The following is a 64,382-nucleotide window of genomic DNA, read 5'->3' as shown; positions in this document are numbered from 1 at the left end:
GAGAAGAAGATTTTTAAATTTACTCTATATTTTCCTATGTAAAACTTCGACCCCCCATTGTGCCCCACCCTACCCCCAGGGATCATGATTTTCACAACTTTGAATCTACACTACCTGAGGATGCTTCAACAACAGTTTCACCTTTCCTGGCTGTTTAGTTTCTGAGCAGATGATTTTTAAAGATTTACTCTATATATTCCTATGTAAAACTTCGACCCTCCCATTGTGGCCCCACCCTACCCTGGGGGTCATGAATTTCACAACTTTGAATCTACACTACCTGAGGATGCTTCCACACAAGTTTCAGCTTTCCTGGCTGTTTAGTTTCTGAGAAGAAGATTTTTAAAGATTTACTCTATATATTCCTATGTAAAACTTTGACCCCCCATTGTGGCCCCACCCTACCCCGGGGGTCATGAATTTCACAACTTTGAATCTACACTACCTGAGGATGCTTCCACACAAGTTTCAGCTTTCCTGGCTGTTTAGTTTCTGAGAAGAAGATTTTTAAAGATTTACTCTATATATACCTATGTAAAACTTCGACCCCCCATTGTGGCCCCACCCTACCCCGGGGGTCATGAATTTCACAACTTTGAATCTACACTACCTGAGGATGCTTCCACACAAGTTTGAGCTTTCCTGGCTGTTTAGTTTCTGAGAAGAAGATTTTTAAAGATTTACTCTATATATTCCTATGTAAAACTTTGACCCCCCATTGTGGCCCCATCCTACCCCTGGGGGTCATGAATTTCACAACTTTGAATCTACACTACCTGAGGATGCTTCCACACAAGTTTCAGCTCTCCTGGCTGTTTAGTTTCTGAGAAGAAGATTTTTAAAGATTTACTCTATATATACCTATGTAAAACTTTGACCCCCCATTGTGGCCCCACCCTACCCCCGGGGGTCATGAATTTCACAACTTTGAATCTACACTACCTGAGGATGCTTCCACACAAGTTTCAGCTTTCCTGGCTTTCTGGTTCTTGAGAAGAAGATTTTTGAAAATTTCTCGAAATTTTTCATTAATTTCTAATTATCTCCCCTTGAAAACGGGTATGGCCCTTAATTTTCACAACTTTGAATCCCCTTTGCCTAAGGATGATTTGTGCCAAGTTTGGTTGAAATTGGCCTAGTAGTTCTTGAGAAGATGTTGAAAATGTGAAAAGTTTACGGACGGACGGACGGACAGACGGACAGACGGACAGACGGACAGACAGACGACAGACAAAAAGTGATCAGAATAGCTCACTTGAGCTTTCAGCTCAGGTGAGCTAAAAATCAAACATTGATCCAAGAGCTCCTCTTATGATTTAATGGATAGACAATCATATCTTGGGATATGATAGGGACTGTTCTATAGATGAGCAGTAAGGTTTTCAAAATTTAAATTTCATCCAGGGAGTCAAAATGTAGCAGAAAATTGACGTTTATCACTTAAAAAAAAACATAGATCCTAGAACTCCTTTTATGATTTAATGGATAGACACATCATATCTTGGGATATGAAAGGAACTGTTCCATAGATGTGCATTACGGTTTTGAAAAATTAAATTTAACCCTGAGGCCCATTACCTACCGGAACATACCTTTTGATGCCCTTTAAGGATCAAGAATATATATGGTTAAGGGGTGGGGATCTCAACCGTTTTTGAGATATTCGTGCACTTCCTGTTCAAGGGGGGTCATGACAACCCCCGGGGCCCATGACCTACATACCGTTTGATGCCCCTTGACACAAGGTACAAGAATATATATGGTTTAAGGGTGAGGATCTCAACTGTTTTGAAGATATTAAGGGACTTGCTGTTTGAGGGCGTCAGGACCACCCACAAGGCCCATGACCTACATAACATTTGATGCCCCTTGACATCAGAAACATGAATATATATGGTTTAGGGGTCATGATTATAACAGTTTCTGAGATATATGGTAATTTCAAATTCCTGGGGGGTGGGGATGACCCCAGGGGTCAGATCTAATAAACCCTATATATTGCCAGTAACAGCCAATATATGATTATGAAAACCCTATATTATTATCTTTGTCCGTTTTCAAGTTACCATTTACAATAGAGTCTATGATTCTTTCTACAAGGTTCAATGTTAGACCCCACACCCTTTTGACACCCCCCTCCCCCCCCCCCCCTCCCCCGAAAAGTGGTTGTCTAACCCAAAATGAGAAAAATCAAACCAGGGTGCACAACTAGATTTGCAGGCCTATCATATCCTAGAGTTTTGTACAATTATGTTCAGCCATCTCTGAGAAACAAGTTCAGAGCGGGAAAGAAGAAAAAGAAGATGAAGAATATATACATGTATTAAGAACCGTACAAAAACAATAAGTCTCCAAACTTCATTCAGGAGACTTAATAATTAATAAAGATTAAATAGAGATAGGATCATCAAACATCAATAATTTAAAGATAATTGACAATTTCTGATTCTAAGGGGGTCAGGATGACCCCTTAGGGTCATGACTTACATGCCATAATGATCTGATGCGCCTGCATGACCTAAGGAGGAATAATATCTTTGGATTAAGGTGGGGATCTCAATGGTTTTTATGATATTTGATAATTTCAGGAAGAGCACTTGGGATCATGACCTACATACCATCTTAAATGCCTTGAACAAAGAAACAATAATATAATATGTACATGATATATGATTCAATTTAAGAACCCAGATATAGATCAATCATCTGTTTTGTAATACTTCCTATGTATATATACATGTACATGTATTAATTTGTGTTTTGTTCTATACTATTCATGTTCATGACTGTAGTATGGCTTAGTCTTATTTTAAATTACATTAAAAAATTGTCAAATATATGACTTGGAACCCCCACTCCCAAACAAACTCAAATATAAACTGTTCTCTCTCCCCCCCCCCCCCCCCCCCCCCCTTCCTTGTCGAATAATCTATTAAAATCAAAATATAATTTGGGTGTCTAAAAACTTTTATAAACTGGTAAAAAATGTTATTCTTAAAAAAAATTACATTACACCTTGCATAATTGACAAATGATCTATTGAGATACGATCAGAGGTCATATTTCTACCTTGGGTCAATAAGTAGTATTCATTGACAAGTTAAAATTAATTAATAACAATAAATGATTCAAATTATAAATGTTTATACTCCACATTCATCCCCCCCCCCCAATCTAACCTGCTTATAAAGATTCAGTCTTCTTAATACATTCTTACATGTGTACAGTAGCAAATTTTAAATCATTTCTTGATTGCTTTTTCTCTCGTGATTCACATTAACATTTTGGAAATTGCTTAATTCAATTTTTAAGATTTATAAACAAAATGTTATATGCATCACTGCCATGTGTATTCACCTATTTGGGGCAATTGTAAAGTCTCCTAAACAAAGCAGTGACATCATTAGGCTAGGAATTACCCACATGGATCAAACACTACTGTATAACACATGAATAAGATAAAATACATTATTATTTCTAGTTCTAAAATGTCAGGGTGTCTCCAAGGGGGCATAATCTTACAATACAATTTTACGCGCAATGACACAAAGAGCAAAAATAAATTAAACGGTTTAGGGATGAGGATCTCAGATCTCAGAAGTTAACAAAATATACAGTGTATCATATCATTTCCTATTTCATAAAGGCGGGGGGGGGGGGGGGGGGGGGGGGTGTTAAAGACAACACCTGGGGGTCATTAATGTACTTTACACCAGTTGATGCATCATAATTGTAATGATTATATGTAAGAACAATAAGTTTGTGACTCGATTGAAACAGAAAGCGCAACATTGTAATTTTGACAATGCAGACGAACATATTAGGGATCAAGTCATCGAAAAATGCAAATCATCTCACTTACGTAGGAAATTACTGGAAAGAGGGGGTGATTTGACACTCGAGCAAACGTTAACTACAGCAAGGGCTTTTGAACAAAGTCAACAACAAGCTACCGGAATTGAAGGAGGAAGGAATTCAGAAGCTTTTGTGAATAAAGTAAGTGTACGAAAACACAAACCGAACTCAAGTATAACTTGTTATAGGTGTGGTCAAAGAGGACACATTAGGTCAGATCCAGCATGTCCAGCCATCGGTCAAAAATGTCTTAAATGCAACAAGCCCGATCACTTTGCTAAGTGCTGTAAATCGTTCACACCAAAGACTCACAATTATAGTCACAAATATTCCGGACGCAGCAAACCGAAGCCACGAGTTAGACTGGTGGACACAACAGATCAGGAGGATTCTGATGAAGCTTATGCATTTACATTGTCTATGGATAACCCACAAGAAACACTTGAAACACTTACAGTCAATGGACCGTATCACCCAACCGTTACCACAAATATTGGTGGAGTAGAAGATATTGTGATGATTGTCGACTCTGGTGCTAGTTGTAACGTACTGGATCACTCCTTATGGGAGGAGTTAAAGAAGAAAAGAGTAAGATGTACGTCACAGCGATCTAGTAAAAAACTTTATCCGTATGGAAGTTCAAAACCACTGGACACCCTAGGAAGCTTTATGGCAGACATTTCAGTGGGGAATTCTTCAGTGAAAGCAGAGTTCATTGTGATTCAAGGTAAAGGACAGGCCCTGTTAGGACATAAAACAGCAACAGAGCTCGGAATTCTGAAGGTGGCACATGCAAATTTCCTGTCAGAAGCCAGTATATTTACCAAATATGAAAAGTACTTTAATGGTGTGGGAAAGTTAAAGAACTTTAAGTTGATGTTACATATAGATGAGAATGTTACACCTGTAGCACAGCAAGTCAGGAGGATTCCATTCGCTATGAGGGAGAAGGTTGAGGCAAAACTCAAGGAGTTACAGGACATGGACATCATTGAGCCAGTTGAGGGACCATCATCTTGGGTCAGCCCTATTGTTGTCACACCGAAGCAGTCTGGAGATATTCGTCTGTGCGTGGACATGAGGCAAGCTAATGAGGCCATTATTAGAGAGAGACATCCAATACCTACCATTGATGAGATCCTGCATGAGCTAAATGGGAGTTGTATTTTCAGCAAGTTAGACCTTAAGTGGGGTTTTCATCAATTGGAGCTAGCTGATGAATCTCGTGACATTACCACTTTTGTTACTCATATTGGACTGTTTCGCTACAAGAGACTTAGTTTTGGTGTCACTTCTGCACCTGAGATTTATCAGCACACCATTCAGCAGGCACTTCATGGATGTGATGGAGTGAGAAATATGTCGGACGACATTATTGTACATGCCAAAACAATGGAAAAGCACGACCGCAGATTGCTAGCTGTGATTGAGAAATTAGGCAGCAAGGGATTGACATTTAATAAGGAAAAATGTCAACTTCGTCTCCGAAAACTAGAGTTCATGGGACACGTCTTATCAGACAAAGGAATCGACCCGACCCGAGAGAAGGTGAAAGCTATAGTAGAAGCTAGACCACCAACAAACACATCAGAAGTCAGAAGTTTCCTGGGATTGGTTACATATTGTGGAAAGTTCATTCCAAACCTAGCATCACTGTCAGAACCGTTAAGACTTTTGACGAGGAAAAACCAACCATTTACTTGGGGTCCTGAACAAGACAAAGCATTCCGAAAGCTGAAGACAAGTTTATCGAAAGCTGAGACTTTAGGATATTTTGATCCAAAAGCGAGAACTCAAGTGATAGCGGATGCCAGTCCTGTGGGGCTTGGTGCAGTGTTAGTACAGATACAACAGGGAGAGCCCCGTATTATTTGCTTTGCAAGCAAAAGTTTGACAGATGTTGAAAGAAGATACTCGCAGACCGAGAAAGAAGCCCTAGCACTGGTGTGGGCGTGTGAACGCTTTTACATGTATTTGTATGGCATCGAATTTGATTTGCTGACAGACCATAAGCCTTTACAGTTCATTTACAGCAAGAAATCAAACCCGTGTGCACGCATTCAGCGATGGGTATTGAGACTCCAACCCTTCCAGTTCACAGTAAAGTATATTCCCGGACACAAAAATGTTGCTGATGTACTTTCTCGACTGTGTATATATAAATCTGATGCACCCTCACCAAGTGAAATATCAGAGGATTTTGTGAGATTCGTGGCTCTGCAAGCCGTACCAAGAACCTTGACGATTCAGGAGGTGGAGAAAGAGTCCGCTGGAGATCTTGAGTTACACTGAGTGAAGGAAGCCTTACTAACTGGAAATTGGACAGATTGTGAGGAAAGCTACGTATCCGTTAAAACTGAACTGTGCAGCATAGGAAAGGTGATCCTCAGAGGTACACGTATTGTGATTCCAACCAGTTTGAGGGAGAGAGTTTTAAGCGCTGCTCATGAGGGACACCAAGGAATCACTAAAACCAAACAACGACTGAGAGAGAAAGTATGGTGGCCAAAGATTGACAGTGATGCTGAACGTGTTTGCAAGAAATGTTACGCATGTCAAGTAGTAGGAGGTCCATCGTCACCTGAGCCGTTACGCCGTAAAGTGCTTCCAGATTATCCATGGCAAGCAACAGCAATTGATCTAATGGGACCGTTTCCAACAGGAGAATCAGTATTGGTGTATGTGGACTATTACAGCCGTTTCTTTGAAACTTTTATTTTGAAGAACACAGGATCAACCAAGATCATTGAATGTTTGGAGGAGATTTTTGCTCGATATGGTATTCCTGACACCCTTAGGAGTGACAATGGAGCCCAATTTCGTTCAGCAGAATTTGAAAAGTTTTTAGAAGAATACAGCATCAACCATGAAACATCAACACCTTATTGGCCACAAGCTAATGGAGAAGTCGAGCGACAGAACAAACTATCAGGACAGCTCATGTTGAGGGAAAGGATTGGAGAAAGGAGTTACCAAAATTTCTATCAGCTTATAGAAACACACCATATACAGTAACTGGAGTTGCACCAAACAAACTCATTTTCCGATATCCAGTGAAGACCAAGATTCCCAGTTTTCCAGAGAGAGATGAGGGAGATATCCGAGTTAAAGACTGGATAAAAAAGAAGAAAGAGAAAGAATATGCAGACAAGAGTAGAAACGCAAAATACAGCCAAGTACAAGTTGGAGACCAAGTGTTGGTTCAGCAGCCAAAAGAAAACAAACTTTCACCTGCCTTTGAGACAAAACCATACGAGGTCGTTGGACGTACAGGAAATGAAGTTTTGCTGAAGGCACCACATGGAGGTACATATCGCAGGAACGTAAAGCAAGTGAAAAATCTGGAGATTGACGGTAGCGTTCCACTTGATGATGCAGACGATGTGACTGACCTAGATCTTCCACAAAGTAAATTACCAGATGATGGGGACGACCTGAAGATCACTGACATGGACGATGACCAGAAGATTGAGACAGACCGTGGAGACTCTGTGCGTACAAGACCAGTTCGGCAACACAAGTTACCGGATCGGTTCAAAGACTTTGTTTTGACATAAAGTGAAAATTTTATGGACTGTTTAAAAAAATTTTGGACGTAACTCATTTCAGTGAATTTTATCTTGATTTTGGACTTTAAAGTTAAAACTCATTTCAGTTTAAATTTCAAATAAATTTGAATTATGTTTAAATTCAAGAAAAGGAGGAATGTAATGATTATATGTAAGAACAATAACTCTGTATGTAATGTATCTTTGGATTATTGCCCTTGATTAAAAGAGTCTGAAATGCATAGTGTGTTCCATGTGATGGGTCATTGACAATCGATATTAATCTATAGTAATCCAGTGCTTAAGGATACTACAATAATGACTTTAGAAGATATTTTGCATTTTCCTGTTTCGTGGGGTCAGAACAGTCCCATAAGGTCATGACCTACATTGTATTTGATGCATTATAATACATTAAGAAAGAAATACTCCTTCCTTCCTATTATTACTCATATAAAAAATATAAGTGTCTACACTTACTTACATATGAAATACACAAATTTAATAAGAAATTGTTTATACAGGGTCAATATGGGGTCAACTCAACAGTGCATGCAGTCTGACAAATGAAAAAAATAACTTTTGCAACTAAAATGACAGAAACTTTACAAATGCGATAGGATAGGTAACGATGATAAGCTTATTTAAATATTAAAAGATGATGATACAGTATGCTGTCAAAGGGAGATTACATTTAGAAAGTGAAAGTAGAACTTATATACATGTGTATGTATGCTGGCAGGAATCCCATGCTGGCATCTTATTATATTGTGCTACTGCTACTACATGTATTATGCTTACCTAAATTGGTCAACATCATAATGATAATCCAATTAAAACACAATAATGAATTCCTTTAGCTGATCTTAACTACCGTAATCCTTTTCTGCATACGGAAAACACAGACATGTATGTATGGGTGTTGCTAAAACGCGGAACGGAAAACGGAACGGAATGGAAAATATCATCACGTTTATCCCTTAAAAAGGGTATAGACTGGCCAGAAACGATTTACTTTGTATCTTTTATTTATATCTAATGAATGATTATCAACATGTTGCTATCTTATTAATATTCATATGAATGTCTATCAATTATAGCATTGTATTTATTCGGCTTTAGTTGAGTACGAAACGGAAAAATCAAATGTATACGAATTGTGAAACATTAACATGATTAAACGAGCAAATTAGCTATAACTTTTTACTTATTTCTCTTATATGGTATTGCTGGCATATTAGCGTAACGTACGCAGTTAGTGAAAGCGTTTTATGCGTGTTTTGAGTATTTTTATATTATTTTCAAATATGATGTACATGTATATACTTACATCAAAATTGAATTTTCGGTGTTCTAGACGATCTTTTATCATACAGACGATACAGTATCATTGAGATGGAAGAAAAAAACTGTCGGACTGACGACATTAAAAAATTGAAATACAGTAAACATTAAAATACCCGGTAATTTGTGAAACTAGTAATTTGTGAAACTAGTATTTTTAGCTATGCAATTTTGTTTACGTTTGCATTACAAAGCATGCAGTTGTTTATTCCAGCAGCTATATACATATGATCCGAATAGAGAGCTCTAGACGTTGCCTGGTTTGATTTTCCGATTATATATTGGGACTATAGTCTGTCGATCCCAAAATATTCATGCAGCACATTTGGACGATTTATAATGGAAAATGTTGACATCTTTTCTACATTTGGAAGTCACTCAGAAGACCTTGCACAATTTTTCAACACCATCATCCGGGTCTGTTAAAATGCAAAACCCCGTAGACTTCTTTATTTTTAGCCGTGTATTTATACCAGCTGATAAGCTAGAGAGGACGTTTTAAAGAAAGAATAATGAGAATGTTTAATGCTTCTAAAAGAGAATCGCTTGAACCCTGAGGTATATATAAATATACAGCAAAAAGTGAATCGAGGATATTTTGGGATAGAATATAGTGGTCAATGCATGTACTGTTAATTTTGAGGAAATAAATATTCTTGAATAAATAATCTAATATTGCTAATCTTTCAAAAAAAATTAAAAAGGTACATAAAGTATATCGTTTTAGCATACTTAACAAATCTATGAGGTAAATAACATTAGATAAGATTTTCCGTTTTCCTTCCGTTCCGTTTTCCGTTCCGCGTTTTAGCAACACCCATGTATGTATACACGTGAACCCATCTAATCGAATAGCTGGGTAAAACTAGTACCCGCTAATGAGACATGCAAACCTGTGTTGTGTACGTAACTTCAGACAAAGATCAGTCATTTGTAACATGCATGTATTTTTATGACCTATTCTTCACATCCACTTGCACTATTTTATTAGGTAAATAACAGCTTTAAGGTGGTGCAGGACACCTGCATATTGTGATGTACATGTATACTTCCTATTGAGATAAACAATAAAGTATGTTGACTATTGATTAAATATTTACCCCCCAAATAATGTTACCTAACATTGAAGCGCAATGGGTTAGAGCGTTTACATGTCTGTAAGAGCATTGGGGTCCAAGGTGTATTTTTGGTAATTTACGAATTTTCATGGGGAGGGGGGGGGGGTCTGGACCCCTCACTCCCACCCCTTCTCTAAATCTGTGCACACGATGATGTTCATGTAGGCACACAGAAGCAAATCTAAAACCGGCAACCGCCACGGGGAGGGGCATAATTTAATTTTTAATTTTGTGTGTAATAATTATTATAATATAGACCATTATACTTCCTATGACATAAAATGTTAAGATTATTGATTAACTGAAAATTCACTGCAAACAGTTCTACCCCAAATTGCACATAAAGTGCTGCTCATGTCACGATGTGTATTATCATATGGGCAGGGACTCTCATCCTTCAGTTATGAAAATTATAATTTTTAAATGTATTACCGGAGTTTGCATGTAGCCTTCATTTTTAATTAAACTGGTATAAAACAGTGTTATTTAGGGGCAAACACATGGTGCGGGTATTAAGTACTGTCTAATGACAGCATCTAGTTCAATTTTGCTTTTGACTTGATACCTTTGTACATGTTTTTAAAGAATGTAAGGCATTTGCCAGTTATACCACTTTCATAAATAATAAACTATGAACCTTCACGCCACACAGTGTCAAATGCTTGCTTAAAATCAATAAAAGCACAAAACAGTTTCTTTTTATATTGCATTAAAGTATGTGACCAAAATGCAATAATATAATGTTATCAAGAGTAGAATATCATTTTCTAAATCCAGACTGACAACCACTAATTATGTTTAAATCATCAGAATACATTTCATGTCGCTTTTAAAAAGTTTTTCAAGACAGCTCAACAAAGTAATAGGTCGGTTATGTCTGGTTTTAGTCATGTCTGGTTGTGTTGGGTCACCTTTTTTATACACTGGTTTAACTATATTAATTAACCATTCATCAGGTGCTATTCCCGTATCGAAAATAATATTAAACAACATCAAACAGGTAAAAATATAACAATAACTGATACAATATGTTCAATCAATACTTGATCACAACCTGGAGATTTATTGTTTTTTAACTTTTTAACAGCGGAGATGATTTCTTCCTCGGTAATAGCACTATCAAGAAACTCACAACTACTATTGTTATACTTTCATGTTAAATACTGAAATCTGATTGGTTAAGACGCAGTTAATAATATTTACTATTACCCTCAGCGTTAGCAACGCACTTGGCAACGGGTAATATTAAAAAATGTTACATGCGCGAAAATTATGCGCGTACGGTTCGCTGTAGAATTCACGTTATTCCTATATAAAAGCAGTAAAATTTTCTTAAAAATTTTAAAAAAGACATTTAGTATAACAAAATAAATAGTGCCTGTTTGGGAGGATAACAGTTGAAATTGACACCCCTCGAAAACCATTGTCAACCTCCGCTTCGCGTCGGTTGACAATGGTTTTCTCGGGGTGTCAATTTCAACTGTTACCCTCCCAAACAGGCACTATTTATATAGTAGTTTCCTCATACTCAAAACTTGGTTGCTCCATATTAAAACTATCGGTGCGTTCAGTTTCATGCATACTCAGCAAGAAATCATACAATCATCAATATTGACCGAGCTTTTACTAACTTGATCCGATTGATTTAATTTTTTTTTTAAAGTCCCTTTTATATTTACTGCGAAGACTATTTTATTTCTAAATTGGCCTTGTAATCTTCAATACACTGTACATCGGCCTAGAGTTGTCTTGTATTCTTTGCTTTTAACCCTGATAGAAATTTTGTTTTCGTCGGGCTTATGTTTGTTGTGGATTTTGTTTGCCAAATGGATTTTCTTTGCCAAATGGAATTTTATTCGTGCCGTTTTGCAACTTTTATCAAACCATCAGGGGGCATGGCTTAGAGTTATTTTTATCTTATTCTCAACATGTTTGATCTGTTCATCACACCGGTATCTTTAATGTATTTGTGAAGCGGCTAATAATTGATCTCGTTTGATTTACTAAGGCAGACATGTACTTGTACTTGTGATCAATTTGAGTATGTTCTAATGAGTTATTTACTGGATTAGATATTTGCATAATCAAAAATTTAATCATTTTTAATAATCATCTCAAGGCGTTTGTTTTTAAAATCATTGAAATCTTTGATAATTGATTAGACCCGGACAATTATTTAATGAACATTGTATATGTTACATTGGATTTGCTTAAGATGATATGAAGCTCATTTATGTGTAAGCTTTAGAAGAAAAAACCCCAGAACATTTTGATAGAATACTTTTCAATTTATTTTAAATCAAGAACATAAACTGAATATTATCTTACGTTTTTCATTTTTGTATTTTAAGATATTAGGATGTATGTGGCAGTAGCATTATTTGATTTGAAAAGGACACACAGTATGAAATAAATCATCGAGTATTCGACTATCGCTCGACTAAACCCTCCGATAATCAACCAAGTTAACCGAGTAAAATTGACATTTCTAAAATTAATCTTTTCCAAAATGAACAATATTGCTAAAAATAGTATGTGTAAAGTTGTAAAGCAGACATGGTGCATAATTGTTGACCATCTAGCCTCATTTACATTCCATATAAATAAATCATGTATTTAAATCTTTGTACTTAAAAGTCACGTAACCGAAATTCTCAACGAACAAAACCTATAAAATAGTTCTTTACTCGGCACTAAATGGACTCAATCATGGAAAGACTAGCTTTAAACTATCAATTTGCAATCTAACAATACATGACCACTGGAAAAATTGTCTATAAAAATCTGTATGCTAGTTTTTTTTTATCACCTCTGAGCAATGTGCACCCCTTGCTAAAGTTATTGACAATGATGAAAGTTGCGTAACGTTTGTTTTTTCCGAAAAATAACTATCAATTTCTAAAAACGAATATCAATATTGGGTACAGGAGAACTTGAAGTATAGAATTTATTATAAGCATATGTTAAAACAAAATCACATACTAGTAATTCAATTTGGTAGATAATGTATCAGGGATCAGCGTGACGCCTGCAAATTTTTTTGAATTTTTTTTTGCATTTCCTGAAAAATCCAAATGTGGATATATATGAGAAGTAAGAAATTAAGACGTATGTTTTTTTTATTACAATACAGAAAAGACCAAAAGTAGTTTGTCATTTTCAGCTCTTAGTGCAACTCTATCTTTTATATATGCTTAAATACACCGAACTGGCTAAAATATATCAAAAATGCCATATATAAGATGTAAAACAGACAAAACGTAATCTTTGTTTGGAACCTATGAGTATGAGAGCAGAAAACATTGAGTTTTTTTAATGTTAAAGACACATTGCTTTTCTTCGCAAAGCATATATTCTTCATGAAATCCGGAACCATAACCAGCTCATACAACAAATCATATCTATTGTCTTCTGATTTTCATTTCTGTAGTTCTAAGCGAGTAATGAAAATCATGCCAATGATACCAGTTCACGCCATCAGCATATGAAGAGTGACTGCCTTTCAGGTAAAGCCCATTGAGATTTGAATGGTGACAGTGTTTATACCACCATCCACCTTTATATGCATTCGAACATCCATTTATGTCTCGATCTTTTGTGTGAAATGAACCCCCATTGTGGTATTTTAATGAATCGCCTAGAAATAAATACAAAAGATTTTATATATCAATAAATGTACAATATATCTTGACAAAATATTTTACTTATCTTCAAATTTATCAAAAAGGGAAGAAACACTTTTAAATTATTATCCGAAAAAAATTGTATTACCCACATATGAATGCACTTACTTTTGTCGGCATTCTACATATCTACATGCAACTTATTAACGTCGACATGCAACTCATTAAAGTTAACACCCAACATTTTTATCCGAAAACATATAACTGCATCATGATATTGTTTTGTATAATATTAAATCAAGTGCATAGCAAATTTATCACAAATGTCTTATGATGATAACGTTAATATTTTACAGTTTGATTGTCTTTCACATCTATATTTCAATGACGTCTTGTCTGTTAACAAGGAATGTCAACTTAAGTGTTCGCCTATAGTTTAAGCAACAATTTAACTCAATTTTTAAAATTCTTAGATATAAAACTGTAAAATCAAACTGGACACCATTTGACAAAATGTGATATTTTGTATTGTTCACAATTTACTTATTCTATTTTTGCTTAATGGTTATCTTTCCAAAAACTTATTTCTTCCTGAAAAACAATGAAGAAACCCCATACATTTCCCCGTTATACATGTACAATAACAAAAATGATTCGGTGAGAATTTTAAGATTAGCGGGTGTTTTCTCACATTTTTGAATGATGTTCAATGTATTGCAATGCCATTGTTTGCTTTGTTGTGGAATGAAAAGTGATAGCTGATAACGATATTCTCTTAGTTTTTACAAAAGCCCCTCAGACATAATGAGGTAAATCAAACTTTTTTGTAATACAAAAGTCAAATATATGTTTCTGTTCATTCCATTATTTACATATGTACATTCAGATGACATAAACACTTATATAAAAAGTATAAAACAAGAAAAAAATTACATTATATACTTGCATTGCCTAGGGTTATGAAATTCAATTATGGGGACAAAATTAATACTCTCGGTAGATGCTTCGCCGAGTCCTAGGCGGTGAATGTTGGCCCTGATATGAAATTCCCTATTCCATATAATTCCGTTATCTTCTTTTAGATTATGATTATTAAATTTCAACTTAAACATTAGGTTTTACGACCAAAAGTGTGACATAAATATTTTTCTTTGTTTTGTCAAAGAAAGATTTTGTGTAAATAGTAATTCCTATAAACAATCTCCCATTATGGACTACTGATACCTGATAATGTGAGCAATGACACAGTTTGAAGTTGTTCATCCAAAGCCGTAAAAGAAAAATAGAAATAATATTGAAATTAGTTTTTAAAAGTAGGTTTAAGTATCTAAAATTTCGACAATCATCTGATTATAATATTCTTTATCTTCAAATTAAGTGTCACCGATGTTTTGGTAATTTACGCATCTATTAGATAAGTTGTAGTTTTGAAATGATGACTCAATTTGAAACCTAACAACACACAAATGTTTTAAGTTTCTCTCTATCTATTCAAACATACCTGCGTTTCCTTCGTATTCTCCAACCGTTAATCGGTATCCTGAGGCTTTATTTCCAACAGAAAAAATTCGGTAGAATGCGTATCGTCTTTGCGGTTTGAAGTCTGACATGTCAACTCTCAGCTCATACCAACCTTGAGAGGTCAGCTGATGAATTCTCTGGTTTCCTATTGGAGATGCTAATATAGTAAGGGTTGTAATGATTATACCCTATCAAAATAAACGTTTTAATAATAAGATAGGGGTGGGAAATGATATGACCTGACGATATATGGAGTGGAGTACTCCAATTGTATATGTGGAATCTTGGAGAGTCGCCAGCAAACAGTAGAGAAGATGGGTTGAAGTAGAAAGAAAGACCAAGTACCTCTCTCTCTCTCTCTCTCTCTCTAGGAACCGAGTATAGAAACACAGTGCAGAAAGCCCACATCATACATTATCCCCATGAATTATTAAAAGTGATTTAAACGTTACAAAATTAGAGAAAAATTATTATAACAATAATTATTAACTCAGGTAGAGTTTGAGTAAAATTGATTTAATACATTATCCTTCAGAACCCAGGTCAAAACACGTTACAGGTTTATCAATGTTTTAAAGAATTAATGAGACATCTCATTCAGTACCACTAAATTGAGGTGTTGATATAAGTTTTGAAATTCACATTTACATTTCATTTGAATGGATTAGACTAAAATGCATATTTCTACCATTTCTACATGCGCCAAGCAAATTCAGTACGATGAAAGTGATTATTTAATTAAATGAATAGAGGTTGCATTTTATAATATAGTTTTAAATAAGAAAATATCAAATCAAGCTAAAATAACCAATCCAGTATTCTCCTCTGATAATTCCAAATCCATATTGATAGTCTTTCCAATATCTGTTAAAGTTGACGTTCCCATTTTTCCTTTTTTGAAGAACCTGGAACGTAAAAATGATGATACGAATAGATCTATGTTACAGATATTTGATCACCAGACGAATAATTATAAAAAAAAAACCCCACAAAACACAATATCTTTTGTATTTAATATGCGTAATAGGGGAAATAAGATATACTTTGACATTGAATATAGAACCTCTTCAGAAATAAGCCCTAAACAGAGGCAGCTGATGTAGCATCGGCATTTTTAATTATGATTATGAAAATTAATCTACTTAATGTTTTTCTCTCTCAGCAGAACTTCCAGTGACATTTTTCTACAGTATCGAGCCCGAAACATGATTCTATGTGACTTTTGACAATTCGAAATTTTTATTGACCTTTTTGAATTATAATTTTAAATTCAAAATTATATGTTTATTAATATTTTTTATTTTAATTTTGATAATTTTTTTGAGGTTTTTTGTGTAATACTGTAACATTTATAATCAGTAGCAGATAATTTAACAATATTTCAGGGCAATATACCCATGAGCGGTACGGTACTTTTGTCACCTCTATTCCAGGTCTTAATTTTTTATACATAAGTAACAACGATATGGCCGCACTTTTTTTTTCTAAAACATTATTTGCAAAGCAAATATATTCTTTACCGTCCATCCACCCCCAGCCGTGGTCATGTCACAGTACACCTTGAATCCCCCTGTTCCTTTGGGATAAATCATGTAGACATCGCTCGTATTATGGCCCGCCCAGAGAACATCTTGGCAATCAATAGGACGTTGCCAACGTTCTGTAAAGCTAATACTCTAATACAGTGCTCAAAAACCGTATATCCAGCATGTTTTTCGTGTCACAAAATTTGAAAAAATGTGGAAAATATGTCATAATTTCAAATTGCGTAATTAATTTTTCTGAGATTTAAAAAGATTTTATGGAAAACGATACAGGAAAAATTCTGTGTAATAAATAATTTGGAATGTAAGAATGATCGCGAAAAAACGAAAAATTAGATAATCGCAAAAATTATCGGTTATATGGTATTCTTCTAACACAAACTGAACAATTACTTACTAGAATTCTTTGCAGATAAACCAGTATCAAGACCTGCAAATAAAACTACAATTGCACTGACAGAAATCCAGACTGTGATCATTTTGGTCATCTAATATGTTTTGGTCGTTGTTTCTTATAGTAGACTGGTGTCGGAAACAGGTGTTCCAAGTACCTTTAACTACAGGTATTAGATTTATAGCTTTATCAAATACAAATATATTTCAAGAAGCAAAACGTTTTAAATGATGCTTACTAATAAATTACAGCGGTAAACAGGTGGTGACTATAACCCTTAATACAACTTCATACTATTTTCATTTTCACATAAGTAGAATTAAATGATAAAATCCCGATTTTTGGTTAAACCAATAATATCCATGTGCGATTTAGAATGAAGAAAATGATAAACTGAGCAAACACCGTATCACAAGTTTAAAATTTCAAAACATGATGAGGTATGATCCATAAAGAGAATCCTTAGAAATTTTTATGCATTTGGCATTCATGCATTCATAGAAACCATTTCAGAAATAACAATAAACCGTTATTGAAGTATCGACATATCTGATACCAGCTTATTTTCGAATCAACTATTACGCTGCAAATGTGCATTAAGAGAAAGTGTTACAATAAAGAAATCAAACTATAAAGGCGATTAAACAGAACATATGAACATAAAGTTGAGAGGAAAATCAATTAAATATTGCTTTCATCATAAGTCCGATGTCTTTTGAAAAAAAAAATGAAAAATTGAGTGGTTTTATGTCTTGAATGACGGGACAATGTATCGGTCAAATGTTGGATAAGGCCTAGTGGAGTTTATTTTTGCTTAACGGATGTGTTCTTTGTATTTCTTTTAAAATGTTTTATCCTAGCAGTTTGTACTAGCCATATGGAATAACCATTACATGTATGTCATGACCAAGAACGAAGACCAACTTGGAGTAAGTTGGCCAAATAAAAGGAGACAACCCCGGAGTTGATTTTAATCAACTTTCCTATGCAGTTACGCCGTTAAACCGGAAGTAAAAGAGTGTTGGGACCTAAGCACAAATCATCACCGCTTACAAAACGTAGTACTTCATATAATCGATAAATTCGATGTAATGTATTCAGAAACATCGTTTTCCAAGGAAAAGACTATATGCAGTATGATTCAATAACTGGTTAATCTTAACTTATTTTTAAATAGTGTCGTACAAAAATCAAATCTTCATAAATCATTGTAATGGGGATGCCTTTCACTTTAATCTTGATTTTAGTCATCATTGCTCATTCGCTGTTTATCCATGACGTCACCTAAATGACCCAATTCCTGCAAATTTGAAAACAAATAAAATATTGTCATTTTTCTTTATATTTTATATTTGGAAGTATAGAGCGCAGATCTGCTTAAGTACTATTTTAACATATGTTTTCCTTTATATAATACACATTATACTAAAAAAAATGGTACTTAAGCAAGCTAGCGCTCGATGTTTCCAAGACAAAAAACCATCGGAAAACACCCATAATTTGCTACAAAATATCAATTTATAAAAATAAGACAATCTTCATGACATCATTTCTACATTATGACGTCACTGTGGTAATAACCTTTTACACACTTGTTTTGATTATGATATTGAATTTGATTTAAAATATCTGCCACCGTATTATTTAAAGCACTAAAAAAACTTGTTATTTTGGGGGCAAAAAATGCATAATACCACTATATAGACCTTTATTCATTTATACTTTAGATAGACATGTAACTAGATTTTAAATGGTACAAACAATTTAGATATATTTGTAGTTGGATGTATTCCTACGCCAGAAGTCGATTACAGTAGTAGCGTTTGGAATAAAGGACAGGATATCCAATCTGAAGATAGAACCAGTACTGGCGTAGACTCAACTTTATTATCATTTGTTTGTTAAAATTTGCTTTTATATACTTTTCCACAAATATTTCGATTACTGATACATACATGTAATACATCGTAGAAATTGAAAGCGTTAATTCTATCTTTGAATATTACACAACGTGATTCATATGGTGATATCCGTCAATAACTCAGAATTTCATCAATAAAAACAACTCCCGTCAGTACTTCACAACTTTGAATGTAAAGTGACTTTAATCAGAAATAATATTGTAATTAAAAGTATTATTGTGCTTTACTGAACAGACACAAAGGCCGTGGATGTCATATAAACAAGGCTCGTGACCTTTTTTTGTTTATTTTACATTACAAAATCTTTTTAAAAATGATATGTCTATTTTCTTATTTATTTTAAGCATATATTTACAATTCCAAACATACGAGGGTTGTTCGGAAATTATTGAGACAACACGGATATTTCCATTTCTAAGTGACGAATTATGGTAAAAGTTGGCATGAGCATTGAAGAAACCTTAACAAATAATTAAAATAAGTAATATTTTAAAAAAGAGTAGTATTTTGTTTACAACGGTAGATTAACAAATCGGTGGTCGGGGTACCCGGCGCAAGCATAAACTCGGAGAATAAGAAAACTAAAACATCGTCTGTCTAAGTGTCCGCAAACTTACAGCTTATACTAAAAGAAATCAGATTATATATGTTTATTTTGCTATTTATTGTGACTAACTTTTGATCAAGTTTCACGAGTGTTTGAGTTGAAATACGGATATGGTACATATATATTTACCAAGCAATAGGAATTTGAAAACGACAGTATATAGAAATTTGACGTCAAAGCGGCGCAGCGAATATACATCATATTGATGGAAATTTCGGAAAAAGACCTTTTAATACCACCCAACTGCTTTAACAAAAACTATACAATGGCAAGGGATTAAGCACATCAGTTTATCGTCTTTTTTCACTGATTGTTTAGCTAGAATTCAGACAAAGTGACTAAATATCAAGTACTTTTTAAACACTAACTGATGTAAACAGTTCTAAAATATGTACACAGAGTCACTGTAGGAGACATTTCCCAGTACTTTGACTTTCCGTTAGAAATGACCCGAATTTTTTCCAAAAAATCAAGAATGGAGAGAATATGCGAATGTTGACATCTTGAAATGTAAACAAAAGATGGGAAATGAAGAATTAATTCTAATTTCCCTTCGTTTGTTAGGTTTTTAAAACATAGGATTAATAAGAAGCGTCAAAATGACGTTGCGGTAAGTTTGCGGTTGTGCCGGGTCACTGGGCGATGGCAATTTGGTCAGCTTACCAGGAATGATCCAATCATGCTATAGACAATATTTTTTTTTACGTTGATTAATCCTATCCTGGTGTACGTTTTGGTGAAATTTCAAGGATTTATCTTTTCCCCCAATGAAATAAGAGTAAATGTCTCAATAATTTCCGAACAACCCTCGTATTAGGGCTAAACTGGAATTTTCATTTCAAAATTCATTTGTAAACAAAAGCTTTGTTTACATAGCAAAGAATTGTAAACTATGCCAAACGCTCATAAACTAAGGAATGACTCAAATTTTTCAAAATGCCTTACAGAAGTATTGTTGACATTAAAATTGGGAAAATAATTTTTGACTAAAGTCGTGACCATGTCCCTTTAAAAGTGCCTGAAAAAATATAACAGTTGATAAAACAGTCTTGTCAGCAAGTACAATATTCTACTAGGTGGCATTTTGAATGACGTTTTCAATACTTATTGTAAGATCAAAATTAATCACCTAACTACCGACATATTTTCCCCGTTTTTCCAATTACGACAAAACGCACACGACATGGGTCACCGCTTATCAGAGGATGCTACTAATGGCACCTGATCTTTGCAAAAGAAAATGTGTGGGGGAGGGAAGGGCTAAGCCCCCTCCCGCCCCCCCTCCCCGGTTCCGACGCTTATGATTTCTGAAGAGAAAATATCAGCAGCTGATAGTTGATATATACATCAAAATAAATAAATAAATAAATAAATATATATATATATATATATATATATATATATATATATATATATATATATATATATATATATATATATATATATATATATATATACTCGACTTTAAAAGCTCTTAATTAATAATAATACCACAAAAATAGGGCTTCAATGTACAATAAGTCGGTTTTTTGTTCATATTAGTGATTTTGCCTCCTAAGTTAACTTAGTCCTTAAAGCGTTTGTTTAAATGGCTTTTAATACATATACATGTAATAATATCTACACATATGAATGGTGTATATGCTAAATGAAAAATACCCAAAAATGAATTTGGGTTGAAAAATTTGTAACAAAGCAGGCCAGAACATTAATTTCTAGTTTTGAGCTCAGAACAGACAAGTATGAAATTATTACAATAAGAAAGAAAAAATATGCCAATGAATAGTATTACAAATATGGTGAATGGCATTGTTCATTCCAACAATGTTTTACCATCTAAGTTAAATGGAATACAATGCATTAAAAGAATCCATCTGACCAAACTGTTCGCTAAATTTAACTATAAAGACAATAATTTAAAACCGGAAACAATCAAAGTTTTGAGCTAAAATATTTAGAATTTATCTTTTCTAAATGAACGATATTGCTAAAAAATAGTATGTGTAAAGTTGTAAAGCAGACATGGTGCATAATTGTTGACCATCTAGCCTCATTTACATTCCAAATAAATAAATCATGTATTTAAATCTTGTACTTAAAAGTCACGTAACCGAAATTCACAACGAACAAAACCTATAAAATAGTTCTTTATTCGGCACTAAATGGGCTCAATCATGACAAGACTAACTTAATATTTTAGATTTGCATTCTAACAATACATGAACACAAAAAAAAAATTGTCTATAAAAATGTGTTTGCTAGTTTTTTTTATCACCTCTGAGCAATGTGCACCCCTTGCTAAAGTTACTGACAAAGTTGCAAAACGTTTGTTTTCTTTCTGAAAGATAAAAATCAATTTCTAAAAATAAATATCAATTTTGGGTATAGGAGAACTTGAGGTATAGAATTAAGTATAAGCAAGAAAAAATGACAATAACAAACCTTCTACCATCTCAAAAATCCATAAAACAAAATACAAATTCAAAGCAGAGCAACACAGACCTCCAAAAAGATAGAGATAGAATCAAGTGCCTAAGAGGAGTGAGCATCCTCTGCTGACCGGTCACACCCGCCTTGTGCTCTTTGTCGTAATCGGGAAAAAACGGAGAAGTACATAGATAATTAGGTGATTAATTATGGTCTAACAATTAGTATGAAAAACGTCAGTCAATATGCGACCCAATGGAAGATTGTATTTGCTGACAAGGTCGTTGTATCGACCATAGAACTTACGAAAAGAAGACTTCATTTTAACTTTATGACTTCTGTTTAAACCAGATCAGATAATTCAGTTTGGTAGATTGGGTATCGGGGATCAGTGTGACGCTTGCAAATTATAGAAATCCAATCGCTTACACTTTACTTAAAGAATTTCCTGTATCGTATGTTAGTTAATTGATGATCATACATGTACGAAGAGGTAAGGGTCATTACGGTTTGAATATGACATTTAAATGACACAACAGATCAATATTCAAATTTGGGAAATAGTGAATTTGTCACATGCGTTCCCCCTTTTACGAGCTTTAGCTTGATAGCTAACAATTAAACATGTAGATCTAATATTGGTTGTGTAATGCAGCATACCTAAGATCCTCTTAAATGGTAAATTTTTATCCTAAATAATGTTGTTATTCAGTTTTCTTGTTACCTTTTGCAGTTTAACTTCAGTCTTTTTCTATTATTCATTCAATACCTACAACGCCTTTTTAATCACTTATCATGTACATTGTTTACCAGAGCGACGTAAAACAAAATCAATACTGGATATCTAAAACGGTTTGTTAAAACCAAACTTTTATTGTAAAATCCGGATTTTGCGTAGTGCGAAACTGGGACTACTACTTTAAGAATCGATCCATACAATCAAAATTCATGTTATTTAAAAGAAGAAGAAGAAAAAACCGGATGATACAACAAATGAGTATTTTTTTGTGTTTCAGATAGGAGAATTTGCCGAGTAATAAAATACTACATGAAGTCAACGACGGCAAAACTGAAAGTGACTGTTTAAAATTTGATTCTGAATTTTTATAATTAGCATACAGATTGGAAACAACTAGAAATAAAATTTGAAACGATATATGCCTGTTCTTTCGTTTTAAAATCACAAATGTGGAAAAAATTTTCAAAGGTAAAACAAACAAACCAACAAACAAACAATCAAACAAACAAAACAGATATATGTTCAAGGAAAGGACTTAACTAATCAAACACAACTCCCTTGACAAAATGAACATTGTTTAACTTATATAATTTTGTATCCAGCAATGATAAGACAAACTTCTCTTCTGATATGACTACGTTCCTCTCTGAAGAAATTGAAAATTGTGATAGATTGTGACAAGACGTCAATGGTGTCTGCACATTGTTGTCATCATTTTAAACACTTCTTTTTATTCAGAGATGCGGGGGAAAAGTTGTTTTTCAAAATTATCAATTTAAATTTGAGTTGTTTGCGCAAAAATATTTACAATGGCGTCAAAATAATTTAATTGATAATTTACATTTCATTTACATATAAAAAAAAGAAACGATTTAAGAAGTATTAGGTTTTTAAGTAATTGAATATTCATTAGTATGAATGTTGTGAAGAAATACATAACAAATAGTTTAAACGATGATTATCTTTAACATGTATGGCACGAAACTCCTGTCCTGTAAACAACTTGAAAAGATAAAAAATTACAGCTTTACGTTTAATAAATATTAATTTGATTATACTTTTAAGCTTTTCAATGACTCCATAAACAAATAACAAATATCGTTGTCAGCTTTTGTTCATTTATGCATAATTTTGACCCTTGCATAAAAGTGCCTCGAAACACCAATACATTTATTGTTGACCGATATCGACTTTTAATAATTTTATCTGATTTTTTTTTGAATATTTAACATAACCGAAGAACTCGTTATGGCTGCGAAAATGATACTTTTGAGTTAATAGTTTGGTCTTAATTGATGCAGCTTACAGTTATCGATAAATGCTACCGCCATACAAACTTAATGTATATATTTGTATAACAAATATTTTAGTAATAAAAATCACGAATTGTATATATTGTTAAATTAATGGATTAAATCTACTTATTGTCACTTGCTTTACGCAAATACCATATCATATTTTAGGGAGAAATTCAAACGACATTGTGAAATTTAAGAAAAAATTGAAAATTTGAAATTTTTCAGTTTTGATTCAAGTAAATCTGAACTCAATAATATAGATTGCAGCAAATCACAAGTTATAAAGTTCCAAACTGTTTAGCTGTAATATGTTTTGTACATTATTTGATCGTAAAATGCATATCAATTTTGCTTAGTAAAATGCAGTTTGCATATTAAACTTCAATTTTAGAATAATTTTGATTGGTTTTTTTTTCAATCGGAATCGGCTCCAATTTGGAAAATTACATTTTTGAATAGTCTTGGCATTGGACCAAAAACATACTGAATTATTGTCATTGACCGTTATAACCTAATGATTTTATTAACAACAGTTTTCAAAATTATTTGTAAAAGATATTATTTATTTATGTTGAAGTCGCCGAATGTTCCACAAGGAAAAACCTATTAAAAACTCTGGTATTTGGTGCATTCAGTTTTTCCATCAATGCTGGTATGTAATATTTTCTTACTTCTGACAGTACTCGCGAATTATGGATGGAGCCCAAAATAAAAATGTGGTAGCAGAAAAAAGATCCATTTTTAACCCATGCTTTTTCAGTTTTCAGGTTTGTTGGAAAAATCTGCGGTTGTAGTCCTCTTAAATCTGCCAGATCCTTTCTAAGATAATCCTCGTCTATTTTTACCGAAATCTGAAATAAAACTTCGTGATTATTTTTGCGAAGACAAAGGATGATATAAAATATGACTCCTTAAGAATTGCAAAAAAAAAATTAATTTAGAACTCTAACTTTACAATTTCATAACTTTTGAAATATGTATCATCAGATAATTCCATTCTAACCTAAGTTTCAACAACCAAATAAAATATGAATATAATATTTGATTATCTAGGTACACTGTTTATATTAAATCCCGCATTGACTTTAAGCACAAACTTTTTAAATACACGAATGAGAGAATGAACATTTTACATTCAGTTGTTAAATGTATGTATTTTGTCTCAATGTATAGATATATGGAAGAAGAAAAATGTCACTTACTGGGCCCTGTTTTTACCCTAAAAGAAATTTAAACTCAATTTTATTTTCCATATATATGAGGTTGTTTACATTTTGTGAAGTGAACTTTACCTATCATAACATTTCGTGTCTGTACCGGCGGTGTCACCTGACATACATTTTAAATGCGTTTGACGTGACTTAATATACTATTTACCTACAAGAATTCTAATGCAGAAATAGTCATTTTGGATTTTATGATAATGATAATTAAATTTTTTTTTTTCAAAAAAATCTGATATAAAAATATCATGTGCTATGTAAACGAGTCTTTTCCGTTTTTTCGACCTTCTTTACCTGCATATTGTCGTTTGTACAAATGTTCACCCATCTATTCAATGTGAAAGGGCTGAGCTGCTAACCATCACAATCAGGGGTCTCATGTAGTACACCAATCTGTAATATTAAAACATTAAGAAATTAACGTTGCTCCAATTTTATGAAGAAACTAAAACATTATCTTGATTATCACTTTGAAAGAGTTTAAAAAGTTACCGATGTTTTGAAGGTATGTAGACTTTCTGGATATTTTCAAGTTCATTTGAGGTTTGTAATGTACATGTTATTATGCTAACCTAAACTGAAAGTCTAGATATATCTTATTTAACCAAACTTGAACAGTCAAATTTCATTGACTAAATTTATATCTCAAATTTGATAAACACAGAATTTTAGCATGTTGCATAGTATAAAAACATTAAGGATTTGATACATCGTATATTGATCGTGTAGATTAGATGCAGCCGTCATCGGTCGCTGAAACATCTGTACATCCGTGTTAATTGTAGAGGTAGTTTAAACACGTGTTACATGTATTAGTAACTAAAAAGTCACTGTTTTGTCGTTTTATTAATACGTATATTGAAGTCGGAATATTCTATGTCATTCTTTTTTTCGTCCCGTAGACTACTTTTATAATGTTCGTAACAAAGGAAGCTAAAAAATAAAATACGACTGCCCGAATTCCCTCCCCTTGTTTGATCATGTATATCTTATTTTGATTATACGTTGTCAAAAATTAGTTTTGTTGCAGCTGACTGATAAAATTACATGCAGTTAATTGTTGCAATTGCAAAGATTTTCTTTGTATCCTTTTCTATTGTATTACAATTCAACCGTTAGTCGCATAAATACGCTAAAGGATTTTTATTTCACAACAGGTAGCGGTTAAGTGAATCGCATAACTTAAGAATGTCACTATAATTTTTAATACTTTACCAAATAAGTTTTCTTAATTTATATGTATAATGTATATATGAGGGGTGGGGATCGTCTATCACTGCATATTACTTTTATGATAGATGATTGATAACTTAATGACGACGGACCAAATTCCATTGCGCAGCTATATCGTGCATCTAAAAGGATTGATTGTTACGAACATTGAAATATCAATATTGCGTCACAATCACTAAAAGTCAATGAAAAATTGCTTATGGATACTATTACGCATTTTACAGTAAAGCAGCCCAGACAAATGGACCATAATGATGATAGTCATAAGCCAGATCTTATGACAATCTAAAGATAGATCTTATGATAGATCTTATGATAGTTTTACGAAACCCAGCCAAGTATTAAAAATGGGGGAAGGTGTTTATTATACGTGTAGGTTCCATATGTACAATGAAATTATCAACAAATTTTATTTATGGTTAACAAATTGAAGGTTTACTACTAATCTTTAAGTGGGATAAAAAAAAAAGCAATCTACAAGTGCATGCATTCAACCAAAGTTGTCCTAGGTATCTGCCAGGTACATACTGATCCCGCCTTACACTTTCTGCGATGAACTCAAGTTTTGGTTACCCCTCTTGAAAAGACCTTGAATTGCGCATTCAAAAAATGAAGTGCTCAAATTCTTGTTTTCAAACTTTTTTTTCAAATCTGATTTAATATGTATAATATAATTTAATTTCCGTTAAATAGACTTATTCTGTACGTAATTATTTAAAATCATTTCCTTATGTGTATCTACGTTGATACACAACACAATTCACTGATTTGGATTCACATAATCGTGTTAACCACCTTTCTCTCATTTTTTTTTCATTTTGGACAGGCTTATCGAAAATTAAAGTAAGTTTTTTTTTTTAATTTATTTAACAAAAATTATCTATCAGTTACCATTGAATTGCAGTTTAGGGACATCATTTCACACCTGTTATAAATATCAAAAATGTTAGCAGTTACTCTTGTCCAGACTTTGCATAGTATATTGGCAAAATATTCTAATGTTTAAGTATAGATTTTAATTGTTTTTTAAACATTCATTATCTTATCAAAACTAATTTTTTATTATTTTGTGATGGTTGAAACGATAATTTTAAAACGTTATCGTTTAATCTTCAACACTTTTATACCGACATTAAAGCTGCATCAGACTCAATTGTATATCACAATTAATGTCCGTTGCAAAACAACCAATTCTATTACAACAGAAATCCCACTTTAGGTACAATATAAATAAATATTTCAAAGACAAAATGATGTCCATACAAAAACATGAATGCTAAACTCTTAGTTGAATTTATACTACAGAAGCGAGGAAGACGCCATCCATCAGGGACTATTTTTCCGATATTTCAACGGGTACAATGTAAAACTAAAACATTTCCCTCTTTACTCTTTTTGGTATTTTATGCAATATTATAGTATAAAATTTGAGTCACATACATATGCACCAGCAGACTGTTAAAACTAGTCTGATTTGTTACATGTAATTGATGCAAAAAAACCCCTCTAATTTAATGTATATCAACGGCAACAAAATAATAACTTAATAGAATTAATATTTTGATATTTTATTTAAGACCTACTTCTATATAATTTGAGAGTTCAATAAATTGGTTTATACCAATCTTGTAGCATTATGTATTATGACAGTGGCTTTTGCTAATTACACTTGACACAATTCCTTTCATAATCAAAAGACTAAGTGCGGTATTATTCATTTTTGTCCCCAAAATTTAAGTTTTTTGAAAAGCTTTAAAAATAAGGAGGCAGATAGTTGAAATCACATACAATATAAGTTTGTAAAAGGTTATCACCACAGTGACGTCATAACGTAGAAAAGACGTCATGAAAATTGTCTTATTTTGATAAAATCAAGTTTTGTAGAAATAAATTGGTGTTTTGAAATTGAAACCATCACATTAATCATATTCAATCACCTGTTTTCTTGTTAGGTTACAACCAATATCCATTTCCAGTAAAATATCCGAATATAAAACAGGTGAGGCAGACTCTGTGATATATTTAATTTCAAGTTAATTGGGATATATCGAGTCGCCGTAAGAATGGAAGTAACAATTTTTAATTAATAATACGTCGTCGATATAGATGAAGACTATAGCGAGTGATTTATTTTTTTCACGTACAAGTTTTTGAATAAATTCTGCTTCATAAGAATTCAGAAATAGGTCTGCTAAAATCGGCGCAATTAATACAGATAGGAATTCCAAAAAGATTGTTAGAAGACTTGATTTCAAAAAACAACAAAGATGTTGTTTATCAAAAACTCAGGTATCTTTTTAATATCCACTTCAGATTACTTGCCCACAGCCCGAATGAATTTTAACAAATAGGTTTGCAAATGACCGATGGCAACGTAAGTAAAGTTACCTATTTAGTTTTCAAGTTCATTTTTATGTAGTATTCACGAAAAGGTTAAAAATTTAAAATTGTGCACAAATAACGCACGTTGCACGTTGGACAATGCACGGCGTCGGACGAAGAGCAATTGCAACATGTCATCTGAGTGACTCAGGTTATCTACAAATACTCAAATTCAATCACATATTTTATATATCATTTAAAAATTTATTTAAATCTTTACATACGACTCATATTTAATGTATTGCAATTTACCAAACATTGATATATCCTACATTAAGGAAAACAACTATTAGGCAGTTTTGTTAGATTTATTGTTTTCTAATCTTCATTTCTGTTGTTTTCAGCGAGTACGTATACCCTCGCCAGGCAAGCCAATTAATGCCATTAGCATAGGCGGTCTGCTTGTACAGTCCATTCAGATTTACGTAATGACAACGATTGTACCACCAACCTCCTTTAAAATCGCGGTTACAAGTTAATCTCTCTCGGTCTTTCGTGGAAAAAGAATATCCGTTGTGGTAAGACAAGGAATCTCCTAAACAATTACAAAAAATATTATTTTGAAAAAGCAAAATAAGGCCTCAATGGTTCACTATCTAAGGTTTTCAATGTTTAAAGGCTGATTTGTTGAAAAAAAAGACTTTCTTCTATTCGTTTATATCAACATGTTGAAAATTCTACCTGCATTCCCTTCATAGGCTCCAACTCTCAAACGGTAGCTGGAACTCGCGTCTCCAACAAAAAAGACCCCGTATGATGCATATCGCCTATTGTTTGAGTAGTCCGACAACTCCACTCTCAGCTCATAAAAACCATTTCTGGTAAGATGATGGATATTTTGGTTTCCTTTAGTATAAATCAAAACAAAATTAATACTGTGTGACTTAAAAATATACTTTAACAGTTAAAAAAACATATAAAATCAGAGCTGGTGAAAACTACTAATCAGGCAAACCAATCCAGTGTTCCTCCGTTAAGTTACCAAATCCATTCTGATAGTCCTTCCAATCTCGATAAAAGTCAACCTTTCCATTCATTCTTCTTTGTAAAACCTGATGGAAATATACAGATTTTCATTTTATAGTTTTGTCAATAATAAAATACTTTACCGATTCAAAGTGGAAGATATAAGAGATACAAAACTTTCCTATCCCAATAAACTAAACGTTATCTAACTAGCTTCATAAGAGGAATGTCCAAAAATTCCAAGAAGAAATAGGTTTGATTGGTAAACCAAAGACACGGAAATTTTTTAAAATATTTAGTAAAATAACGGATGGAATTGTTAAATGAATGAACAAATCAAAACATACCAGATTTAAAAAATAAATTTAAATCAATTTATCTATTTTTTTTAAAGCATGCAAGATAAAAAGCAAAAATAAAAAACATCATTAAAACAATAATTATACTGAAAATTGCCTTTTTAATTACAAATTAGATTTTTTAGAATTTTCTTCGAATTCATGAAAAAACTTCATTCATCCATTTGATTTGTTATGAATATGTTTATGAATTATTGCGTGTTTCGCGACATAATTAAGTGTAATTCAGAGAACAATTCTAAAATTTCAATGGGCGTAATGAATAATCGGAGCAATTTAATTTATTAGAATGATCCAAAATTCAAAGAAAAAGTAATTGAGAATGATATAAAATAAAATATAGCAACGCTCAACGTAACGCGGCGCCTAGAAATGTTAAGACGTCAAATGGGACTACCACCGTTTTTTAAATAATTAACCAAGTTTTCTCATGTAATAATCTATTGTTCAAATAGGAGACAGAGGTTGTTTACTGGAATTACAGTGATTTAATTATGAAATTTTTTCTTATTTCATGAAATTGAAGGACAACCCTCGTTTTTTAACCCTGGTATATAGTACCGTCCATCCACCCCCATCTGTGGTCATGTCACAGTACGCCTGGAACCCTCCACCAGCTCCGTCGGGATAAATTGTATAGACACCGCTTTCGCTATCACCTAACCTTAGAACGTCTTGGCAATCCTTCGGTAAATCGGACACTTAAAATGTAAAATAAAATATGTTGTACCAGTTTCAGAGTCTTATGGAATGGGTGTTTTTATGGTTACATCAGATAATGTATGTCTCTCCTACTAAATACTTACCACATCCCAGTACATTAGGTATGCTACAGCAGATGACGAGTACAGACGCCGTAGTGAATAAATGCAGCATTTTCCTACAGATCTAATGGTGGAATACCTCAGTTGTTTTCTGGAAAACAATTGTTACTAGATTTTGCAATGAGCCAATTCACAAACGAAAGACGAAGTGCTTTAAAATGCTTACTGGCTACGGTCTAGACCTTTCAAGATAAGTTTGAAGGGAATGAAATAAAATATAATTTGAGGATCATGTACGAAATATCATAGCATTTGTTATAAAGCGCTTTATAAAATATATTAGAAAACAATCAAATTTTATATTCAAGTTATATTATACTTTATATAGATAAAAATAGATAAACTAAAAGTGTTGAAATTATGAGTTTGCAAAATTAGCATTATTATTCAAAACAGCTGAAAATGAATTTTGAAACTATAGAAGTCTTACTTTTAGTTTCAGAATCACAAATATAAAAATATAATTATGAGTAAATGCTTAAAAAATAGAAAAGAATGCTAAAAAAAACCGCAATGAAATAAACTTCACAAAATCCACAGGCAAAATGAATCGTGAAACTGAAACTTACATATTTCTTGTATCCAGTAATGACAGGAAAAAAAGACTCCAGTAAAACTCCTTTTCTATCGTTAATTTCCACTCTAAAGAAATTGGTAGAAAATGTGAATATCACAGACTGTGACAATACGTCAAATGGTTTCTACAAACTTGTTAGGATCATTTAAACAGTTCTTTTTATTTAAAGATGATGATAAAAGTTGTTTATAAAAATTATCATTTTAAATTTTGAGTTGTTTGCACAAACTATTTAAAATTCCGTCAAAACAATTTAATTGATCGTTTGTTTACATGTTATGAACATAAAATAAAGTCATGTTTTCTTGAATGGGTTTTAAGCAATTAAATATCCATCGGTATGACAATTGTGAGAAAGTTCGGTGTCATTACGACATTACGAAATATCGTAATGAGTGATTATTCACAACATTCATAGCACCGAGACACCTGCCCTGGAATTAACTTGTAAAATTTTTAAGATAGAAAGAAAAGTACATTTTTACACTAGGTTAGTCTTAATTCTGTCATTCTTTTGTGCTTTTAGACGATTGTATATAAGAAATATCACTGTCAACTAAACAGGACAAAAAACCCTAGTATATTTATTTTGTAGAAGTTGCTGAAAGATCCGCAATCACACTCTCTATTGATAACGCTGGTGTAGTTTGTAAGGGTTTTCCATCAATGCTGTAAACTTCATTTTTTATTGTAAGTCTAATCTGCGTATCATTTTGAGAATCTTCAAAAAGTTAGTCTCTTTTGCAGTAAAATAGGGTGAAGCATTTTTAACTAACTCTGATGCAGTTTTCGATTTTGTCTTTTAAAAAATTGTGATAGTCCTTTGATCACTGCAAAATCCTCTCTAAGCTTATATTTTGTTTCATTACAGTTCAGAATAAACCTTGATGAGTTTCTTTTTGTCAGGACATATGATAGTGTCAAACACAGCCCCCAAAAAATTAAAAGAAATTAAGTTTAAAAGTTTTGTTAATTTTTAAATATATATTCCATAGAACCCAATTATTACGTATAGTCCAACATCACAAGAGGAACAACATAATTTATGACTTCGGTTTACTAGCCGTTCAGTAGCTTTAAAACACATGGATGCAAATATGTACATTTTCCTTCTTCAGCTGTTAAATCTAATATTCATGGGAAAGGGAAAAAGTATCCAACTGCGTTTATATGCAACTTTCAAAAATGCAAATATCAAATTGAGGTTGTTACCACGGTCTAAAGAGACTTAACTCAGTAATGAGTTGTTTGCATGGTGTGTTTTCAACTGCGTCAACATATTCATTTGTTCCTCATTTATAGGGAATTAAATCAAGTAAACAGAAAGCAATCATTTCAATATAAATTCATTGGTGTTAGGTTTTTGAATTATTCATTGGTATAATATTGGGAAGAAATTTAGTATCATAAAGGTACAAACATTTTAAACGGTGATTATTTAGAATATAACAGGCGCCAAAGCTACCGCTATGTTATCAACTTCAGTATTTTTCATGCATTGCAATTCACTTTTTGTATAAGGCGAAGTTATCTTAAATTGATCATACTTTGGAATTTTTGAACACTCCATATTAAAAAAAAACTTTTTCAACTTTTGTCCATTTATGCACCGTATTGCCTATGATATAATTTATTTGTGTTTGCAGAGGGCACATAGGTAAAATACAAGCACTGATATTAAGACGTAATCAAAATAAAAAATTGAAAAAATAAAGGAAATGTAAAAATCTTTTTGACGGCTTAACATAGGTACAGTATAATAAACATTGTCATATCGATTTAAACTAGAGTCAAGTAGAGCAAAAGTAGGGAATCTCTAGTTTCCTGTATTTGTAATAGAGAAGATCTAGCCAATTATAGGGAATCTCTTAGTTACCTATCTTTATGATATATATTCCGCGTGTTAGACCTCCAGTTCAAAGATGGCGGACAGTGACGGTGAAGGATTGATAAAAACGAAGACGATAATACAGAAAAATACCAAGTTTAACTAGGTAGCTATTTTTTAAATTGGACATATTATAAAACCTAGATGTGTACTTGGGGCATGAACCGGTTGTGGGAAGTCGTAAATATGCTATGTACTCGGTATCATCGCTGTGAATAACTTGGAAAAAGGATAAGAACTTAAATAGTTATCGATACAGTATATTGGCTTCTGATAGAAAACTTAAAAGCAATTTTTGAAAGATCACTGTTAGGGAGGCAGTTGAAAAAACCCCATTACCTTCATTTATTTCACCAAGTTGACGTTGTTCATATCAACTTAACATATATCTGCATATCTCTGTATATATTTTTTTCCACTACTTTTCTGTCAGAGATTCACTCGTCCAACTATGACTTCAGTTCCACATATTTCGACTCTTCCCATTTTCGGTCCGTACGAATTATATCCATTTATCCATAAAACACCTTAGAATAGACATTCATATGTGAAGCGAACAACAGGAGCATATATATGTAGGGAAACTAAGCAAATAACAGGAGTAAATATATATACCGAGACTTTTGATTATAAATAGCATTTCGAGAAGTTGATTTTAGAAAGAAAAAGAAACTATAAATAAGGGAGTGGTAGTTTTTGGTGGGGAATGAATATTATAAATAATTTACGAGAGTGGTATATTTTTTTTTTTATAAAAAAGCAAAGTAAACACAAAAGTAAATACCGGCGCAAAATTTTTACATGTACTCAAAACCTTTGGTTTTTTTTCGAAACAAATCACAGGAGTTTAAATCAGTACAAAAAAAAAAACAAATAACGGGATTAAATATACTAGTAAACTAGGACATTAAATCATAAATAACACTTCTCAGGTAACGATTTCTTTGGAGGTAACCAACTAATCATATAAAAATGGGGCTTGGTATTTAATTCTGGGAAACAATAAACGTTATAAAATAATTAAAGAATTGCCATTTTTATAAAAAGCGAAGCAAAACAGGAGTTCATACTGACGCCAAGTGATTAAATGTACTCACAACGCTTTAATTTGTTTTCCTTGCAGGAGAAGTTCTTTCTTTGATAGGAGCAACCTTACCTAAAAATCTACAGCGGCGAACTTGAATTGGGGTCATCATCATTCCAAAAGTATCTTGGGCTCGATTATAAGAGCAGAAAGCTTACTAGGACAGTGAAGGTAGACGAGAATCCCTTTGGAAGACGAATTCAACACTATAGAGGTGATTCGAATCGAGGTTGAAAGGTTACGTATTACGAAATTTTAGTCTTAAATAACTGATGTTTGTAGACAAATTGAAACAAGAGAAAAGGAAACATAAGGAATTTTAAGAATTACTGTACAATACTTTTGACAGGGATGATACTTTTGACACAGATACGGATGCTTGGAATGATGGAGATGAGAGTAATACGCTCATCATTTCTCCAGTTGGAGAGCACATAGAAGAAACACTCCTTCCCATCATAGAAAGGCACGTAGCAGTTGGAAGTTGACCGAAGGATGGTCAGCTTACTGATCACTTAATGATAGAGGACATAATCATTTACTGTCACGTGTACACACTGAAAAGGCGAATAATGTCGTTTAAAATATATGCAACTGATTAAGAACACCAACTGCGTTACCAACGATCACTCTTCTGTATTTTAACTATAGGCTCGACACACTTTCAATAATGGAGATAATCCATAAGTCCCAATGGGCCGCCTGAAGGAAATATTTTTTACTATACAATTTTCTTTCAGAATTAGTTTGCAATGCAAATTTTGTAAGTTTCTAGAAATTCTATGCAAAGTGTTTTTGATGACAGAGGAGAAAATGAAGTTCTGTGTAGTAACTGTGCCGAGAATCGACAAGTATGGATCAAAAGTTTTATTCAAGGACGAATGAATACAATAGAATATGTATTAGTAATTTGTATTCTAAATTCTTTTTAAAATAAAGTAAAAAGTCTTTCATTTTAACCCTGAGCTGGATGAAAGTTTTATTTTCACACCATTGAATCCTAAAACATAGCACATCTCCCGTTATCAAGACCCCCCCCCCCCCTTAATATCGAGGATGGTATGATTGAATTACGAATGTGCCATTAGCTATAAAATTCGTAAATGAATTTTGAAAATGTTTTGGGAAATAAAAATTGAACAAGTGTACATCTTTTTGAACTTTTTAACAATTGATGCATAAAATGCGAGTTGAACAAACCAAAGCAACCGGGAACGAACTTCAACAGTTTCCTTTCCCTAACACGGCAGCGATTAAATAGCTTTGAATTTAGTGATTCCATACAGAAACTCAGTTAATGTTTTTCGAATATTTATATCTTTAAAACGAGAGTGTTTTGCTACTGTAAACAGATGAAAATCTCTAACTTTTTAAAGATATGTAGTTAAAAAAAATAATTGATATTATTATAGCCAAAAATCGGACCAAGACGTTTTAAATTGAATGTTTACAGCGTATTCTATGTGAGAATTCCCTTGCCATGCAACATTTATTTATTATTCCTAAATTCTATTATCCCTCACTTATTGAAAACAACAGCAGTAAAAGGAAGGTCAAAACGTCAAATCCAATAAACCTATTCTGGACTATTTTCTGACCGCTGATTCTTCTAATAGTTTAAAAATCTGATTATAAATGATTTATTTCACGATCAAATCACTGATACCAAAAATCCATAACCTTCATGGACACACAGGATACCAATGCAAGTGAATCATTGACCAACCTGGTGTAGCCAACACATACGACATCAGTGCAACCACAATATATGATTTTGCGAACAGATCTTTGATGAACATTTTAAAGCAGTTAAAGCATTGATATAGTTTTTAACAATGCAGTAACAAATATGTATAGTATGACTTGTATAGTACTTTTATTATGCTTTTAGTGAAATGTCATCCCAATTGTCGCCTTTAACAGTATACATTCATAACTCCTATTCCAAAAGGAAGATATATCTACATATCCCGTAAGTGTCTGTCTAGTACATGTCATTAGACGTTGAACATAGTATTCAAGATGGTCTGATCTACTTCTATTGTACTAGTCTCTATCACCTTCAGGTGCACTTGCTAATCTGATCTTGTTCCAATCATTGAACCCTAAAAATATAAAGGATGTCATTTCTGTCATCAAACTCTTTTGCATTTCGTTGCAGTTTCTTTGCAAATGACCATTGAACTATCTACTATAAATCTAAGTTAAATGTTGAAAATTATATTTAAAATTTGAGCGAAGTTCATATGAATCACTATTTTTCTGAATTTAAATTTAGAGTTGTCAATTCTACTTGAAGAATGTAGCCGATTAATTGGGTGGTTTAGTTGAGCGATAGTCGAGAACTCAACGATTTATTTTAAATTGCTACTGTAACATATACCGTATCGTCAAATCAAAAAATGAAAATAACATTAATAAAAAATAATATTTAATAATAAAAAATACTTCCTTGTTGATGTGAATCCGATGTTAGAAAAACGAAAATTATTTTCTATAATATCCGTATTGAAATCTTCTGGCTTTACCTTTTCTGGGATGCTTCCTTTTCTGGGATGCTTTCACTTAATTCCTACATACAATTAAAGGCATATCAAACTGGTCTTGTTCCATGCTAAGTCATTGTCCCTTGTCATATATTCATATAAAGTTTAATTTATACTTATAAATTAAGACATTTTGCATCAAAATTTAAAGTGCCTACACTAGGGTAACTGCAAACATATGTCATTATTGAGAATATCTCAATGGTTTATTCTAAACATCAAAATATATGCATATTTTTTTTTAACGGGTCACAGTTTTTGGTTTAAAGATAAATCCAACAATTTTAAAGCATGTTAAACGTTTTACAATTTCTTGGCAACTCGATTCTATCATAACTGCACTGATTTTGATGAAAAACTTTTATAATTTTTAGTTTGTTTATCAAATGAACTAGATGATGTATAGTTTTAACCGTTTTAAAACAAAGCCTACTTAGTTTATCTCGTGATGACATTTTTTAATCAAAATCATCAAATGTTAAGACAAACCTTTACTCTTAATTTGATCCGCAAAGGTGTAATAAAATAGCAAAGATTTTGTGTTTAGATCTAATCGAAAACTAAATAAAATGCTATATGTATATTACGCAAGCGAAGGGCGTAATGAGCAAACATCCGGCTGTCTTTGATAAATTTGATCAGGAATAAATTGGAATGAAAATGAGACTGCAATATCTTACCTTGAAAGAGACAAAAGTCATGAAACAGACTTACTGATTAATGAATATATCATTAAACTTCAGCAAAAAAAATTCTCCTCCCTATTATAAACAATTTATGTAATAAATTTTAAAATAGGGTATATTTTCTAAAATGTGGGCCATATCAGAAATTGTTCCAGTTTTTAAAAAAGGTGACTCGACAGATCCAAATGATCATATAAAATAATTATAGGGGCATACGTTTAATAATCTGCTTTATAAACATTTTACTCTAATGTTAAATAAGAGGCATATAAATTGGGCTTGTTTAAACAATGTTATTACAGACGCTCAATTCGGGTTTCAACCAAACATAGGTACTGCAGAAGCTATATTTTGCTTGTCTTAAATTGTCACTACGCAAGAAAAAAGATGTTAGTGTTGTTTCATTGACGTAAAAGAGGCATTTGGCACGGCAGAGCGTTTACTAGTATGAAGAATGACAATATTTTTTGTACGTACAAGAATTGTTTTTTTTTTAAGTTAATGAATGATGTTGACATGGTGTGCCGAATCTGTACTTTAACTAATGTTAAACACGTTATTTGATTACGCTTCCAAATGGGACTTGGCTATTGATACAGATAAATCTAAAATTGATGTATTCAAAAATGGAGGTAAAATTCATTAAAACGAAAAATTACATACACACACTGACCAAATCGAAGTTGTAGATAAAATTATGGCGTTTTATTGAACTACTTAATACATACACAGTTAGCCAGTAAAGACAAAAAAGCAATGTTCTGTCTAAGATCTAAGGGTCAATTTAATTCAAATGTTGAAACTTTATTCTATCTCTTTGAGAACATTTGTGTAAGTAGAATTTTGAATTACGGATGTGACGTTTGAGGAAATCACACAGCGTGTGGCATTGAGAAAATACATTTAGAATTCATGAAAAATGTTCTGTGTGTTAGAAAAAATACAAATACATCTATGGTGTCTTTTGAAACGGAAGGTTGCCGTTGAGGGTTGATGGGTCATGCTCAAACACAATGTTGCAAGAGTGTCTACAAAAATTGAAAAATACATCACAATAGTTGTCAAATATCAAGGACAAAATGTTATGTTGAAAACCTCTATAACTTTAGGAAGTTCTTGCACCATACTTTCAAACTACTTAATTATTGATGTAATATTCAACAACTGTTGTAATGAAATCGATGTGTTGTACATTCCCCAATAATATTATTAATGTACTACATAGTCATATGTGCTATTACCATATTGTTACTAAATCCCAGCAATGTATTGTACATATTATGTTTAAAACATTTTATAAGATGTTTGTCTTACGCAATCAAGAAAGCTGAAGTTGATTTGGCGAATGTCGTAATGGACGATTTTTGTGGTAATTTTAATTCAGTTTTGTTTGAAAAGATACCAGTTTCCGAAAAGAAATTATATATTTTCCCTACAAAATATTTGTTACAAATTGAGAATAAGTTTTTAACATATGCAAAGGAGTTATCTCGCTTGTCGTACAAATATGTAAACAAAACATAAGTCTGACGATTTAGAAAAAATTATGTTATCCCCCCAAAATCGTAATTTCTCCTCATCAATTTCTTACCTGATGGGTCTTAGACCAGACCTACCAGAATTTCGAAAATATCTGACTGTTTGGATGTTTTCCCGATTTGAATGTCTTTGACTATAAAATGTTGAAATGTATTTAATAACTGATGATTCTGCAGTTTTAGTTTACTCCAGATTCCTCATCCATAGCGTAGCATAGAGGGTGATGCCACTTTTTAAAGATTTACAAGGGTTACTTGGTTATAGTTTTCAGAAGAAAATGTTTACTGCATAATATGAGCCTATGCCTTTGTCACATGCTTCTTTTGTTCCAGTGATAGACTTATAGGTTTACAGTTTTTGGATAATGCCAAGATGGTTATAATCATTCTGCATGGGTATGATTGTTCCCAAATAACCATCGGAATTTTCTGGTGTTTTTCCTAACACAATTATCCATGATTTTCCAGGAATTTCTGCAAAAATATTTGAACGCTGTATTAAGCATGCTTTAAAGTGAATTTGTATTTTAAAATAAACAAGCAATATCGCCTGTTGATTTTGTTTTAAGATCGTCTATTTTGTATTTAAGTATGCTTTTGAAAATAAGCTCTTACTTTTTGCATTAGCGTGTTTATATTTTTCACCCTTTCCACTACCCTTTGTTAACTATGATAATGTGACGCGTCAACTATTTTTGTGATAATCATTCTCAAAAGTATCGTCTCACTTTGAAATGGTCGAGATTTGGGACAATTTTAAACGAGTTTATGTGCCTTTTTTATCCAGGCACCTAACCATATTAAATTATATTTCCTGGAAGTATTTTGTTCTGTGAAAGCAAAAACTACAACATTTGACAACATGTTCAGGGGAGCATGACATACTAATACAATTACATGTAGATTCTTTTCAGTAGCCTTATTTTTGTAACCAAGTGAACAAACACAAAGACACTTGTTACGGAATTAATATTCTACTGTTTTATAAGTTATTAAACAACTGGTATGGTACAAGTTTAGAGCATTCGTCAGTTGGTAATTCATAATTGGTAAAAGCTGAGTTAATTCAAATTTCATTCTTTCAAATATACTCAGCAGGAAACAAAGTTTTTCTGCTTTTGTTTAGTAGTAAAACATCATAAAGATTTAACATGTATACTATTATGTTTTGCAATATTAATTTATTTTACAGAGACAACTATAACTTACAATTTACAAAATATATTATATTAAATGATCCTTTTTAACCCCATTGGTCTTACCATTCATGTAGATCATGCTCACTGAGTGTCACTATAAGAATGGATTTGTTTTCGCTTTTTGTAGAAGATATCTGTTCCAGTCATAGTGGATATTCGTTTTAACTTAAAGCCGTCGACCAATGATAATTTCTAGAACTATGAGGGAAGACGATGGTTCAAACATTGCCAAAAACTTAACCTAAATGGACCATGCTTATTTATGGATTTAAAATTTAATACTTGACAATTTGATAATTGAACTGTTAAGATGATATGACAAATCACACTAAAATCAAATGATTTATTTGTTCATGTTATCAACTTAAATTATTCGATTTGCACAAAAAAATTTCACTTTCTTGCCTTGAATCACATAATATGTTTTTTCCTTGGAATTAACAGCAATCGCAATACGCAATTCTAATTAGATGCCTCTGAGGTTTTCCAGGGGTCCGTGATTGTTCTGCTCTCGACTATTGGTTGAATTCTGAATTGTCGATGGATTGTTCACCGTTTTTTCGATCATGATATTTTCCCCAAATTACGACATTTTTCCCGATAACGACAATTTTACCGATATGACATTGGGAGCACGGCGGGTGTGACCAGTCAGCAGAGGATGCTTACTCCTCCTAGGCACCTGTTCCTACCTTTATCTATTTGGAGGTCCGTGTTGCTCTGCTTTGAATTGTATTTCGTTTAATGGATTTTTTGAGATGGTTCAGGGTTTGTTTTTGTCATTTTTACATGACAATACTAAGAGTAAATATTCTTTGAAATCAATAATGCTCGTTAGTAAAATTAGTAAAATTATAAATACATATTTTGTATAATATTTGTACCATATACACAATTCTGTTTAAAATGTGTAAAAATGTCCGTTTATTTAGCTATCCGATCATTTTTCATATAAAATGTGCTGGTCTTAAATCCAAATTGCAGTTAAAACAATTTCTTAAAAAAATACTTATGTTATGTTTGTAATTTTTCTTTTTGGTAATAAAATTTACAATTATTTTTCAAAAAAATTTCATTTTGAATTTTTATTAAATTTTCGTTGAATAATGCATTGGCAAAAAAGTGTTTAAAATGCAATGCAGCAGAGAATATGCGTCATTGCAGTTAGTGATTTTACCGGGGTAGAATACATGACCCGGGAGCTAGACACAAAGTTCTTGATATTGTACTCTGAAGTAAAGTATGTAAATCTTGATCAAAACTTCTATGCAGGTAAATGAGGAAAAAAATAATTTGCTTCAAATAAATTTTAGTAAACGTCAGCAGAGAAAGTCTATCATCCTTTAATTTGTATCTTCATTGGTCAAATCTTTCTAAGACTTAATGATTAAACAACTGATCTAAGGTAGAGGTCATCATCAGCCCCTTTCTTCTAATATAGAAACATTTGAAGCTCTTCAAATTTTTGCTGATAAATAATTCTATGGAATGGACAATTAAATATATTCCAAATGTTATTTAATGTACCTATTTCGAGTGACGAAGCGAAGGGGGAGAATTCTTTTCTGAAGTATTTAAAATTATTGAACTAGTTTTGAAAAGCTGTGCTACTGAAAGAGACAGGTTTCGTGGTCAATCTTTTGTCGTCTCTAGAATCATGGATATATTCTGTAAAAAAAAACCCAACCGAACACCCATCCCCACCCCACCCCCACTCAAAGAAAAAAACCCAAGAACAACAATAAATAAGCGTTTCATTTGCAAGGACTTGATTTAGAAGAAAGCATTTGAACACTTTTTAACAGAAAAGACATTGCTCTTATCCTACTGTGCAGCTTTTAAAATTCAATGGGTATAATATTATTTTATCATTATTATAGTCTTGGTTTATCTCACATTTTTATCGTCTTTTAAATCATGGGTTAATTCTATAAAAAACAAAACATCCCCCCCCCCTCCAAAAAAACACCAAAAATACCAAAAAAAAAAAACCAAACAAACACAAAACAAAACAACAAAAACAAATCTTAGAACTCTTTTAACAAAAAAAAACATTGCTTTTATGCTACTGTACAGCTTTTTAAGTCAATGTTATAATATCCACAAGTACTTCTGCGAATCTCCATTTGGTTGTTATGTCAAGTGTACCCCATGACTCTTCCATCCATTCAAGTTATGCATACATTAAAAGTTTGTGAAAATGAAGAAAATACATTAGGCAGTTACTTCATACTCGCGAAGATAAGCAAGCATAATAAAATAACCTTGCAGTCACCCGAAATTCACGGAAATACTTCAGACAGAAAATTGTGAAGGAAACATGTTACTTAAACGGTATTACACAACTGAATTTTTAAAAAATGCATTTTAAACTATTACAGTTTTCACTGAAATAGGTTTGAATAGATACTCGTCTTGTTAATTTTTATTTTTTTACATGTACTTGTATTTCAAGATAATATGCATATGTAAAAGGGAAAGTCAGAAGACAATTAAACTAAATACCCCTGGAGCAGTTCTGAACTGTAATACGGTTTGTCCATGAACTGGGCGTGAATGCATAATCGATTTGGGCGGTTATGAAAAGAAAACAGGCAATCCTAGATGCGTTATCCTTTATGACCTTTATACATTGGAATGATAAGAATGTGTAGATCTTTAATTTTTTCATCAATCAACTGCAAGGGGTGATTATCTTCTTTCTTTGATTTTGTCAACAACAAAAAAAGTATCTAGAGTCAACGATTGGAAACAACATCATGAAACAATACTTTAAAACTAGAGAGTTTTTAGAAGTTATTAACGTTTTTATAAAAAAAATCAAATTTAAAAAGAGTAAGTGATCGATATTCAAGTTTAAATTAAATAAATCTGTTTTGAAAAAGACAAACTCGTCGCTTCGTAATGCAATTCACCATGAAAAGCCTATGCTAATATCAAAGGCACTGATTTTATATGCAATGCATTGATGATGTAAATTACTGTCATTTTTGTTTTTGATTTTAAAAGCTACTGCAATCTTATAAAGGTCAAGACCTAGCAAATGATTCTAGACTGTCTTTTTGGTGCTAGAACCATTATGAAATCATTATTGATGTGATAAATCTTTTCCCGTATTTTAAGGCTTGAAAGGAATTATGTAGAAAATTAAACAGTATTTTGACATTCTATGTTAAATGATGGAGAAAGTAATCCCGATACCTATATTCAATTTGACATTAAAGAGGAGGTCAAGAGCTTGTTTTAATGCCATTTTTGGAGAGACTGTATGCAATCTAGATATATTTCATTAGTCAAAAATTGACAAAACTCCGAGATTTGTTACTATTATCCTTCATATTTCATAGAAAATGATTGTTTATAACATGATTTTTCATTGTGTTTACCAAAAATTTAAGCCCCGGTACACCCTATGAAACAAACATATTGTTATGAAGCATAATTAAAAGAATTTATATCTTGAATTTCATAAACCTATATGCACCTTTCATTTACTAGATCTTGACCTTAAATGTAAACTATTTATCTCGTGTTTTGAAAAAATAAATAACGGTTGAAATTACATAATTTACATAAATTTTAATTACGTGTTGTATTTAAGTTTATCTTTTATAACTGCTTTTTTCTATAGCTTCGGTTTTTTTTAATAGATGAGTGAATCTTTTTTTAAGAAAAATGCAAACAAGCACTAACGCCATACTAAGTTGCCTGACAAAGATGTAGAATCTGTAACCATGTCACTAAAAAAGAATCAAAACCTTAGATTAATTTTTTTGAAATACTTTTTGGATCTCACTTCAGTTGTTTGTGTCAATAAACTTTGTGACTCTTGCATTCAATCATGATACATGACAACATTGAGTACTGTATTCAAAGTAAATATAATTAAATAATTGGGGGTTTTCAAACACCATTATGTTCTTTTTATGTGTAGTAACTTCGGAAAAGTTTTTTTTTCCAGAGGAAATTTTAATGTTTTTTTATGTAATTAAGAAACTATTATGTCTTATTTAGAATAACCTCTCGTTTTTTCTGTGGAGTATGTAAACACACAAATAAATAAATATTAGGATTGGATAAATTTTAAATTTATTGCAAACAAATGTACTCTGATGTGTGTTTCTTTTGAGATCAGACATTAGAGAGTGATAACGAAGGGATACTCAAAGCTCTGCACCAGAATGTATTGGTTCACCGGTATACTTCTAATAAATCTCTTAGACTAAAGGTAACATACCATTTCATTTGTTTACGTTTCATCTGTTAATTTTAAACTATGGTCAACAGACTAGATAAAACAAGAAAAATGCAAAAGGCCATACAAAAAGCGAGGATACTTGAGAACTTAATAGAGGCATGTCAGAAAGTAAAGGGCTTATCCGGACAGAATCAATAAACATTGACCTTAGCATAGGGACTTAACTAAAAACAACAACATTCTAATGCATTTTTTACGTTTTTTCTACAAAAGCTTTACAAAATTGTGGATTTTAATATCCATGCACATTGTTGTTGAAACACTTGTTGACTTGAAATTGGTCTAAACTAAAGTAACAATGTGCATATAAACAAGCTTTATATTAGTATTGATAATATAATGTTGAAAAAAATATATCAAAGGTTGAAACTCAACCACTCAGTCCACTCAAATATGAATAAAAGGTACCAAATGGCAGTCACATTTTAAGCCCTTTCAGTTAACATTCAGTTGACTGAATAGCAGAGCTTCATTCTGTGTATTAGAAAATGTTTAATGCGTCTTATTAAGAAAGGAACATATTTTAATTTGTACAGAGATTGATTTCTCACGACTGGCTCAAAAAACCCTGTCCTTATGAAAATCCCGTGTTTTTCACTGTCACCCACTGTGTTTTTCCTGCGCTACTCCTGTCAGCCTCTGTACACAGCCCCTGTACACCATTTGTTCCCCTGTCTGCCACTGTAAGCCCCTTTCACCCCCTGTATGGAGCTGTCACCAATTGTGTTTTCCCTGTCATCCCCTGTGCACCCCTGTCAACGCATGTATACCCTGTTATCCCCTGTACACATCCCCTGTCTGCCACTGTACGCCCCTGTCACCCCCTGTAAGACACTGTATTTCCCTGTACATGCCCCGACACCCCCTGTACGGTGTATGACAGTTCTAAACAGCCTTTTTCTGTTATCTAATTTCAATCATATTTTCTTAATTCAACTATTTAAATCACATGTATAACGGTTTGAGCTGTAAATGAATTTATACACTCAACAGCGCCGACTTACAAAACACAACTGTTATCGTAATTTTAGAAATAATATGTTTCAATTAATAATTTATTGATAATTAATCATGCTAACAACTATCTGCTTTCTTCGTCAATAGTTTTATAAATCACAATAAATATAACTTAGATATTAATTATTTGTACATGTTATTTCAGTGACGAAGCTGTACGTACAATTGCTCTCATATAACCTGTTAGTACGCTAAATTAAAAAGATTAAAGTTTCAAAACAATAGAGTTCTCATGGTACGGTTTGGACAAATCATCGTTAATCCCTGAATCCAATAGGTGTACTAAGATTTCAAGACGACGCTCACCTGTAAAAAGAAATATCTTCTTGGAGACCATTACACCGAATACCCTGTAAGAAACGTTCTAAACAACATATGCATCAGCAAAGAGCATAATTGCCCTAAATTGGGATAGACATTTTTACGTGGATCTACAACTGTACTACGTTTTGTTGGTTAAAGTTTTAGGGAATTAATCGTTCCTTTTTGTTATTTTAGCTGGTGTCTTTCGCTTCAAGTGCAAATATCACATTTCCTTTTCCATATTAGAAAAACCCTTTATCGGATTCCATGACATGGCTAACTTATAAATGCTGTGGGGTCCATTCAAATTATGACTTGAACTTTCTTTTGTAAAGTCAACAGGGTGGACAGTAACTGACAGGGAAATCGAGAACTGATTTTGATTTTTATACACTCTTATGTTTAAACTATGGTAGGAATGTTGCATGATATGACAAGCTAATGCTCTTACGTCGGTTGTGTAATTTAAGAAATCGCCAGAGGTCGTGTATCAATAAGTGTTTCTTGACAACTATTAATAACAAAGAGAATTAGACCGGGATTTATTAAAAAAGAATGATCAATAAACGCTGCCATATCGTTTGGATGTCACAGTGTTAATGTGACTGCTTTCTTTCAAACCATTATGAAGTTCTTTATATTGCCATGTCGTGATATTCTGCACCTACTTGGCGATATTCAACAAATATAAAAGTACAGGAGATATGTACAATAAACTTTTTTTAATCGATGTTATTTACCAAAAAGAATTTGTAGGACTAACTATCATTTGAAAGTTCGATTCGAAAATATGAGACTCGCTGTCGTTAGTTTAGAAAAACAAAAATAGAGGAAATGCTTGCTTCCTTCACTTTCACTGACTTTGGTATTCATGCGTTATCAAAAAGTGTCTTTATAATCAATGTTATAAATGACCATGAGCTATTCTGCCTTTTTCATGCATTAGAAATAAAAGGTTTGACATCAGTTCAATGATCAGTTTTTCATTGTATAACTACTGTTAATTTGCTCATTTGAATGATTAAAATAGCCAACGCATAAGTTTGTAAAAAATCATTTAAATTTGTTGATATTTTTTCTATCCAGCTAAATTCAACTTTTGACAGATACATGAATCATTGGGCAAGTAAATGAATTACCCCGATATCTTGAGGATATCTATGAAACTTTTCCATTTTTCATTGCCTGGTAAAGTAATACTGTAGTATTTATTACGCATTTGAAACATTATTTAAAAAAAATATTTTTTTTTAATTTAACGATCTAATGCAAGTGAATAAACTAAATATACCATTACAAGCTCTTAAACGAATTTCGAAATATGTCAATTCTTATCAAAGTGTTTCAGTTCTAGTTGAATGCATTATAATTACAGATGATTTGATCATCATTTAATCACCTACAAAGTTATTTAAAATACACATATTTTTAATTGAAAATTTAAGCATAAAATAATGTTTTTACTTGCATAACTGAAATTTACCGATAATATTGTGTAGGTTATTGTGTGGTATAGATGTGAAAACATGTTACCATCCTAAACATTAAACACACTTTGCTCAGAGGGATTGTTTTAATAAAAACTTCCTTTATGATAGAGTTTTACAAACAAATGACCATCGAATGAAGAGCATTTTTCAGCCAATAAAATAGCCATTTATGGTTTTAGTACGAATTGATATTATCTTTTTTTGTACGTTGTAAAAATAAAGTAGCTTCCACCAGAAATCTAAAAAAATGTTTTGGCTTTCATCCTCTTTTTTTTTTTATTCCATTATTGTTATTATTTTATATCATAATTAAAGGATCAAATTTCTTGTTTTAATAGTTTAAACCGCTATCTGTTTATTGTATTATATATACTATGTGCTAAATCCTCCTCTGTTATTTCATGCTGGATTGACTAATTTGGTTGTAAAAGGCCTGATTTATGTAACACCTTGCATTTAAAAAAAAATCCATTTTTTCTGTTTATTCTAAACATAAATATATATTATTTAAACACCTTCTATACCTTTTTCATGAATTACATCTTCTGGTCTCCTAGTATCTAATGAACCTCATTTAATATAGAATATAATACTTAAAATAATTTAGATTTGTGTGCTGTTAGCAGTTAGGAAAAGGAAAAAACCTATTTAACAAATTATGTATTAACATTTTTTCACAGTAGAATTTAGAATTATACTCGATAAAGATTTTATGCTGCCGATATGCTGTGAGAGGCGAGAAATGCTAATTCAAGGACCGTAAAATAGGAACCAAAACTATATATAGAATCGTCTCGTTTTCAAAATGAGAGGCCGTCATGACATTGGAGCTTAGTCTCCTTCTTGTTACAAAAATCTGACAAAGGCTGTTGATTTGTGATATTAAGCATGTAGATGAAATTTCATTTATCGACGATCCGATAATCTATAAATCAGGAGACATTGATGTGCCCTTAATCCTTCTTATTGATATAACTGTTTTATTATTAATAAATTCAGAAGTTAAGAACATTTGCAATTTCCTGCAGTTATTGCCCGTATCAAGTAGCTGATATCATTTATGAATGAACCTTTCAAAAGAAGGAGCCCTGTTTGTGTGGTCGCCGCTATTAACATTTATATTATGATCATTCTGAGTTGTAGTGGGTTTATAATGTTTTTATGAGTGAACGGGAGAATAATTTTGCCATATCACGGGATGTATAATTTTGTTAGGTCCTCTCTGAATTAATATTCTTTATAACGTAGATTGTGCCAATTCATTAAACATAACATTAAAAAAACAATCATGATGTAATCGATCTGCCTTAATTTGAAAACCTGATATGACAACCTCACGGGGTTTGTATTCGAGCATAAAATATTCTTTAAATACAACCGAAATTGATATGGTTGTTATGTAACAAGCGAGTATTGAAAATAACGTGTGTTACGAAAGCGATATGGTTGTGGAATAGCGCGGTCTCTCTAGAAGAGTGACGGTAGAAAAATCCAATTTGGTGACTATCTGTTGCGAGGTATAGCAATTTACAATAGGATGTGCTCTACTAATAGACCTTTATATCTTAAGTTCACAACTTTTATAAGTTCTTTATTTAAAGTTTTCAAAGCAAGAGGTAAAAATGTTGAATATAAATAGAATGCTTTATTAAAACCCATCACAAAAGTACAGAGAGTCAAGGACACAATGAATTCAATGCTGATTTTCACCTCTACGCGGTCTCCGCCGGCCGAACCTTCCGGACTTTCAGAAACTGTCTCCTTAACTGTTCGTTTCTGTTATATATGACAATGGCTACAGTCGATGTAACAAGAATTAGACACAACACAAGAAGACTAGCACACAGAATCACTATCACCTCCACTGTGAACACGTCCTCAGACTTCTTGGAGGTCGTGTTAGAAGTGTTCGAACTACTCGGTGAAGCAGTTGATACAACCGGCGTGGCTGGCCCCGCCGTTGTTGGAATGTTTGATGACACAGTTGTTGTTGTTGTCGCTGATGTTGTTGTTATTGTTGTTGTTGTTGCTGACAGTGTACACTGAACGTTAGATAAATCCACAGTCTGAGAACATGTCCCCGTAGTTGTTAAATCAGAGCAAGGTGGTGTACAATCACAGCTCGCTAAGAAAAGATAAAAAAAAGATAAAAATATCATTTAATTCCACGGAACTTAAATGTTCCAACAATTTCCAAACATTAAATAACTGTCTCGTGATATCATCGTCTTATAACAACATTTTCTCATTGCAACATTCAGATTTGTTGTAATATAAGCTACAATTAAGTTTAACATTCAGGGATTTTATATATTTCTTATCGTTTTCTTTTGTGTCTGCGTTAGATATAATATTCATGTTTTAATCTTATAAACACTGGTATAGTGTTTAAATCAATAACACTTGCATTTACGGGACACTAATTTTGACATACCTATGTGCTTAAATAGAAAATCTCTTTACTTTTTATATCAAGACAAGATCAAATGTTTAAAAAGTGAATTACATTTCGAATAACAAAAGAAAAATGAATAAGAAAGGAAACATTCAAAATTAAAGTTCATTATTGCCGTTAGTACTAAGAGCTATTACTAATATAAGGTTGTCTTTATTATCAATTATAGGATTACGCTTACCCAGTAAAGACATGGTGTGTAGCTCTGGTTCTATTGAGGAACACACGTCACAAATAGACAGAGATGGACTTGTTGACAGGATGACTCTGCTTCCGTCCGCCACATCTACAACAACAAGCTGTAAACTGGAGTCCCAGAGCAAATTACAACAGAAGGTACGTGGAGAAAGCAAAGTTAGGATCTTATGCATAAAGATTGAAAAATATAAACATGGAGTGATATGATATTATCAAGAAGAACACACTACCCCTTTGGTAAATAGACTCGTTTTAACAAGAGCTTAGACTTTTGAGAGTACGTGACAAACTCCGATTTGAGGAAGGCGGGTCTACTCATGGTTATCTGTCCAGTCATTGGCTAATAGATATGAATACATCAAACGCAATACACTTGTCCGACTTCATCCAGGGCTGTTTATTTCATTTGAAATAGCGTTAATTCAGTTCTTGGCAAAACAACATTCCGACTTTGACAGTCTGTGAAAATTAATGAGCTTCTATCAGGGGTCAATATTTGACAGTTTGTTTGGATGAGCAAAGTAAATAGTTATATCCCACAGAAAGTCCAAGGTCTTGTTTAAACGGATCAAATATACTACAAATCATATTAATCCTGTTTCTTTTACTCGTGATGTTGAAATGCCAGGGGAAGAGACAATGAAGAAGCAAAGTGAATCCACTGTGAATAATGCAGGTGGTGATAGAGCTTTTCTAAGTTGTACTTCCTTTAGAGGAGCGTGATCACAATTTGAGCAAAATTCAATCTAAGGTTTGTTTTTCCTTTTGTTATGAGTAAACTCAACGATATTTCAAAATGTGTATGCTAATGTAAGCTATCCAGTTTTAACTGAAACATAGAGCGCGTATTTCTAGAACTCGTGTTACTGCCATGTTGGTGTACACATATAAATACGATATTCATAACAAAATGAAATAAGGCATTTTATTTGTATTCATGATTGGCATGTAAACAACTTAGATATTGTATAAACAAAGCTATTGCCAACATACCTCTATGTAAACAAAGACATCACCCAAGCTTTGCTTATATGGTTAAAAAATGCGAGTTGTTTATTTCGCTTAAAACTAGACTACATTTAAAGTTTAGATGCCAAAATGATATTAGAAAAACGCTAACAATAATATGGAATGTATTTAAAAATGTGAGCTAAATTTTAAAGAATGCCATGTAACAACAGTAATAAAATACTTTAACCCCCAAATAAACCCACATATTTCGGTTTTCCTGATTCAAAAAAGTATTCTTTTCATTACAAGATATTGTTCCCTTTATACTTCTTTACTTTAATAAATTACTTTAAAAAATTAAGTATAGAGGTTGGTTGATCAACTAGCCATCAGATATATCTAAAAGTTAAGCTTTAAACTATTAATACTAGGTGAAACCCAAAAAAATTTAGCTTATAAAATTGAAAAGTTTTCTCTACCGTTCAGACCTCTTAAAGGATTATTTCTAGATTGCCGTTGTTTTGTACAAATTAGATTTCCCGTTTGAGAAAATCTGAAAAATTTGGTTGTCATCGATATTGCAACAATCATAGTTATTAAGTCGAATTCGAGATAATGACAGTCTGTACAAAAATTAATTATAACATCTTGATAACAAGGAACGTTCGAATAACATTTGTTTATTATATTAGTTTATTAGATTTTGTACAGTAGAAACCTAAAAATAAAAAACCCTGTATTTTCTTTTTGATGCCAACAACAGTTTTATTTGTCATCGTGAGCTTTTGTAAATTACAATTGATTCTTACTCTAAAAACAGATGCTGTTTCAAACTGAAATTAAACTATCGAAATCAGAAAAATCTTTAATCAAATCTTTAATTTTTTATTACGAAAATGATGCAAAAGAGATACTAGAAAAAACTGTGTTTCGTTGGAAAAGTACAACATTTCTTATAATATTCGTTATAGTTTCTAAGATATGTCTGTTGAATTATTGTTTGACCCACCTCTGGCCGGGAAATAGTAGAACAGGCTATTGGCCGTGTCTGTGTATAGCAAACACCGGTAGGCGTGCAGTGTTTGTGAATTGTGGGTGACAGTAGTAGACCTGCAAAGAGAGGATTTTGTTCAAAACTCATGGTCCATTTTTGAGTATTTTGCTTGATAGATTAATAGATTTATAGATAGATTTATTGGTATGTCATCATACATATAAACATACATATTGTACATACTATGTTTCAATATCAGATGGTTATATTTTCATAAACAATGGTGTTTAAAAAACATAAATATGATACCAGAATAACCCATGAAAGCTCGAAAGCTTATTTCCAATGGGGCCCTTTCATTATTATTTGAAACATTACTTATTGACTTTAGTAGCTACTGTAACACAAAATGTGTTTGTACATAATATTGGCACTGTATTAATAAAACCATAAACATTGATATAAACTAATTCTGAGTATACATGTGTTAACATTGATTATACGATTTGATAAAATCTTATAGTGTCTAGTAGTACAACATATCACTATTTTGTTTCAAAATGCCCTTTTGTAAAATAAAACGTTTTACTTTTGTTTTCAAAATATTTTTTCTATTTGTAAATTTGATATGTGATGTTAAGAAAATTCTAAGTAAATCAGTGCTTGAACCAATGATAGAAGCAGAGGAATCGCCGAGAAAATCATTATTTTCCTCATGAGCTCAACATCCTGGTATTTTGAAACTATATCGCTGAATTTATTTTGCAAAAAGTTCCACATTAGAGAAATGATATAACACGTACTGTTTGACCAAAACATAAATCACTGCTATCGCAATCTGCAATGCTTCATATAATTTAGTTCAAGTCTATCAAACAATATAAAATTCTCTTCCAAGAGACACAAAATGGTGTTAAGATGGACTGAAAGTTTAATGCGATCACTATGCTTGTTTGTTCGTAGAAAGATTTTGAATAATGTTAGATTTTATCTTTTGGAATTTATAACGCCTAAATCATCGACTGTTTCACATAATAATAGTTTTTACTGTTGTATCGTTTGTATTTATTGGGGTCAATGTTCGTGGATAGCCAAAATTTTCCTTGTTCGTATGAACGTAATTTCGTTGGTTGCAAGTTCTAATTACTTATTACATATTTAAAAAGTGCTTGTTTGTATATATGTCGGTGGGAAATTCTTGCACAAGGGTTACCCACAAAATCACGAACATTGATCCCCCATGAACGATGATGATTCTACGGTAATATAAGCATATTTTTCATTTTATTTCATATGCTAAAATCTTTACCTTTTTAACATGAAGAATATTTTCTGTTACTTATGAAAATCTAGGCAACAAAACTGATATGAAAAGAAACCAAAGAATGTTCTGAATAATGATTGTTTAAACAAGACGTTTGTGACTACAAAAATAAGTATAAGTATGTGTATCTTGAAAACTAAACAATATATTAAAGACACGAAGATTAAGAAGTATAAAATAAGGATGATTAAACATATCTGTGAAGCATATATACTGTTTAAGTAATTATAAATCATTACCCTATGATAACAATTTCATTTTCGTTGCTGTCATGACAATTCCACATATCTATATTTGTTCCATAAACTGTGAATGGCCATCTAACAAATCCACCGTAGAAATGTATGTTTTCTGTGACCGATCCACTCGAAGAATCTCTGAACGTTTTATCTTTCCAAGTAGTAGGAAATGAACAACTGCTCTCTGCAAATTTGAAATAAATTGAATAAAGGATTAGTGCATTTAAATAAGCATTGTTCATACCATTAAAGAACTGACTGAATAAAATTTAAGCCTGATTTTCTTGATCAGAATGTTATTCATAGGAAGCAAGATACATTTACCTTAAAATATAAAACCTTTCTGCAATATTGATTTTTCTCAATGTATTGAATCTAATATTTATTACAATCGATAAGGAGTCCCGTATTTATTTTATGTATTTCCATAAACAGCTGCTACATTTTAGTTTAATTTTAAAAACCTTAAAAGTAATTCATCGTAACTCATCTTTCATATAAGTATGAAGTATCAAATGCAAATGTTACATACACGTGCGTTTTGCCTAAAACACGTATAGAAATGGATACCCCGGCTCCAGGTGATTATACAGGACCAGAGGGCCCGGAGACACCCTGTTGTCGTTCTCTTCTACATCTGGGTCTATTGCAGATAGGGGACACGATAAGAGGTAATTTATGTAGAGGTTCTTTGTGCTTTACATTAACAACTTCTATATATATATTGTCAAGTGATGGTTTCTGCTCCGAACAGATTGAATTTCACCTAATATCCATATGATATCATCTAATGTAATAAGAAAGTCGGTAAGGACCAGGAAATAAGGTTGTAATACCTTAAACCTTGGACATAGGCAACAAAGTGTGAGTGAGACACTTGTTAATAGAAAAGAATTAGTTGTGCCAAACATCGGTGAACACTTCATGGAAAATCTATCTTGCTAAAATGTTGCTGCTTGAAACGTCAATGAAAACAGTCATCAAAGTTTTAAGCTGAAGTAAACACGTTTGTATTCCATCCAAAATATTGACATGAAATTCGTTTGGCAACAAAAACACTTTAATTTATACAAGACCAGTAGCCTAATCATGATTGACAATAACCTAACATTATAAACACACCAGCAAAAAACAGATTTTAGAAAAAGTATTCTTTTTTTGCAATGTCGGTATCGTATCAAGTCTTCATATCTTTTAAATTAACTTTTGTTTGTATTTCAATTGAAAAAAAACCTTGTAATAAACAATTTGACATAGCTATAGCAGATGTGTGAATTTTTTTTTTCTTTTCCATACAACAATAAACCTGAAGTCAAAAAACGATTAAGTCCGTGACCGGTCAAACGCCTCGGTATATCATGTAACATGGGCTTTATTATCTTATTCAATTTTATAATGGAACACCTGCAAAATGTTAACACTTGCTTTTCGATTGACACTTTATGGTTAAATGCAGTCTTTGTTATATTTCTAATTATTAACACCTTCTAGTAATTCTACCCAGTAATCATTAAGCCAAATCAGTTAAATAAGACTTTTCTGTTTATCAGTTAAGCTTTGTAAAGAAAAGTGAAATATAACCCTATATACTCTTACCCGTATTTAAAATGTGAATGCATATCCAAATAAAGATATAAAACATCCAAGAATTACACAGTTTTACAGACAAATTCATTATGTGAGCAGTGTTAATGGTCCGGAGTGATACCGTCAATGACTACTTAGATTTCATCACGCCTTCACAAGGCCTTCTCTGAGTCCTTTCATGCTACGGTTGGGAATGACTTGAACTGGTTATAATTTCCATCTTAAATAGATTTCTGCCCATTTAACGCATCACTTCTCATATGTAACCGTGCACAAGTCTTCGGTCTGCCGGAATCTTCAGTTCCTCAAACCAGACCCAGTTTCATATTTCTCTGTAAAATGTTTTTAGTTCGCGATTGAAAGCGCGCTATCGTGAGCGTGTCGGATGGGAAAGAAGAACCTGAATATGAAGTTAAAGAACCCTTATTAAATAACCATGCACATCAATTTCACTTGTCAATTATTCAACACCCGTGGCAAAACTTTAATCCCGCCCTTTATGATAGGTATAAAAGAACAATGAATGCAGAGGCTTATGACATATCTACCAATATTTATATAGCTGTTTCGTTTTTGCAATACTTTATTTAAAATGTTTTTTGTTACAACATAAGAATAGATAATTATAGTTGTTTCTTCAGTTTATTTCATTTTTGCCAACTACTTTGATAAGTATTACCAGCATTGAAATGTAAGAAATAAAATTGGATTATGTAAAAGTTATTCAAAACATGAACCATTCATGAATCTGCCAACAGTTACGGTAAGTTTCCTAGCCTAATTCTTAATTAGTGAGCTGTTCAGTAGTAGCCAAAAATAATATAGAATATCATGATTATTGAATTATACGAAATAAAATTAAATAATCGGTAGAAATGGAAAAAAATAAATAATGCAGATTCATATAAAGATATGCTGTTCTCGAGCTTTCCCTGAAAGATATAATTTCTTTAATTTGATAATAAAAATAATAAATGGAAATGATTCTGATATTGGTTCCACGTTTAATGTACCTATAACCATTAAAAACATTGGATTACCCGGGTAAAGCGTGCCCCATTTAATATATTAAATGATACGTTAACTTATATTATGTATGTGTAGCGAATAGGTCTAATTCAACGATTTTGTACTCTTTTCAATTTCAAACCAGCATTTAGATAGAGTAAGATTGGATCGGAGGGTGCAAGTAACCCTATAGAGAGAGGAGTGAAGTGTACTTTACACTGATCAACAATGGATGGTTTGATTTACTCCTCAATAAAACGCTTCATATCATACAACACGTGATTTTTTTGTCGAGTTACATTGGAATACACAAAAACGTGGTAACCATCGGCAAGTGCATTGCATTGATCTAGATCTTTTATTCTTTTAGCACATCTCCAACATTTTCTAGTTTTACTGAAGCTTTAATGTTCAATATATGAATAGGCCATGATGAGGAACATGGACATGAATTAGGAATCTTTACTCTAGAGAAAATAATTATCATAAATTTGTAATTCACAACTGGTACACAAGAGTCGGTTGGACTGATATTATGAAATTCTCGTGATTTTATGACGTAAAAGCGAATTTCGTACTGTTTGGGCTTAAAGGTCTAAAAGTGAATCATCGATATATACAGAGTGTATCTGTGAAGTTATTACCACATTTGGCCTATATTTGGGCATATCTGTTGGCAATAAATAAGATAAAAGCATTTATTTTGAGGCACGTATTACAATTATACCACTGAAAATGCAGATGAGAATCAGTACCTATAAAACATCACATCATGTAATAGTTTGCCTGTTTTAAATAGCTCATGATGAATTGCGATAAAATTTATCGACGTTCAACCGTGTATTTAAACATAGCGAACTGCTGTTCTTAGCGAGAGGTTAATTTTTTTTAAAACTGAAATAAAAAAAGTCAATAAAACTAAAAAAGACAATGAATTTAATTGAAATATACATTTTATTAACCATATCTTGTCGATTTTTTAAAATTGTTTTTTAAATTTTCTTAACATACACGTGATATTTCCGTTGCTGCAATAATAAGACAAAGGAGAAAATACAAACTTAAATACTTAACTTGAGGGTTATCAAACGGCATACATCATCCATTTAGATACCCTTTTAGACCTTTTGGTAAACATTCAGTTGACTAAATGATACAAATAGATTTTGTCATAATTATACAATTTTGTACATAATGTCAGTCGTATTGGAATCGTCTTTTATTATATATGGATAGCTGCTTAGACACTTTACAATAGAGTACAATGTAATATAGATGTACTGGAATATCATCAGGTCCATTGTAATGATATTATTAATGTATTACTTATCAGGATATTTGTATGTATTGTATTTCGGAACAGGATATAACTGTAACAGATTTGTTTAAAGTATGTAGTTCCAGTAAAACAGTAAAAGGTTAAATTGTACGTATAGGTACCGGTATAACGGAGAGTTCTCGGTTTTCTATATAAACACGTTTGCTCTGGTCCCATTGAGTTTTTATGGCCCAGAGACAGTTTGTCACAAGGCTAAAAACAGCGTTATCAAAGAAGAGAGTGACAACTAACTGGGTGAATTTAAAGGAAAACTACCTTGCAAAGGTTCCAAAAGTACGAAAAGGACCTTACTTAATATAGTGAAAGCATGCAAAACGGTGACCCAGAGACAGTTTGTCACAAGACTAATCAAAGTACTGAAGAACTGACGGGAGTTGATTTTGTCGATGTTAATTTATTTTGAAATCAATGATATGTTCTTTTGCATGACAAGTACATGTAGTTTCTTTAGAATTTGAATTACGCACATATTTATAATATATATTTTTGGACTTTTTCGACAAGAATGTCGAGAAACCCCCATATGAATCATGTTAAATAATATTAAAAGATAAAAATTAATTCAATCAAACTATGTATCAGTAATAGAAATATTTCTCGAATATTGTATGGATCCAAGCAATATTGAACTCTAGTCTCGTTCAACCAAACGCTCGGCTGACACCGTAAATCTCCGACAAGGATTTACGGAGACAGCGGATAACGAGACTATATTGAACTCTGGCGTAGGAATACATACGACTACAAAAAATATTTTAATTGTTCGTACCATTTAAAACTGACTATTTTCAGGGTATTTATAAATAAATTTCCTTGAAAAACAATGCTTTAGCATACATTACATCGGATTTATCAATTATTTTCAAGAACGAGGACTTGTCAGCAGCAATGATTTGTGCTGAGGTCCAAACACTGTTTCACTTTCGGTTTGTCTGAGTAACTGCATAGGAGAGTTGATTAAAATCAACTACCAAAAACAGCGTTATCAAAGCAGAAAGTGACAACTAACTGGATGAATTTAAAGGAAAACTACCTTGCAAAGGTCCCAAAAGTACGGAAAGGACCTTACTTAATATAGTGAAAGGACCTTACTTAATATAGTGAAAGGACCTTACTTGATATATAGTGAAAGGACCTTACTTAATATAGTGAAAGGACCTTACTTAATATAGTGAAAGGACCTTACTTAATATAGTGAAAGGACCTTACTTATTATAGTGAAAGGACCTTACTTGATATAGTGAAAGGACCTTACTTGATATAGTGAAAGGACCTTACTTAATATAGTGAAAGGACCTTACTTAATATAGTGAAAGGACCTTACTTAATATAGTGAAAGGACCTTACTTAATATAGTGAAAGGACCTTACTTAATATAGTGAAAGGACCTTACTTAATATAGAGAAAGGACCTTACTTAATATAGTGAAAGGACCTTACTTGATATAGTGAAAGGACCTTACTTAATATAGTGAAAGGACCTTACTTGATATAGTGAAAGGACCTTACTTGATATAGTGAAAGGACCTTACTTAATATAGTGAAAGGACCTTACTTAATATAGTGAAAGGACCTTACTTAATATAGTGAAAGGACCTTACTTAATATAGTGAAAGGACCTTACTTAATATAGAGAAAGGACCTTACTTAATATAGTGAAAGGACCTTACTTGATATAGTGAAAGGACCTTACTTAATATAGTGAAAGGACCTTACTTGATATAGTGAAAGTATGCAAAACGATGCAAAAGAGGTGAAGGAAGCAATGGCGCTCTGATACATTGTTAACACCTCACGCAAACGACATAAAAAGATTACTCAGGCAAAATCAAAAACGTATTCTTTCTGCACCGCTGGCGGCATCTGAATGGACAAAACTCGGTTAGCGAAGTGACGACAGACGAAGGTAATTTTATACTAACAAATAATATCTCAAAATGTGTATACGTAAAACACGATAAGGGAGATAAAACTAACATTAAAATGCAAAATCTGTTCATTTACATAGTGGAGTCCCATGAACAGAGGGCTGGCAGGAAATCGTAGGAGACTAAAAAGCCTTTCTTGGACACATTGATATTCAGCCAAACAGATAACATTGAGGCGGATAATCTCCCCGCAAAAGCCGAGATGTCTAATACGTAGCCAGCCTTCTGGTGTCACCAATGTGAGCCGATATAAAGTTAAGAGATCTGACACTGATAAACTTTTATTATGCTAATTGAAAACCCATCATTATTAAGTGATATCAGACGTAGTAAACATTTTGGGGTGACCTTGCCCTTTGTTAGTCCCTCGGTTTATGAATGGAAGCCAGAAGCATTGGGCGTGTCATGAATGGCTAAATTTAATATTTATTTATATTAATATCTCTCTATACCGTGTGCTCGATTAGTCATGCTTTTAGAGTTGATATACTGGATCTAGTCAGAAGCTAACTGCAATTGGTCATGGCAAACATTTATCTACGTATGTAATTTCTCATTAACAAACATTAACATTAACAAACATTAACATTAACAAACTAATGATATGATATTTGGTTAACTAAATATTACTATGTGTCTGTAAAGGTGACTAAATGTCAGGCATATGTCACTCAGAAACAAACTATGTCATTCGGTCAAGTCAGCTAAGTGTTTATCTTGTATAATCTTATTAGTCTGTTGCTGTATGGTCACAATGACAAAAAGTTACATTTATGAAATATTGATTTTTAAAAATAAAATAAATTACAGAATGTATATGCTTGTAGTGGCTAGAAATGTTTTTGTCATCACTTCAAATGATATAAAAAATCGTAAAAGTTTTGTATATATTCCACTTTGATTCTCGTTATGGCAATGCTAAAAAGATATAAAAAGCATTACTCATATATCAACGATAATTGATCTAACACTTCTCAATATCAAAATTCGTACTTTATACACTTTTTATTTGTTGATTGCTGTTCCACAGCGATATAAATTCTGTATTCTTATGCTTATTTAAGCGATACTGACTTAACAAAGGGGATGTTTATGACTTTTATATGGATGTAAATAAATCACTCTCAATGGAAGAGCCGGATCTCTGTGTATGGATTCACGTTTTATCGTACCACCCATGTTGATTTAAAAGTCAAGGTTAAAAAAAAGATTAACGATTCAGTTTAATTTGGGCCATGGTCATAATTGTTATATAAAATTGGTAATATATTATCCATCATTTGGTTTTGGGAAAATCTCATACTGGTCTTGTTTCACTGCAAATGATGTTAATGATTATTTGAACAGTTTATGAATCAAGATACTCTTAAAAAGAAGTTTTATATTCTTTTTTTTAAAATCTGATCTCTGACTTAGTATGATAAGTGATAGGTTCTGAGTGGTATGCTAACATACCATTTTATATCTATTAGAAATACTATATGGGACTTCAAGCAAGATTTAGCACCATATCCTGTCCCAAGTTTCTGCTCCCACCACTTATTGCTCAACATTTCGATGAAAATAAATACATTTGTGCCTTAAATACATTTATTCACCAGGACGAAAGGTCCATTTTTTCAGTTTTGTATTGGTCCTCTATTGCTTCAGGTTTCAAAACACAACCAAAAACAAAAATTCTACGGGGATTTTGCATTGCAAAACCAGAAAAGTACACGGAAATACTGACAGTGAAAATGTTGAGAAATTATGCGAGGAGTCCCAAGAATTTCCGAATGAATAAAGGGTGATTAATCCTAGTAGGTCAAGAAATGTATTTTTGCTCCAATGTATGAAAGAAAAAGACTCAGAATTATCGCCAAATATTCATTTAACTGTTTTCACAGACAGGTATGTGCATTAATTAAGAAAATCAACAAAAATGATGGAAAGGTAACCTGGAACATATTGAAGACTTTCGAATTCTTTATGACTAAATTCAGATGTGACATAATATGGTGGCATATTACTAAATTTAGATAAAATACCTAATTATGTTGATAACATGCGACTTATTATTTATCTTGTCATGCGAGAAAATTTTGTTTTGCCTCGGACTAAAATTTGTCGACGTCATTGGATGAATCGCGTCACGTGATTGCCATATAAATATCTTTACACGGCATTTATACAGAAAATTTATTCGGAAACATGGCGGACGAAACGTTATTTGAGCTGATTTTTTACATAAACGTTCAACCATACCTTTAATTTTTTAAGCCCTGAAATATTTAGAGTGACCCCCCCCCCTTTGCCCGTGACGTAATATTACGATCCTACAATGGATTCCAGGTTTGCATAGACGAATGACGAGGAAGGTAAAACTTTAGAGATTTAAGCTATGAAGTTACTTGTTATATATTATCTTTTGATTGTTTACATATCAAACTTAAGGTCCTCGACAAAACAAAACACTTATTAGGTTTGTTTCTGACTGTTTACAGAAATTTGTGGGGTCGGTGAAGTTCAAAGAAGGCGAAGCGGAGTAATAATGAAGTCATGCAACATATTGATGTCGACATGCGACTAAGTATGTCAACATGCGAGTTAATTATGTAAACATGCAAGATATTTATGTTGACATACGATTTAAGTATGTCGACATGCGACTTATTTATATCAACACGTAAGTCAATTATGTTAACATGCAAGATATTTATGTCAATATGCACGTTTTCTCGCATGTTGCTTTGACTGATAACCAGAATTATCTTGCATGTTGACATAAATATCTTGTACGTTAGTTCAACATAATTAAACCGCATGTTGACCAAATAATGTCGCATGTAAACTTAATTATCTAGCAAGTTGACATACATTTCTTGCATGTTGACATAAATCATTGCATGTTGACATAAATATCTTGCATGTTAACATAATTAACTTGCATTTTCACATAATCAAGTCGCATGGCAACATAAATAAGTCGCATGTTGTTATAATTATGTTGTATCTAGCATCTATGATGTCAAATACGGGTGTAAGTAAATAATTTTACCTATATAAAATTTAAATTCTCTTTAAAGATTTGTAACTTGCATATAGACATATACGTATTTTGACATAATTTATCTTGCATGTAGGGGCAGAAATATGCCACAAAAAAGTCGTAATCATATTTCCATTTTCATGGCGTTAGCTGATATCCAAAGTTATTTCTTAATAAACGATGTTCAAAGATTTCAAAATATCAATTAATCACTTCATAGAAATAGAATCCATAATTGATGTCTTAGTTTTCTCTTGGCAAATGAATACTAAATTGGAAGTATTGTAGTTTTGTAGTTTTACGTTATCATTGAGAGCAGTACAAAAAAGTGATTATCAGTTTCTGCAAAATTATATTTCATAAACCAATCGATGTGGATTTTTTATAAATGAAGATTGGTCTAAGTTTAGATAAATTAAAATCAATAAGACCTATAATAAAGAAACGAAAAAGCATTTTTCAAAAATTTTCATTTTTTTAAAAACCTCATTTTTATTAAAATTGTTACACGTCACTGTACATAGAACATTGTAATAAATTATGAAGATATAAAAAAGTATTCAATGCAATAAGACAAAATCAATTCCTAAAACCTGTATTATTATTGAGAAAAATTCTGTTTAAGCTAATCAAATTCAATTTACAATGTTTGGAAATTTAATGTACTCTTTTAATATCACACAGAATATGACCCGTGAAATAAGAAGTACAGAAAAGTTGAAATCGATAAACTTTTAATGTATTAGGAAATGTATACTCTGTAATAAAAGAATTTGAATTTCTAATCTTACACATGAAATTTGATTCAAAGGGGGATTATCTTTTTAGGGTTCCGCCCTGGGTACTTTGTAAACATCAAAACAGTTTAAATCGAACAGGACATTTTACATGCAATTTTCCGCTGATTGAGCTTCGAAGTTAACATTTTGAAATTTAAAACGGAATCATTCTTGTCACTTCAATGCTAAGAAGTTTTTCAGAAAACCTAATGGCTGGATTAAATATCATCATTAAAAAAAACGGCGGAATAATTTCAAATCTGTTATTATCTTCACACTTTTATGTAAACTCTTTATGTCATCAATGGTCAGATATCCATTTATTTTCATGGGTGAAAATGAAACCTTAGCAGTAATTTTTTCATACTTCACTGGTTCACACCTCTTTCCTATCTCGCAATTTGAATGAATTTACAATCTGACAAGTCATCGTTACAAGATATATCATCTGTCTGCAGGTCCCTATAAGAAGTGCCATAATCCAGTCCAAGAAGACACAGCCATTTCATTACTCTGGGATTGGCTGTGTATGTCATCTGATCACACCTTTAGTTTGGGGAGGAACTGAATAACTCTACAATCAGTATCTGGTTCGCTAATCCATTGTATTCATCGCTTGTCTGCTGCTGTTATGTTGATGCTACGATTAAAAAACAGTTTTCCTTTATTTGTTTCATAAATATCGTTATCATCTTTGTAAAACAATTCTTATAAAACTTATTTCTCACGAATTTATTTCAGCAACAACAAAAGATAACTTTCTATTTCCCGACAACAAGTTGCACTGCATCTTATGTAGGTACATGTAAGTGACCAGACACGATGTTTAGATGCATGAAAAGTTTAGTTGATAACCTTTTCTTCCATTTCAAATAAATAATTTTTTTTGTATTTAAAACTTTAAATATATTATGACAGGTTTATTTTATAGCAGCATTTGAAGAAAGTTAATGAATCTCTAGATGATGACGTTTCTACCCTGCCTTTGTCCCTGTATTTGTTTTTGTGCCAACTTTATTATCTATAATTTCTGTATTTGT

General features: G+C 32.3%; 4 protein-coding genes and 1 long non-coding RNA gene across 5 annotated transcripts; 2 read left to right on the top strand and 3 right to left on the bottom strand.

Moving 5' to 3' along the window:
* The first annotated feature begins 6,498 nt into the window (after positions 1 to 6,498).
* On the top strand, positions 6,499 to 7,412 carry LOC128155686 (uncharacterized). Its single transcript, XM_052817519.1, has 2 exons — positions 6,499 to 6,823; positions 6,910 to 7,412. The coding sequence occupies exons 1-2, from the start codon at positions 6,499 to 6,501 to the stop codon at positions 7,410 to 7,412; spliced, it is 828 nt and encodes a 275-aa protein (XP_052673479.1).
* Positions 7,413 to 12,217: 4,805 nt separating this feature from the next.
* LOC128156031 (fibrinogen C domain-containing protein 1-like) lies at positions 12,218 to 17,032 on the bottom strand. Its single transcript, XM_052817988.1, has 5 exons — positions 16,951 to 17,032; positions 16,530 to 16,669; positions 15,818 to 15,914; positions 14,990 to 15,154; positions 12,218 to 13,502 (listed from the first exon to the last, which is right to left on the bottom strand). The coding sequence occupies exons 1-5, from the start codon at positions 17,030 to 17,032 to the stop codon at positions 13,267 to 13,269; spliced, it is 720 nt and encodes a 239-aa protein (XP_052673948.1). The 3' UTR covers positions 12,218 to 13,266.
* Positions 17,033 to 29,086: 12,054 nt separating this feature from the next.
* Positions 29,087 to 31,012, bottom strand: LOC128156032 (ryncolin-1-like). The gene is made up of 5 exons (XM_052817990.1): positions 30,910 to 31,012; positions 30,665 to 30,804; positions 29,734 to 29,830; positions 29,460 to 29,624; positions 29,087 to 29,313 (listed from the first exon to the last, which is right to left on the bottom strand). The coding sequence occupies exons 1-5, from the start codon at positions 30,977 to 30,979 to the stop codon at positions 29,087 to 29,089; spliced, it is 699 nt and encodes a 232-aa protein (XP_052673950.1). The 5' UTR covers positions 30,980 to 31,012.
* Positions 31,013 to 49,143: 18,131 nt separating this feature from the next.
* LOC128191516 (uncharacterized) lies at positions 49,144 to 55,649 on the bottom strand. The gene is made up of 5 exons (XM_052863620.1): positions 55,271 to 55,649; positions 53,675 to 53,858; positions 52,127 to 52,227; positions 50,150 to 50,254; positions 49,144 to 49,638 (listed from the first exon to the last, which is right to left on the bottom strand). Exons 1-5 carry the CDS (start codon positions 55,347 to 55,349, stop codon positions 49,226 to 49,228), a joined length of 882 nt encoding a protein of 293 aa, XP_052719580.1. The 5' UTR covers positions 55,350 to 55,649; the 3' UTR covers positions 49,144 to 49,225.
* Positions 55,650 to 61,791: 6,142 nt separating this feature from the next.
* Positions 61,792 to 63,997, top strand: LOC128191517 (uncharacterized). Its single transcript, XR_008244436.1, has 3 exons — positions 61,792 to 61,892; positions 62,019 to 62,104; positions 63,801 to 63,997. It is a non-coding gene; the product is annotated as an uncharacterized LOC128191517 (long non-coding RNA).
* Positions 63,998 to 64,382: the final 385 nt, after the last annotated feature.

Source organism: Crassostrea angulata, chromosome 7 (genome assembly GCF_025612915.1).
Source record: "Crassostrea angulata isolate pt1a10 chromosome 7, ASM2561291v2, whole genome shotgun sequence".
In the NCBI taxonomy this organism is placed as follows: domain Eukaryota; kingdom Metazoa; phylum Mollusca; class Bivalvia; order Ostreida; family Ostreidae; genus Magallana; species Magallana angulata.
Note: the sequence above shows the minus strand (reverse complement) of the source record. Positions and strands in the feature narration are given on the sequence as shown.

Coding starts and splice junctions, on each gene's coding strand:
- LOC128155686 (XM_052817519.1), top strand. CDS start 6,499: ATGGGACCGTTTCCAACAGGAGAATCAGTATTGGTGTATGTGGACTAT. Junction 6,824..6,909: donor GGAAAGGATTGGAGAAAGGA/GTTACCAAAATT, acceptor TCCGATATCCAG/TGAAGACCAAGATTCCCAGT.
- LOC128156031 (XM_052817988.1), bottom strand. CDS start 17,032: ATGATCACAGTCTGGATTTCTGTCAGTGCAATTGTAGTTTTATTTGCA. Junction 16,670..16,950: donor TTTATCTGCAAAGAATTCTA/GTAAGTAATTGT, acceptor TTAGCTTTACAG/AACGTTGGCAACGTCCTATT. Junction 15,915..16,529: donor CGGCTGGGGGTGGATGGACG/GTAAAGAATATA, acceptor TTTACGTTCCAG/GTTCTTCAAAAAAGGAAAAA.
- LOC128156032 (XM_052817990.1), bottom strand. CDS start 30,979: ATGCTGCATTTATTCACTACGGCGTCTGTACTCGTCATCTGCTGTAGC. Junction 30,805..30,909: donor ACCTAATGTACTGGGATGTG/GTAAGTATTTAG, acceptor TTACATTTTAAG/TGTCCGATTTACCGAAGGAT. Junction 29,314..29,459: donor AGCCTATGAAGGGAATGCAG/GTAGAATTTTCA, acceptor GTAATTGTTTAG/GAGATTCCTTGTCTTACCAC.
- LOC128191516 (XM_052863620.1), bottom strand. CDS start 55,349: ATGAATTTGTCTGTAAAACTGTGTAATTCTTGGATGTTTTATATCTTT. Junction 53,859..55,270: donor CATTCACATTTTAAATACGG/GTAAGAGTATAT, acceptor TCAAATTTGCAG/AGAGCAGTTGTTCATTTCCT. Junction 50,255..52,126: donor CTACTATTTCCCGGCCAGAG/GTGGGTCAAACA, acceptor TTGTTGTTGTAG/ATGTGGCGGACGGAAGCAGA.